The sequence below is a fragment of the Peromyscus eremicus genome, chromosome 7 (genome assembly GCF_949786415.1).
Source record: "Peromyscus eremicus chromosome 7, PerEre_H2_v1, whole genome shotgun sequence".
In the NCBI taxonomy this organism is placed as follows: domain Eukaryota; kingdom Metazoa; phylum Chordata; class Mammalia; order Rodentia; family Cricetidae; genus Peromyscus; species Peromyscus eremicus.
In genome coordinates this window covers 81,309,186-81,381,274 of record NC_081422.1, presented here as the reverse complement: position 1 = coordinate 81,381,274, position 72,089 = coordinate 81,309,186, and the positions used below count along the sequence as shown (strand labels likewise).

General features: G+C 41.2%; 1 long non-coding RNA gene across 1 annotated transcript; it reads left to right on the top strand.

Moving 5' to 3' along the window:
* The first annotated feature begins 29,152 nt into the window (after positions 1–29,152).
* On the top strand, positions 29,153–31,686 carry LOC131914429 (uncharacterized). The gene is made up of 3 exons (XR_009380133.1): positions 29,153–29,793; positions 30,445–30,504; positions 31,163–31,686. It is a non-coding gene; the product is annotated as an uncharacterized LOC131914429 (long non-coding RNA).
* Positions 31,687–72,089: the final 40,403 nt, after the last annotated feature.

The window sequence follows — 72,089 nt, the reverse complement described above, 5'->3', positions numbered from 1 at the left end:
TCTGTTGAGAATCCAAATGTACCAGGCACTATACCACATTCTGAAGATAAAGACAAGAAAGAAATATGTTTCGTCCTCAAGAAGCCTAGAGCTTGGTGAGAGAAACTGACACTAAAAGGCATAGTTACAATAAATCATGATAAGGGAATAGGGGTTGGGAGTGAGAGGCAGTGAAGAGGAAATCTAACATACAGGAGGGAGGAAGGACCCCTCCCAGATGCCCTATGTGACTTGTTCTTCTCGAAAAGGCAACAAGGCTGACTAGACTGAGGACTGATAATTCATCCCCCTACTAGTATTGCCAAGGCCACTGGACCAGCCTATGCGTTGCTCTAACATGTGAACAATGAGGCATGAATGCAGAGAGCACACTACAAACTCCGACTCTCTGAGGAAACCACAGAACTTGCAGGAGCTCAGCTGCAAAGGAGCTGGTTGCTAGGGGAGAGGAGACCCTGGCAAGCAAACATGTAGTGGCATGGCTCCCTGGTTTCATGAACAGTGAAAAAGAAATAGCTTTGGTCAAATCTCTCTTCTAGAAGTCAGAGTAGGAAAAATGATTTCAAAGAAGAGAGTTTCACTTTGGCTTCTGGTTGTGGAGGTCCAAGGTTAAGAGGCCACATCTGGTGATGACTTCCATGATGCAATGTTCCAAAGCAGTGCAGGGCATTTTGTGGCAAGAGACAAAAGGACATGTGTGTATATGTCTGTCTAGACTCACTCCCTTTTCTTACAAAGCTACCAAGATAAAACCATGGCTGTTCCTCCCTGATGACCACATCCTACCCTAATCTGAGGAAAGCCCCACCTCCAAACACTGTAAATGGATTAAATTTCCACTCTCTTCATTCCTCACAGTGGGGATCAAATTTCAACATGAGATACCTTGGAAACATTCAAATGATATATTTTTTTTAAAAAAACCCAGCATACAGTACAGTTATGGTAGTGAGATGCTCTGTCAATCCAATTTATAGGCAACTTCTTTAGCTACACCCACTTCTAGTTCAGAGGGTTCCCCAAAGTCCCTGTTTCATGTGTGATAGCTTCGTGTGTATACACCTGATTTCTGAATAAACCACTAATAATGCCCTCTTTGATTCTCAAGAGACCTCTTACATGGGCTTTGAATTATCACCTAATTAGAAGATTCTAATGCTCCAGTTGTGAGCAGGCTCTATGCATTGCTTCCTATTTAATCATATTATTGTCTCAAATCTTATTGCAGAGAACTTGAGGCTCAGGAAGTTTAAAGCCCCCCCACCACTACCACCACTTGCCACTACCAAATCATAGAGTCATAAAATGGAAAGAGTAGGAATTGAACTCCAGCCTGCCTGAGCCTGATGTCTGAGCTACAGACATCTGTATTTCCATACTGCTACATGCCTTCCCTTGGAAAGAACGTGAACTGTTGTGGCCAAGACGAAACTGAAGTAGCAGTCTGTGGGGACAGTCACTCAGAAACCACAATGTGCTCACTATATTCCAAGGAGTCGTGTCCTAGTTTATTTCAGTTGGGTTTCAAAGAGTAACTAGTTTTACAGAAAGAGAGAGGAGGGTAGAGGGAAAGAGGGAGGGGAGGGAGAGGGAGGAAGAGGAAGGAGGAGGAAGATGAGGAGGAGGAGGAAAAGGAGGAGGAGGAAGAAGGGGAAAGCACTGTTTGGTAAGGAAAAAGCATACATGAGAAAGAATGTAGTCTGATAAGCAGCTTCATACTCAGGAAATGAAAATAGAAGGTCTTAGTTTGGAGAAAAAGAAGAGATAGAGAAAAAGCAGAGAGTAACTCTGGACTGAAGATCTGGACCAGATTCATCTCTCCTAAAATAGGGGTCTGCTGAAGGCCAAGGAGAACGTAAGCATTTCTGGTTGTTCTTTCTGGGAGCTGGGTGGGGGCTGGAAATCACAGGGGATTAAGTGGAAGGCACTAAACAGTCCTCAACGGTCAGAACTGATGCTGCCTCCATGGGGCTGGAGAAAAGACACATGGTCTGAGAGTAGTTTAGCAGACATGGTAGATTTGGTAATGGAAGGGGTGGGGAGGTGGTCCCATCAGGGTCTCCTACACACCCAGCAGTAGACTCCTGGGCAGGCTTTCCAGGTTACAGGCCTGGCAACCAAAGTAACCAGTGCTGGGGGTGGACCTTACCGCCAGAGAGATCGGATGGGCTCCTACTAGCACTTTCATTTGGAAAGCAACAAGCTCAGTTTGGGCAAAGCACACTTGTTCCAGGGTAAATGGGCTTCCCTATTAGAAACTGAGGAGAGGGCTATGCTGGGAACTTTAAATTTAGGAAATTATACACAAATAAATGATGACGGAGGCCTGCTTAGGAACTAATTCATTCTCGGGTACTAGATTGAACCTTAAACCACAAAATTGATAAAGTAGATATTAAAAGATATTGGGGGGACACTACAGCAACTGTCCCATTGGAAGCGCACAGGAAGCCAGTTTAGCAAATTGACAAGCTCAGCTTCGTGATCTGACATTCTTACTTTGCCATCTCCTTGAACCTCTGTTATGGTCTTTATCCAGTCCTAATTTCCACCTCCCACACTGAAAATCTCCCCTTTAATTCTGACTTCACGATATCTACAAAGTGCCTACCATTGGCTTTCTACCTGGTGAGAGGCTAGTGAAACTGGGCATGCTACCCTGACATGGTCAGCAGGGAGCTGACATTTCTCTGTCCATTGAGTGCCAATCCAATGTTACTGGGAGTCCTCCCTCACAGTTATTTAAATGATAAATGGGCAGAAGATAACTGGACTGTCTCTTGTTGGCTAGAGGCCAAACATTCATGTGATAGCATCAGCTTTCTAGAGATAGGTTTTAAGAGTAGAAATGCTGGAGAGTTTAGTTCTGAGTAGGGGTGTCTAACCTTTTGATATTATGACACAACATAGTCATCTACAATTGTATTGGGCCGAACTTAAACCCACCCTGGGACAGATGCGGCCCATGAGCCATAGGTTAACTGCTATGGGATGTCTTTCTATAGGCTGTGAATATGTGTGGCTCCCATTAGATGATAAATAGAGCTGCTTGGGCCTATGGCAAGAAAGCTTCCAGCCAGGTGGGAAATCCAAGCAGAGATACAGAGAGAAGGGTGGAGTGGTGAGAGATGCCAGTCCACCACCCAAGGAGCAACAAGATGCCCTCAGACCAGTAATGCCAAGGCCACATGGCAACACATAGATTAATAGAAATGGATTGAGTTAAGATATAAGAGATAGCTAATAAAAGCAGGAGCCGTGGGCCATACAGTTTGTAGTTAATATAAGCCTCTGTGTAATTATTTTATAAGCAGTTGTTGCAGGACCTCGGGTGGGAGAGGTTTGTCCAGACTGCAGGGCGAGACAGGACCAGAGAAACTTGTGGCTATAGTTGAACACCCCTGGTAGAAGTTCCTAATTAAATATATGCACTCTCCATATGAGGAGAATGGGTTCAACCAGTATTTTACAAAGAAAGAAACAAATGAATGGCTAAAGTAGAGTCCACCATGCTTCTCCTATTGGGATCCGTGTAATCTGTGGGCCCTGCCTCTCCTAGGTATGAGCCCATCCTCTGGAGTGGAGGCTAAGGCAGGGAAAGCCCTTCACCCACAGCTGTGGTGCTTAGAGCTGTGAACTATGAAATGTGGCAGAGATGTCAGAGATCCTCCTAAACCTATGCCAGAGAATCCTGTTCGAGCAAGTGCTCATCAATGAGAGAGCATCAGCCTCCCTCCTCTTCTCCTCCTCCTCCCCGCTTCTCCATCTTCCTCTTCCATTTCTCTACTGTTTTCTCTCTTTCACGTCTTACTTTTGTTCACCACAGACGGGCCGGAGTGCTGCTTTTGTACCCATCATGAGCCCAGCAGTGACAGCACTGTGGGAGCGTCTTCGTTTGCTTTTGATTCCTGAGAATAATTTAATTCATCTTTTTCTTTTCTGTTTTCCTTCTATCTTTCTTTGCTTCTGTCCTCCTCTTTCCTCCCTCTCCCTTCCTCCTTTCTCTTCTGCCCTCTTCCTTCCTCTCTTCTTCCTTCTTGTCTCATTCCTCCTTCCACTCTGTGAGGACATTTTTGTTCAATTAACAAGGCTCCATTTTCCTCTCACTCCATTTCTCGGTTTTCTCACCTCTTTACTTGTTACTGCTCTGGAAGCCTGGGAGTTGTTTCTACAGAAGCTGTCTCCCTGCCTCACAGTGCTGAACACACAGCTGGTGTTCCACAAATGCTCCCAGAATCAGAACAGGCTTGTGCTTGTCTGCGTCAACACATGTGCCCACTGACCACTGACCCATGTGACCCTCTGACCCCGGTGGACAGTTACTGTAACTACAGCTAAAGACGAAAAATAAAGAAGAAGGTGCTGCACATGGTTCCAAGAGCCAAGCCTCAGTTAAGGACATCAACCCTTAAATCAATTCTCCGTAGTAGATGCTGTTACCAACCTCATTTTCAGGAAAAGTACACAAGCCCAAAAGACACAGAATAATTTGTCCCAAATCAACTGACTAAAAGGACATTTGAATCCAGGGCATTTGTCTTCAGTCTCAACCACTGCACTACACTAAGAATGATTTTAATTTAATGCAACTTATAAATGTGAAAATAAACACAAAAAATGCATGATTAAATTAAGGGTGTTTTATTTTAGAATAGATCTATTCACACAACTCTTTGCAAATAAGTAGCTGTTTTCTAAGCACACCCACCCCCACCCACCCCCGGGGGTTGGGGGGAGGGGACTCAGGCTTTTTTCCCAGCTTCCTTTGCAACAAGGAATAAAAACTACCACACCTAGCTCTAATCAACACTTAAGTAAACACTGATTCTGGAAAAACCCAAATTAACAAATATTTTAAATGTCTATGAATTTTTTTCTGCAAATTTCTTAGTTGTACAAATGAATTTAAAGTTTTCCCTCACCTATAATTAAACTTGATTTTCAGGGTAGTATAGAAAGAGAGAATTTGCTTTATTCTCCTAGTTGGGCAAACTTGAAATGAAATAGAACTGCAAATATTATCAACAATGGCAGAAACTATTAATATTGAGTATTGATGTTGTTACATCCATTAGGAAGAGAGTATCCAATCTGGAGTCTAGTGGGCTCTTTTCTCCCTCAGGACCAAGGATGTTTCCTCTACCCCATTCTCCTTCCACCTGGGAAAGGAGGGAGCTCTCGGCAAGTGACTGCAGAATCCCATCTTGTTCTTCTTGAAATCAGATGTGTCCTCTTTGTTCCTGAAGTCACTGCTCTGTGCCTGTAGTTCTTAACAACCCTTCCTTCTCAGGATGCTTAGTGCCATGCAGAGAAGTTGCCAAGAATTCAAAATCATCGCAGGTCATAATGGATTATACTGGAGTGAGAAGCTGCTAAAATTGTACCAAACCACCCAATTTAACATAGTTGAAATGTGAACAAGCTACGTAGGTGAAATGTAAGCTTTTAAGGGAATGTTAACTGCTATCATCAAGGAAAGATTAAAAAAAAAACTACTGTCAGTAAAAATATGGATATGTTCACTAGGATATGGGCTAAAAAGCCAGATGGAAAAACAATGAGACAGAAAACATGGTAGACAATTTGAAGTCTCTGTTTAATAAACACAGCTGGGATGCAGCTGAAGTCAGGAGGTGGGAAAGCTACCTTTTTAAACTCATGAAGAAAAATCTGCTAGTGGAAAAAGAGAAACTGAGTATTTGGTGAACGGACATTCTCAAGCCAAGAAACAGGCATGGCTCTTTATTCCCAATAGCTTGTAGGATTGAGCATTCAAGAGAAATTGTAAGAATTGATGGCTGCCTGGGAAAGACATGCACTGATGTTCTCTGGGGCACACTGGATGGAGAAAGAAGAAAGGCGTCAACTGTAGCTCCAGTGCCCTGGAAAGGGCGGTCATCAGAAATGTCGATGTCTGGGGCCTTCTTGTGCATGATGCTCTTTACCAAGGATGCCCTGTGGTTCGATTTCAAAGACAACACAGCTTTTTACTTAAGCTTTTATGCCTAGATGATCGCATTCGTGAGACAAATCAACCAGCCAAAGCCACTCTTTGCTGAAAACGTAGCTGCTACTATGTGACCTCAGAGATACAAAGACAGCAATGTGAGTAGGGTGGGTTTCAGCTCTTCATGTGGGTCAGCTTTCGCTATGGACACGTTGACTGAAATGCATGATAGAAGGATTTTTCCTAGGGCCTAGAGAGACAGCTCAGCCAGTCTTGCAAGTGTGAGGACCTGAGTTCAATCCCCAGAACCCAAGTAAGAGAAGCCAAGTGTGGTGTGCACTCATAATCCCAGAGTCAGGAGGCAGAGACAGCTGAATATCTAGGGCTTCCCAAAGAGCCCACTACAACCACCTGACAAGTTCCAGGCTAAGGAGAGACCCCGTCTCAAAAGAAATGGTAGATGGCACCTGAGGGCCAGCACCCAAAGTTGAAGGTTGTTTTCTGGCCTCTATGTGAGCACCAGGCTTCCCTCCCTTCAATATTGTAGTTTAAACCACTCAAGTGTTCTGTCCTAGAGATGACCATTGGATTTTTCACTGGACTCAATGCTGGAGCCTTAACTAGGAGGTCAGATCATCAAAAGATGTCTATAGTCCATAGACTATCTGAATAAAGGAATCACTATACTTTCTAGCCCTTTAAAAGACAATCTCACACTCAACTTCACACAGTAACTTTACACAATAACTTTATGAGCTAATCAAACCTGTCCTTACAAACCAAGAAAAAGAAATAGCAGTGCTATGAGTGTGTTCTTAGGTGGCAAACCCCTTTTATTTCATATAGCAAACATTTATGAAGTATCTACTGTCTGCAAAATCCTATTATAATCCCCAGAATGGAATTTAGAGAGAAAAGCAGTCCTCCTCTAGGACTGAGAACAAGCAATGATTAAACACTCAGGGCTGTGTGAGAAGCGTGAGAAAGTGACTGAGGCTAGGAGAGCTGATTTAATGAGTGCCGCTGTGCTAAGTTTAAATGGCCTAAAATGTTCTGCATGCCTCATGCCATGTTGCTAGAACCCGCTGAAACTGTGCACACTAGCTGACTGACAGAAAGGCCTTTTCTGAGAAGCTAAGCTGGGAGTCAGACCCAGCACTATGACTCCAAAACTCAGGGTCTTAACCACTAATCAACACAGCCTCTGTGGGGATGAAGAGGAAATGACTTAAATAGAAATGCTGAACAGGCTAAAGACACTGACAGTGTTCCAATTGTAGTGAACATTTCAGCCTGTGCTCCCCTGATGTTGGATGACAATGAAAAGTCATCCTTCAGGTAAACATTTCTTTCAAATACTAGTTGTTTTACAAAATGTACTCTCCCCAATCTTAGAAGTGCCTGAAGAAATCCCCTTTATTTGAAAAAAAAAAAAAAAAAAAAAAGCACTAGTAAGTCTCAACTGAATGACACTGAACCCGCAATGCAGGGATATTATGTCCCCATTGGAAGACGTAATGAAGTTCCCTGCTCACGGGACGGTGAAGGAATGCTGACCTCAGTGGTCACTGACTGCATTGTAAATGTACTAGTATTTTTTAGCACGCCCCTTTGTTCTTTGATGTGACATACTAAACATGTAGGGTTGCATCATAGTTACTCTATTTTAGTTTTAATAGTCTCGGAGTTCATAGAGAACTTGGAAAAACAATGGCCGTTCACCCAGCTATCCACCTGCCAATCACTCAAAAAAAAAAAAAAAAAAAAAAGGTTACATTTACTATATGCTAGGCCTTTTGCAAGTTGTGGGGTGAGAGAAGACTTGAAAAATATCTTGGTCCTCAAATAGCTGGAATGAAAGGTTGAGCTCAGAGACAAAGTCGAAAGACAGTTAACACATGTCAGGTCAAAACCAGAAGGAATCACAGAGAGACCCGTGACTTGAGAGGGGTGGTGACTTCTGACCTGGGTCTCAAAGGACATGTGCCACCTATTCACATGTGCCAGTCTTTATGGGAAAAGTGCTCTCCTAATTTGACTTTGGCCAAAGTGAGATGGCCACATCTTCCGTTCCTTCTGAGAGGTGAATCCTCGGCACATATGGTGGACCACATCTGTAATGCAGGAACTCCAGGGTTGAGCTGGAAGGATCTCTGCCAGTTTAATATCAGCTTGGGATGTAGTGTGGCACACTGTCTCAAAGAAAGAAAGGTGGAGGGAGGAAGTCAGGTTTTGGTAGAACACCAGCCTTCCTTGACCAAGGCCTTGAGTCTCACAACATAAACAGAAGAGCTTAGAAAGAAGTCCATTTATTTTCTAAGAGGTTCAGTGAATAGTTTAGTTTAGCAAATAGTTACTAGTACCTTTAGCGAGTCAGAGAGACTATGGTTCTCTGAGAAACTGAAGACAGAGTAAGTAGGCTGGCATCATGAGACGCCACTTAAAACCCAATTTGTCAATTAGACTCCCGGAGCTCCACCTGGGGCTCAGCTGTGGATCTCTGCATCCGCTTCCATCAGACATTGGATGAGAGTTCTATCATGACAGCCAGGGTGTTCAGCCATCCGATCACCAGAGCAGGTCAGCTCTGGCACTCTCTCGACCATTGCCAGTAGTCTACAGTGGAGGTATCTTTGTGGATTTCTGGGGACCTCTCTAGAACTCTGCTTCTTCCTATTCCCCTGGGGTCTTCATTCATCATGGTATCTCCCTCTCCCACACTGCTCCTGATCCAGCTGGGACCTCCCTCCCCTAAGCTCTCTTTCCCCTGACCCTTGCCCTCCATTACCCCACCCCCACCCCCAGTTTACTCATGTAGATCTCATCTATTGTTGGGTGATCCCTGTGTCTTTGTTAGGGTCCTCTTTACTAGGTACCCTCCCTGGAGTTGTGAGTTGCAGTCTGGTTATCCTTTGCAAGAGAGAGGAGGGATTGTATGAGTGAGAGACATTGAGACCACGGTTGGAGGAAGCACAGGGACAAATAGCTAAACTAGTGGAAGCACATGAACTGTGAACCAATGGCTGAGGAACCTCCATGGAACTGGACCAGGCCCTCTAGATAAGTGAGACAGTTGATTAGCTTGAACTGTTTGGGAGGCCCCCAGGCAGTGGAGCCAGGACCTGTCCTTGGTGCATGGGCTGACTTTTTGGAGCCTGGGGTCTATGTTGAGACACTTTGCTCAGCCTTGGTGTAGGGAGGAGGGGACTGGACCTGCCTTGGCTGAGTCTACCAGGCTGGGCTGACTCCCCAGGGGAGACCTTGCCTTGGAGGAGGTGGGAGTGGGGGGTGGGTGTGGGGAAAGGCTGGGGGGTGGGAGGAGGGAGGATGGGGGAATCCGTGGCTGATACATGAAATTAAGTTAATTATAAAATAAAAATACTATTAAAAAACCCACAATTTGTAAGAGTGTATAATATGGTTTCGGGTGATATGATAAGAAAAGAAACTTTAAAAAGTGCTACTTTGGGATCTGGGGGATGACTGTTAGTAAAGTGCCTGAGTTCAGATCACCAGCATCCCCATGAAAAGCTTGGAAAGGAGCACTTGTAATCCTAGCCCTCAGAGACAGACAGATCTCAGAAGCTCATTGGTTAGCCAACCTGGACAAATTAATGAGTTTCAGGTTCACTGTCTCAAAATATAAAGGTGGAGAGCAGTTAAGGAAAGACATTCATGTTGAACTTTGGCTTCTACATGTCATCCATCTACACAGGATCCCTATGCATACACACCCACACTAACAAGTACATATACCACATGGAACACATAAAAAAGAAGAGGAGGAGAAGGGTGGGAGAGAAGGAGGAGAAAAAGGAGAAAAAATGTAAAGGGAAGAGGAAAGAAAAAAAGTGATGTTTGAGTTGGAGACCTACACTCTATTCAGAATGACCTTTGGCAAAATGGTCCTTACTTTAAAAAGGAAGGGAGGAAAGGAGGAAGGGAAGGATGGAGGGAGGGATGAAGAGAGAGTGAATGCTGGCTTTTGTTTGTGTGTGTTTTGTCTCCCAAGTGTTTGATGTTGGCAGCTGGCTTCCCAGTGCACAATGTTACAAGATGATAGGACCTCCGAGCTATGAGGCCCTGGTGACCTAGTCCTTAGAGCATTGTGGGGCTCTTCAAAGTGACTAAGATAGTTCCTGCAGAACCCCAGTTAGTTATTATGAGAAAGTTGTTACTGAAAGAACAAGCCTGGCCACTCCCTTGTCTCCTTGGCTGCTCTGGCCATGTGATGGCTCCATCTTACAATGTTCCTGTCACTGAGATGCCATCTGCTGTGGTCATCAACAGAGCCGATGCCTTACTCTTTAACATCCAGAACTATAACCTAAACTGACCTCTTTTCTTCATAAAGATACCCAACCTCAAGTATTTCATCATTGTAACAAGAAATAGAATAACATAGAAACCACAGCCCATACTTTTTGTTGGTGCTCTTGTCATTAAAAGTATCTTTGACATGTGTAGCTCAGGCTGGCCTAAAACTTGTGATCCTCCTGCCTCCGCCTCCTTCGGCAAATCCTACTGGCATGCGCCACCACAACTTAAGTAAAACATAGATGAAGATAGGTTTCTTCTGTATCCTAGAATCTAATCAATATTTGGCTTAAAAGGGCTTATTGGGAAATGTTATCATTTTTACTATTTTCTACAGAGAAAATATTTTACAGTATAAACTAACTCTGGACTTTGGAATTAAAACCTGTTTTTATGTTAAAAAAAATTTAAGTGGAAAATGCTGAAGGACCACTGAACTTGATGTTATATTTACATATCTATATCTGTATAAAATAATGATTATAAATGCTTGTTTTAAAAGGTGAAGTGCAAATGTGAATTTAACAAGAAGTTGTAGATTTTCAACACTGCACACAAACTCCTTTGTTACAAATAAATATTTATGCTTCTAAAAAAATATGTCTTTGAAAGTCATTCCTAGAGATTGTGAGTTCAGAGTCCTGGAGATTTGGCAGAGGACTCAGGATAGAAGTGCTCCCTTTGGAGGGGGATTTGCATGGACAGAGGCACTGAGGGTAAGACAACAAGAGAGATGTCTTCAACTTTCTTTCCTCTGTCGTTTTCTGTGCTGTGCTCTGCTGTGGCAATCTAGGGGAATGGAGAGAGGGATGTCCAGTGTGAGTCAAAGCTGTGAATCCTTGAGAGCAAGAGCCAAGTCTACCATGAGCACCACCTCTGACATCTCAGTGCCTAGAACATTGCTGAGGACAAAAAAAAAAAAAAAAAGAAAAGAAGCAGGGAGGCTTATGGCAAAATATTATCTATGGAGTTTTCCTTAATACACTCACTGTGAAAAACAATCTGGGAATAACACAACAAAGTCACACCCTCACCTGCACCCTGCAGCAGCATGTTGGCTGGAAATAAAGTCACTAGCATGAAAAAATTTGTGTAAATAAATTTCAGTTGAAACATTGTTGTATATTGACCCAAAAGTCAGAAGAATCTGAATATCTGTCAATCACAGAGTGATTAAATGAGGTGACACCGTAGTATCAAGTACTCTGTAGTTCTCTGAGATGTTGTATCAACATAGAAAACATGGGATATGCCTTAAGTGATGGGAGGCAGGGTTCAGAGAAATAGGCAAAGTGGAAGACTCTGCTTTTAATAGTGGGAAGGGACGGGGAGGAGGGGAAAGAGGAGAAAAAGCCAAAGAATAAGATACAATAGGGCTCTAGAGCTTAGTTCTTTGTGGATTCGAGTCCAGGTCATGCCACTTACTGTGTGACTAGGGGAAATCAATTTTTTAGCTATCATTGACTTAATTTACTAATCTCTGTGTTCTTCATAATGACACCTACCTCCTTCTTAAATTTGTTGTTAGAAAAAAGTTATTCAAGAGGCTGGAGAGAAGGCCCAGCAGTTAAAAGCACTTGTTGCTCTTGCAAAGGACCTGGGTTCAGTCCCCAGTCCCCACTTGGTAGCTCACAGTCACCTGTAATTCAGTATCTTGGAAACTAATGCCTCGTTCTGGCCTGCTTTGTCAACAGGCAAGAACATGCACACATGTACATGCATGTGGGTGCCTGAGGAGACCAGAAGAAGGTCTTCAGTCTCCAGAAACTCATATTACAAGAGGTGATGAGCTGCTTGACATGGGTTCTAGAAACCAAATTCTGGTTCTCTGGAAGAGAAGGCAGGCTCTTAACTGTTGAGCTATCTCTCAATCCCTACAAACATTTCTTTACAAAAATTTATTATTACTATCTGGTCATAACATAGACAAAAGTGCAAAGATTGTTTCATCAAATAAGCTTGATATTTTCAAAGGACTAGAATGGAAAGGGAAAATCTCTTAGAGTTGCTATTATTGTGATAAAACATCATGACCAACAGCAACTTGGGGGATGGGGGAGCTTATTTCAGCTCACAGTCCCACATCACAGTCCACCACTGAGGGAAGTCAGGGTAGGAACCTGGAGGGAAGAAGTGATGCAGAGGCCATGAAGGAGTGCTGCTCACTGTCTTGCTCCCCATGGCTTGCTCAGCTTGTTTTCTTTTCCCCCTTTTTTGGCTTTTTGAGAAAGATTTTCTCTGTGTATGTCCGGCTGTCTTGGAACTTGATCTGTAAACCAGGCTGGCCTCAAACTCAGCCTTGGTCTCCAGAGCTGAATAGCCTGTTTTCTGATAAACCTCAGTGTCATATGCCCAGGAACAGCACCACCCACAGTGGCTGGTCTCTCTCACATTAATCACTAATCAAGAAAATGCACCAAAGACTTGTCTATAGACCAATATTGTGGGGACATTTTCTCAGTTGAGAGTCCTTCCCAAATGACTCTAGTTGACTTAAAATTAGCCAGCACAGGGAGTGAATATGTATACACCATGCTTTGTTTAACATTCATATAGTATGTACTAATATAGCCTTTTAAAAATCAAATTTAGAGTCTAAAGAAATGCCTCAGCAGTTAAGATCCTGTGTGGCTCTTGCAGAAAATGTGGGTTCAATTCCCAGCACCCACATGACAGCTCACAACATGTAACTCCAGTTCCATGAGATCTAATGCCCTCTTCAGGCCTTCACGAACACCAAGCACACATGTGGCATACATACATACATGCAGGCAAAACACTGATACACGTAAACTACCAATAAATAAATCTGGCTTTAAAAATCAAGTCCAATAAAATACTTTAAGAGTGAACTCTAAAAGCAAAACCACCAGAGAGATGGACAAACACATGAGGTGTTAAGGTGCACTGAACAGGGTGGGGATAGTCACCACACAGACAGAAAGGGAAAGGTATAAAACAGATGCCACTAGATACAGGGGTGCATTACAGGCCAAGGTTGTCATCTCTCATCATTACAGATGAGTGACATTATCCTAAAAATGACACAGAACAACTGGTTGGCTCATTAGATAAAAAATGCTGAATTTCTCTTTCAATACCTTATAGCAAAATAAACGTCAAATGAATCCAAAAGTTAAAGCTGGGTGTGGAGGACACTTCTAACCCAGCACTTGCGAGGTTGAAAGAAGAGGGTTTCTGCTAGTTTGAGTCCAGCTCACTGAGATGCAGTGAGTTCAGACTAATCTGTATTACAGAGTGAGAACCTGTCTCAAAAATGCATAGTAATAATAATAAGTAAAAAATGAAGAAATATTTTTATATTCATCTTAACACGGGGCTTTTAAAAGGTGCCACTACGCACAGAGATGTATACATCATAGGCATAAAACAGGAAGGGCTCCAGAAGTGTTGGAAATTTCTGTACATCTTTCTTACATAGATCTGCACAGATTAAGAGACAAATGAAGAATCTGTATAATATTCACCATGATGTGGATAAACATATAATTTATTTCTAAATAATTCCTCAATAGGAAAAAAGATAAACACCCAATTTAAAAAAAAACAAATGAGAAAAACAAAACAAAACAAAAGCCAGACAATTTTCAAAAGCAGCCAGAGAACATATAAAGAACCTCCAAGGTTTCTTAGAAACCAAAGAATTGTCAGGCTGTGGTGGCAATTTAATCTCAGCACTTGGGAGGCAGGGGCAGGTGGATCTCTGTGAGTTCAAGTCTAGCCTAGTCTACAAGTGAGTTCTGGGACAGCTGGGACAGTTACACAGAGAAACCCTGTCTCAGGAAGAAAGAAGAAGGAAAGAAAGAAAGAAAGAAAGAAAGAAAGAAAGAAAGAAAGAAAGGAAGGAAGGAAGAAAGAAAGAAAGAAAGAAAGAAAGAAAGAAAGAAAGAAAGAAAGAAAGAAAGAAAGAAAGAAAGAAGAAAAGGAAGAAAAAGAAAGAAAGAAAGAAAGAAAGAAAGAAAGAAGAAAGAAAGAAAAAGGAAGGAAGGAAGAGAGAGGGAGGGAGGGAGAGAGGGGGAGGAATCGAAGAATTATAAATTAGAATGATTAATACTGTTCTACTTATCAAATGTATCAAATGGCTCACAGTTTTTAAAGACTATATTCTTTTTTTTTTAATTCTTAAGGGCAACTGGCAGCCATCGCCACCTATTGGTGGTGATTGGGAGTGACCTGTCTTTGTTTTGAACCCTGGTTTGCTGCTTGTCCCTGAGAATTGGTAAATCAAGTGTGGAAGTACGAGAACAGCTCTGTGTGTGTGTGTGTGTGTGTGTGTGTGTGTGTGTGTGTGTGTGTGTGTGTGTGTGTCTGTCTGTCTGTCTGTCTGTCTGTGTGTCTGTATGTCTCTGTATGGGCACATTCACACTCTTGATACATCTGTGTTTGTTGCAAGAAACTTTAATAAAGAAGTAGTATCAAGTGGGAAGAACATTCGTTCTATTAACAAAAAATTTGTTCAGCACGTAAATTCAATTTGAAGCATTCATTAAATTAGTGATGGACTAAAAATATTGAGGAAAATAAATCTTCACTAGACACTTCAGTCTAAAAAGTGACAGGAGAGGACGGCCAAGGCCTGTCTGAATCATGAGTCATTTTCAGAGTCTGAGATTATAGATAGCAAAGGCCAAGGGCACTCATCTTAGAACACAGAATTAGGTGTGTTTGCGTTTTTCCTTTTCCTTTGTGCACAGTATATTTTATGTTTTCCATATTTTTTCTGCAATAAATACATACTGCTTTTTTCATTCAAGAAGAAAGTGTTTTTCAACATGACAGGAACTGCACAGGTGAAGAAGAAAGAAATCTGCAAAATCCCTGAGTTCTTTTAGCTGTGTAACTGGTCAGAGCGATGCGATCAAGGTCTGCGGTGCCGGCAGCACACGCACCCGGGAGCTGGGCAGCTGCTTCCCAGAGTCAGGGGTTTGCTTTCACTTTGGAAGCCTGTGTTGCCTGAGTTATCTGCCTCTGTGGAACGAGCCCTCCCTTCTCCTGTGTGCCTTTAATTCCCATTCAAAACCCATTTCCTCTAAATAGGCTTTCCCAAATTTGTCTAATACACGGCACTTTTCCACTAGCAAAATCTGTGATCTGTGAAAATCAATTCACCTCCGTGGAAGCCGGTTTTCCCAGGAACTGGGAACAGCGAGCCTATGGGCTGCCGGGGTGTTAAAGATGCCCAGTAGCTAGTTAAGGCACAGTAAGCAAGCACTGGCTTTTTCTTTGAGTCTGTCCCGTAACACCCTGCTTCTAGGAGACAGTGACAGTTATGTAATTAATCCTTTTTACTTCCGGGTAAGTGAGAGAAGGACCAGTCTAAACGAAGTAGAGTTTTAAATGAAAAAAAGAAAGAAAGAAATGATGGCATCTGTTTTAATCTGAGTGGCCTCTTTTCCATGCTCCTGGTTTAAAAAGGCCCTGGTCTCCTGTTCACAAAGCCTTCAGGGCCAGCACACTTCCGAATTTCACTTCAGAGAGTGCTGCCTTCAATGGATTGCTTGGTTTATCATAGTTTGGTGAGTGCAGGTCTTAGAAGACCACAGTTCTTTGTTGTTGTTTTGGTTGAAATCTTACATCAATTCATTAGCTCTTTTCAAAGCACCTTGGAATAGAAACTATATGACTGTAAGGTTAGCTCCATGCAAACCTCTGAAAAATCTTGCCTGGCTCAATGTTTAGTGAAAGGCAAAATATGAGATGAATGCAAGACAAGGACTCACAGGGTTTTAAGTAATGAATTAACGCTTGTTTTAGAAAGCTGAGTAAAGCCCAGGTTCTGGACAGCATGGCCATCCGTGTAAGGTGAATGTGTGAATTATTACTTACTGTAGGGGAAAAACATGCCAGGCCCCTCCACTACTACTACCGAAATATTTAAGTTTCACTGAAGAAATGCTTGGGAACCATGATAAATATCCAGTACATTTTCATTGTGAGCACCCCAAAGCCCATGTAAGTGCAGACCCAACAGGGGACCCAGAATTAGTTCTGGGCAAACTGCAACCCATAAATGGCATTTTCTCTGGATTCTCCGTTGTTTAACTGAGACACAAGCAGGTGGCCAGAGCTCCCCCAGCCTTCAGTCTGCAATTTACATTTGATGCAGGTACGTCTTTTGGTCCTCTGACCCTTGGACACCCAAACAGTTGTGCTTAGAGGCAAGACAGGAGGAGTTCCGTCTAAAATACAGGATGCTCCTGGCTGCCTATGCCTTGGATACAGATTAGCTGATCTAAACAATTAGTTAGGGAACAATCCAATCCCTGGTGACAATTAGGATGTTTGAGACATCCTGCTGACAGCTGTGGTGACAGCAGAGAGGAAAACTACCCCACACTGAAACAAGGAACTTGGTCCTTCTGATTTACAGGCAGGCCCCTACCGCCAAATTCAGGTTTTGAAAGGACTGAAAAATGACCAAAAGGAGCCACGGCTGCTGCGTGGGACATGAAGGCACGGCTCCCTACCGTCTGGGCAGAGGCGGCATTGGAGTCTGATGCTTCAGAGGACTGAACTGACAGAGCGAACTGGTACATCCTTCGCCTACAACAAGTTAAATTTGAACAGTCAGTCAAGGTACTTTCAGAGACACTGCGTGTCACCGAGCTGAAAACGCTGATCCTTTGTGTCTCAGAACAACGGTTTCGAGAAAACACTTCATCCGGGGAATCCAGAAGGCCCCAGATGCCAACAAAGCACCTACTGTCATATGCTCCCTCTCTGAGACGGGAAACATTTCAGTGATAAATGTGGTGAAGAAAGAGTTGTCTGACTTGGAAGTTTTTGTATATTTACATAGGGTTATTTTCCAATTCCTCTATCAATTCAAGAAGCCTGTGAATGTGTTCTTAGCCGGCTCCTTCCTTAAGATAGAGAAAAAGCACACATTTCTTCAACCGGCATTCTGAGCAATGTTCTCAGACCTTAAATCCCTTCTTCCCCATGAGAAAAAAGAAAAGTGGGACCCGGAACGTGGATTCCGGTTTCCGTCTTCCTTTTAGATCTTTGGGTTACAGGATATTAAAAATAAACCTAGAAGACAATGCAGTGAATTTTTGGAGCAGCTGGAAAAGACACCATAAAACAAGGGATTGCAATCAGCCAAGGGAGGTGGCAGCTGAACACATTAGGACCATCGGAACAAAGCCAACCCTGCCCCGCCCCTCTCGGGCCTGTTAGGTACAGAAGGGATGTCACACAATACAATCCAAACACATTCTCTGTCCGTATTGGGTTAAGAAAATACAGTGCCTGTCATTGTCCCCAGATGACAGGCATCCACAGATGGAAGGTGGGAGAATCTGACTTCCACCACCCCAGTTCAGGGCATAAAACCTTCCCAACTGCCATGCCAGCTCCGGCCTGGGTACCCAGCAAAACAAACTATCTCTTTGTGTGTCTTTACTGTTAGTGCAAGGAGAGCCCCCGGGATGTGGCTGTCTTCTTGTCTTCATTCTTCAAGTACACAGAGTTGTCCCTTAAACAGGTATTGCTCTCTTTACTGTGGGGTACTTTAATATGGCTTTACTGAAGTCATACTTTTTTTAAATGTGTAAACCTACTATTCTATTCTGGCTTTACAAATTGTTTTCTCAATTCTTTAAAAGCTATGGAAGCAGCATGAAATTTGGCTCCATGAAAATAGCTGTAGAAGTCTGCAATACATGCTTTGAATTCTACTTTTTGATTTTAGCAGCCTACCCATGAAAATTCAGCTTTGTGCAATGAAAGCTTACTTTGACTTCCTCACTGATTAGATATATGTATATTAATATATAATATATTAATATATATGCATCAAGGAAGGGCTTTTCTTCACTAGGAAAATATAACCACGGTGTATAAACAGAAAATCAAAGAGGAGACAGGTTTGATTTTCTAGGAAAAAGTCCATACCCACTTATAAAAAGAGAATTTGAAAGTAGACACCCTTGCTTAATTCTATGTTTAAATGAAACCCATCAGATCTTCTAGTTTTCATCCATTATTTTAAAATTATAGACAAATACTTTCAGCATTTACCAGACTTTGCATGAGGAACTCATTTCCAATATATGATATTAAGTGTGTGTAATCTTCTCAACAATAAGGGCCCTTTCTTAGCATCAGGGATGTAAGAAGTTTTACGACAATAGAACTTGGTTTTCTTTTAATATGTAAATACCTCCATAGAAAATAGCAACATATCAATATTTAAACATTTTTGGCATTTTATATCTGCTGACATTAAAATATTATTAAAGAATTAGATCATATATTTTTAGAAATTCAAAATTAATCCAAGTACAGCTGATAAGTTTATTCTTTTTAGTGAGTTTAAAATCTGACCATGAAAAAAAAGTGCTGACATGTATCAACTTCATAGCATATGTATGATATCCATATATTTATGCATAAAAATGTTTTTTAGAAAACATTTTAGAGTTAAGATCAAAATGTTTTTATATTAAATTGAAACTTTCTTTAGGAGTTTAAATAGTTGTTTGACAAAACAAACATGGGTAGATCACCATGATAATTTTATTTATAACAGTTATGCCGTCAGAGCTCACAGAAAGTAGCATGTACAATGATTAAGGAGCAAATTCTTCAAGAAATTATGTCACAGAAATCAACACTCGGATTTTCTATGGACATTTAGTAATTTGGAGAAGCACTCTGATCCGTCGATACATATAAAGTAAAGAAAAAAGATGAGCGTCGGCAGAGAAAGTCCAAACCTACTTGTGCGCATGAGGGTGTAGCATAATACACTGAAAAGATAAAATGGACCCCTGAAAGGTCAAATATGTACAGACTTTTTTAATTTACTAAAAGAAAAATTTTTAGGAAAAATTTTAATTCTAACCGAAATTGCGAGAGCCCTATACTCCTTTAATCCCAAACCTTTATTTCTGTCACCTGTATAAACATACTTGAGATAGCTAAGAATACAAGTATCCAACCGACTTTTAATTACTTCGTTATTTCCATCAGTGCTGGCCGTCAGTGGGTTTTTAATGTAAATATTTTACATGTACAGTGAGAAAGAGCCTGAGAAGATTCACTCTCTGTAGCTGGAGCGGGGCGGGCGGGCGAATTCGGGCCTTGGAGCGCCACCCCATGGCAGACCTCGTGAAGTGCACCATGGTTCTCGTCCCCGCGTACCAGCTTTGTTCTCTGGGCCCATTAAAAACATTACCGACTCTCCGTGGGTTGAGCACTTGCTGACTTCAGAAACCCGTTTGAGTTCTTCCCACTCTGACATAAAGAACTGCCCTCCTTCTTCCCCCAGATAGAGCAAAAGATATGTGGAGATTGGAGTAAATGAATCCTACCACAACAAAGAAAGCCTTGTGCCTGAGCCATGCCAGGGCTCTAAAATACTAGAGAAATTATCGGTTTCAATAACCACCACCAAGCTTCATAATGTTTTCTACATCATTACTTGGCAAGGAACCAAAAGTTTTGAATAACTGCCAAAAGGAATAAACAAAAATAAATACAATTAACGTTTCTTAGATGTCCGAGCAGAATTTGCATGTGTGGGCCATTACATTTAGAAAAAATGAAAAACACTATAGGGTAGGATTAGAAATCGGAACAAACACAAATAAAACGCACTGTGAAATGGCAGTTAAACTCCTTCCTGGATTAAAGACAGACTTTTGCTTTTTGTTTTTGATTTTTTGTTTTTGTTTTCACAGCAGCACATTTCTCCCCTCCCCACCCAACTGATCCCTATTACACAGAATAAAAGGGCCATTTTCACCTTTCCAGTGTTCCTTCCAAAGTTATTTTTACGTAATGTGGAATAATGTCATTGAAATTCTGCTTGTCACTTCTGTATCCACCATTGCAAAATGGAAATGTGTTCATAACATTAACTCTAAGGCTGTCTGCATTAACAACAAAAAATACAGTTACCATTTCAATATTAGTAAATTCACACACACACACACACACACACACACACACGCGCACGCACGCACGCACGCACACACGCACACACACACACACACCCCACAGGGAAAGCTGGGTGCAAATGTAACCAGGCCAGGCCAGGCTCTTCCAGAAAGGAGCAGGAACAAGAGGATTCAGTCTGGGCCAACGTTTCTGGACCCACACTTCTCCTCCCTTGCTGGCAAGAATCTTCCAGCCGACTCAACAGATGGCTTTTTGGGGGTGTAATTGGGGTGAAAACCAGCGGCACTGATTGGGGAAAGGAGATAAAATTCTGTGAAGAAAGCTCAAATAGTGCCAAACTTCCCAGGGAAAGCACTTGGAAATGTGCACAGAGCGGTGGTTCAATGGCTCTTTTCCTCCACCCAACCCTCCTCCAGTGACCACTGTCCACAGCACGGCCACCGTCCTCTCTGTCCGGCTTCTCCTTTTCAGTATAACATGACATGTGAGGCCTGTCCGTGAGCTGAGCTGCTGTCTGCTCTCTTCCAGCAGTGTAGGAGTGTCCCCAAGTTTTAAAGATAGATGACGAAAAATTTTCACATACACATGTTATGTGTTTATGGGGTGACTCAGCAATGGACACATACATACACAAACGTAAACACTCATACACAAATGAACGCGCTGTCAAAATAAAAGACAGTAGGAAACAAATGGACATCTTTTTAATACTTCATATTCCAGCTTAACATCACTATATGTTCACAAATTTTAAAATATAGCAAATATAATATAAAGTGTGAAATGAAACATCTTAGTACTTCATATTCCAGCTTAACCCTGCTGTATTTTCACAAAGTACAGAATGTAGAAAATATGAAGCTTTTATAAAACATTTATTGTATAAAGAATAATAAACACACGAGTAAGAATTTCAACCCAGCTATAATTCAGAAGTCCCCACTGCCCCTTCATTATACCTTCCCTTCCCACCTTGACCTCTGTGATATTTATTTCCTTTTTAAAATATAATTTCACCATCTATGTGAATATAAACGGAATGATTTCACATGTTTTTATCTGCTGATCTTTAGAAAAAGAAGTCCATCTTCCTGAGGGTGGAAATTTTGGACTGGCCATGGTCATACACTTCTCTCCTAACCAAGAGTTAAGTTTCCCAGGATACACAACCCCTTCTCCCAAGCAAGCTTTAAAGTCTTCCTAATTCTGGTTTATCCTATGAAATTGTTAAGCTGTGGATGTGTGTATGGAAGCTAAGAACCAGAGTCTTCTGTGGATCTAGGATCAGTCCTGAGTGTAGGCTGCTGTAAGGGGGCTGCTATGATGAATGATTTCAAGACACGAGACCCACCATTCTGTTACCCCAAAACACGGCTCAAAACTGAGCTAATTTCTATGGATTTAAAGTCACTCCATTGATCTAAGGCTTCATTTGAGAGTGAGTAATCCTATGATGGGCGCCCTGCTCTGCTGTACCAGTCATGTAGGCTCAGCTATAATAAAGCCTCGGCTTGGTTTCTAGGATCGTGGTCTACAGGAGAAAGTGAAGCTATGGCAACAGAGGGATCACTAACGGGAACTCTTGAAGACTTGCGATTGACAACTCTTAACAGGCACATCGGGTAAAAATAATAAGTGCTTTGAATGTTAGCCAGCATGCTAGCAGGGACTAGTCTTTCCATGCAGGATGGTGGTGACAGAGGCTGGCTTCCCCAGGCAGGTGGCACAACACCAAGTTTCCTCCCCAGATTTCTTTCTGGTGTTTCATTGTTAAAGAAACCCAAAAATTTATGGAGAAGGTCAGTGTGGAAATCAGTGTAGGGAGAAAATAACTGAAAGAAGAGGTTGCCAATGCTTTGGATGGATCAGCCCAGAAAACATGGATTCCTCTAGGCAATATACTGAGCCGTCTTGTGAAAGACACTATTATGGTGCTTTGACTAGTAAAAATATGTCTTAGTTAGGATTACTATTGCTGCAACAAAACGCCACGACTCAAATGCAAGTTAGGGAGGAAAAGGTTTATTTGGATGATACTTCCAAATCATAGTCCTTTACTAGAGGAAGTCAGGACAGGAACTCAAGCAGGGCAGGATCCTGGAGGCAGGAGCTGATGCAGAGGCCGTGGAGAAGTGCTGCTTACCAGCTAGCTTCCTCCTGGCTGCTCAGCCAGCTTTCTTATAGAACCCAGGGATGGAACCACCCACAAAGTCTTCCTATTGATTTTTAGTGCATTTCTTGGGGGGGGTGGGGTGTCTGTGTGTGTGTTCGTGCGTGGTGTGCCTGTGTGTATGGACGCAGGTGGTAAACCCTGAGTGCTGTTCCTCAGGCACTGCCCACCTTGCTTTCTTCAGTAGATCTTTCACTTGGCCTGAACTTGATGCGGTAGGCTGGCTGCTGGATGAGCTCCAGAGATCTGCTTTCTCAACCTTCTTACCACTGGCATTATTAGTGCACACGACCATGCCCAGCTTTTTGACGGGTTCTAGAGATTGAACCTTGTGCTCACCTAGCAAGCTCTTTACCAATTGAGCCATCTCCCCGGCCCTCCAGTGTCTTTTCTAACTTGAGAACTGTTGAAACAACCAAGCACATACAGTTACTAGGTCTTTATAAGCTCTGTCTCTAGAGAGACTCTTGCAACTGCCTTACAAAATCTAACAGTGTGAATAGACTTGTTTGTAAAGAAACTGTCAAGATTCTGGTGGCTTGTAAGGAATTTATGAGTTATTCTAATACTCTGAATCATTCTCCTCTGTGGTGAATTCAAAACCAACAGATCTGAAGAACTTTAAAATAAATCTAACAACTTTCCCCATCACATACAGTGAACAATGTTTCACATTGACACACATACACACAAATGCATTTTAAGATAAGATGTAAATTATAGGATAAAGAATAATTTCTATGCAACTAAAGCACTGATCATAACTGTAAATAGCAACACAAACAGACAAAGTGGTTTGTAGAGAGCTAATTATTTCCTTGCAATTTTCCAGATTCTCCTAGACTTTGGTTGACAATAATAATACGTAGAAGTTCTCGTCTAAGATGGGATTGTTCTAATATGCTATCGCCTTACATTAAAACTTCAAATTGTACATATAATATCTGAATAATGGAGAGCCAATTTCCCATTAGAATGACAGGAAGTGCTACCAAAGGTATGAGTAGAAAGGGAGAAAAGAAAGTCCACATAAATACAGAGGTACTCATTTCTTTATGACTTTGTATGCGTTCGTACAGACTGCAAATAAGGAACGAGCTATGATATTTTGATTATTATTTAAAGTCTAAAAGAAGTCATTGCTGAACATTTTCATTTCGTTATGTTTTTAAATGTTTCTGCAGCATGTATTCATTGTACATGATAGGTTTCATTATGACATTTTCACACATATACATAATGTATTTCGGTTGCATTCACCCCATTACTGGCTCTTACCCTCCTCACAGTCCTGTTAATCCCTTCCCCTTCCCTACTAGCCTCACTTCTGCTTTCATGTCTTCTTTTAAATGATGTTCCTATTTGCATATAATTCATTTATTTTCAACTTCAGCCTTTATTATGCAATTTTACTAAATTTTGCCGTAATACAAAAAAAAAAAAGTATTTCTGGCCCTGTGGGAACAAATGTTTCCATCCTTTTTTAGACTAACTTGATACAGCAATACAGAGTCTTTGAACTTTTTCTGGGAGTGTATTTTTCTTCGAGCAATCATTTTAACTTTCGAAACATCAAACCTCAATTCCCCTCTCTCAAATAACCACGCTTTGAGAAGTGTCCAAATATTTTGTAGTCTCAAACCCCTGAGCAGAAATATTTTTAAGCCCTTATTACTTATAAAAACTTCGCCAGAAAGCAACACGGCAAGAAATAAATAAAAAAGAATACATTCTGAAATAATCACCACTTACAAAAAATCATTTGCAATAATGCTCTGAACTTTTGAAAATCTAACTTTTAGCCAGTGAAAGCGTGGGAGAACATGACCATGGACATGGAGCAGAACCATGCTGTTCTGAGATAACCTGGTCATCGCTAAACAGGAGTCTATCAAGTGCTAGAAATGATGTAAGTTTTATCATTCATTTATTCCTGTCCAGGGAGTTGCAAATCTACTTCCTGTTGTTTTTATAAAATACACTATTTGGAGGCCTGAAAGGGTGACGTTATTGAAAATCCGTGCTTAAGTTAGCTTGTGAACATGCCGGTTGGCATTCAGGGTCTGGCTCTGGGGTGGATGAAATGAGTTGCGAGCTTGGGTGCTAAATAACTTCATTGCACAGGCACTAATTTTCGGAGCCACATTTTACTTAAAATCAGAAAGCAAATCTAACTAATAGGAAAGTAAATTCGCCTGTAGATAACTCTCCTTCCCACGGTCTGCATCCCTTTGCTCTTCAGCACCTCTCATTTGGGCTGGTTGGAATATCAAAGTCCTGCAACCCTCCCAGGACCCACAGGTTCTCCCAGGGTCCTGCACATCTCTGCCGTCCTCCTGAGGAACGCCTGCACCCGTGCCCCAGGGCGTCTTTCAACAAAAGTATCAGATTTGCCTGTAATTCTGAAGTAAATGTTTTCATGGTCTGTCACCTTGATTTTATTAAAGGTGTTGGACTCTAAACGTTAACAAAAGTTGAAAAAAATTCTGATAGAGGTTCTAAAATGTTGGAAATTTATAATCACCAACCATTTTTAGCCTTTTATCAATTGTTTGTACATGGCACAGATCTCAAATTAATCAGTTAAATAAAATGCCACACATGTGTTCAGATACTTAGTTGTTTTTTTTTTTTTTTTTTTTCTTTTTAAACTATAACACTTGGATACTTAGATTGCAGGCAAGCCAACTAGATTCAGGACTCTATTTTACATTTTTAAGGAGCACTTTGCCTTGCTTGCTCTGGTTAGTATCAAGGCTTTTCAGAGAATATAATTTGAATATTTAAGAAAAAAAATTCAGTTGATGTCAGCCTCAGTGGTTGAACAATCTTTTTTTTTTTTTTTTAAAGATTCTATTTCCAGAAACCAGCAGGCTAGAGAGACTAATTTTATTAAATCTGTATTGACTTTCCAGGCTTTTGCAATAGAGAGGCTATCTGAGCTTTGCTTCACGGTTTTGTTATCTTAAATAATATTTGCACAATTTTGAAAAAAAAGCTGGCCTAAAATTAAAAATTAAAACACTTTGAGGGCTGTATGTGCAACGTATGCACTCATGATATATACACTGGTTCGTGATTTCAGAACTCGGGCACACTTGTACTACTGCCACCACCAACCCCATTTTTTTTTTTTCTTAAAGGAAATGTCCCTTGGAGACAGAACTCCTTGGCAGAGACATACACCCTAGCTGCGCAGAGTCTGAGTTGCTGAGCTAAGTGCAAACTTTAATTAAATGGCAGGAGCAGTCCACTGCTCAAGTGAAGCACTCCCGGCCTGCTGATAGGTGGGGAAAAACAAAACAACTGTCTTTCGAGGGGGCTCCCGTGCAGTGTGGCTGAGTTGCGTGTGGTCTCTTCCATTTTTTTTTTTTTTCTGTCATCCTGTTTGGGAACCAGTTCAGGATGTGTTTCTGTTGGCACTTTCCTCCTGTTGTGAATATATTCGTACATTTCTCAAATGCTCTGTTGGTCTGAAATGCTGGTAATTTGAGCCTGAGGCTGTGATAGACAGTTCTCTAGCATCAGTTTCAGCATGGGTTGATGGGGTTTTTCAAAAATGAGGAGACAGATACGTTCTCAAAAGCAAAAGAAATGGTACCATCCCAGGTCCAGCCATGGTTTGCTATCAGTCATCCGCTTTTTTATTCTCTTCCTTTTTTCCTTTCTTGTCTTTTTTTTTTTTTTTTCATAAATATCCCAGAGGGCTTTATCTCTTGTTGGGGACAGTGATGAGAAACCCATGCCCTGTGCTCAAGATTTTTAGCCGGGTTCTGAGCCACTACTTGAAAAATAAAAGGAGACACACAGTTTTCCATGAGTTACTAGATTCATTGAAATTGGGTAGAGGTAAATGCCCTATCCACATCTTCTCTTAGAGATTGTTTCTTACTGTCCATTCTTTGGTAGAGATGTTGGTTGCAGGGTCTCATTTCCTCCCTCTTCACACTGAGACTACACATATGCAGTTGTGTGGACAGCAGTTCTGCTATTAAATAAACTCACATCTGTACATAGCTGTTTCTTCAGCAATCAATAAAAAAAATGAAACTGCTTATGACATCTGGCTATTTACATATTTCTAATACATTTACCATACATCTTACTTTAGGTAACCTAAAGATACCTTTTATATCCCATAGTTCATTGTATGACAAATCAGGCTCTCAGGGCCAGGTCAGTCCCACCTGCTTGTTGTGACTATGTTTTTGTGAAGGTGTTATTTTGCTCATGGACTTATTTTGTACATAGTAATGTGCACTCACAGTAGCATTGTTCTTCACGATTTTAGGGACTAACAAGAGTGAAGACACATGGGTAATTCTGATTTTTTTTCCCCAAAAATGCCTAGGTAGCAGATCACTGGTCCTGGTGGCTGTGTGTTCATGTGTATGAAATTTAGCACTTGTTGAAATTAATCATCCAACCTAACACTCTAAGAGCCAAAACCACACAATTACAGCCTAAGCCATTCTCGCGGGCCGCATCTGCAAGTATTTTTTTCTTCCAAATTTCAGCCCCATTAAATGAAGACGTGACTGTTACCCCAAGACCTCTCAGCTCACCTCAAATCCTAGGAGACCTGTTTCTTTTCTTCCCTAATCCTCCTTACTGCGCCGCATATGCTCCCATCAATGCTCAGCATCTCTTATCTTAGTCCTCACCATTTCAGGGAAGCAGGCTCCCTCCTTCAGATCCAGGACTGAAAATGAAGCGTAAATCTTACGGGCTAATAAGCACGGCAGTTACTTCAATAAAATGTTACTTAAAAGTCAATAGGCTGCACATGTTAAAGACATTAGAGCTGTTAACAGACCGTTGTAAAGCAAGCAGAATCTTTAATAACCTGTGAGCGATACTGAACCGTTCCGTTCTCAGCTTGGGGCAGGGTTAGCTGGCAATGAGAGTCTGGCCGTAGGGCACCAACCACTGCTGCCTGAGTCAACAGTAAGCCAGGATCCAGGGCTGAAACCTGTTTGGGTTTTGTTTTTTTCCTCCTAGCTTCAGCTCACAGAGTTGCCGCAGGATGCTCCAACGCTCTGCGTCAGACTCACGCTCTCTAAAACCTGAATCCTGCACCTGAGCCGGAGACAAGCAACTGGAGGACGCTATGGGAAGGTAGAAAATGGCCACAGCCCGCGGTGATCTTCTGGAGACTCTGGGCCAAACCCCAGGCTCACCTGCATTGCATGCTTCCAGAGACCAAACTAGACCTCAGAAAAGGCTGACAGGAGAGAAACAACACAACCGGAAAAGACAACCAGGGGAATTAGTCTTGTAGCGTCTTGTTCCGTTTTCCCCGGAAGCAAAGAAGGGCATCAGTTCTGTCTAAGGAAGTTTTCTCATAATTTTCTGGAAGTGAGATACTTACTTAAACAGTTGTTTTTAAAGATGACCGATGTAACAGAGACAGTAAAGATAAAGCATTTAAAAAAAAAAAAAAAGACTTCTACAGAATCTCGCTACTCAGAGTGGCCCCTGCCTGCTTTCCAGGCATTCAGTGGAGACTGCGGTCTCCGTGTTGGAGAAAGAAAGACATGAGGAGACACAAATTTTCTTTGTAATTTAAGCCACTTTTAAATTTGGCAAATGCATTTAAAGCCTGAATTATTAAAATAATGAAAACTGATTAGAAAGACTATCTTAGATTAAAATAAGCTTTCCTTAATAGCACTCATCTTATATCTTGATCATTTTTTTTTTTTTGCTCAGAGATAGAATTTATAGATATCAGCCTCAAGCCTGAGAAAGTTGTGCTGTTGCAGACACAAATACCTCAGGAAGGAGAAACAAGTGAGAGGCTGGATCAAAGTTGAAAATTATTATAAAATGGGTGTGATAACTTTACAGAAATGTTTTCTATTAGAAGTTCCAGTAATCTCACCACTGGCATCACCTACACTTTCATTTCATGTATTCCACATCTTCATAGGCATGTGAGTAACAGATCATAACAACTACAGCAGTCTGCATTCTGTCCCATCACAGTTTAATAACACCAGTTTTCATATTTTCCTTTGTTCTACGGGTATGCACGTGCACCACTGCATGCAGTGCCTAAAGAGACCAGAAGGGGGCACCAGATCTCCTAGAACTGGTGTCAAACAACCGCCCTGTGGGTGCCAGGAACTGAACCCAGGTCCTCTGCAAGAGCAGCCAGTACTCTTTCCTGCTGAGCCATCTCTCCAGCCCCAACATCTCCATGTTTCTCTATCTCCATTACAGTAATTTAAACAGTTCCACTGCACAGTCTTACAAAATATAGGCATTGTTTCAGCATACACTTAGCTGGTGTGTGTGTGTGTGTGTGTGTGTGTGTGTGTGTGTGTATGTGTGTGTGTGTGTGTGTGTGTGTGTGTTTTGAGGGGGGGTATTTTATTTGAAGTGCCCATCTAGTTTTTAAAATGTTAAAGATAACCAGGTGAGAGAAATTGATCTAAAATAAGGCATCTGCCAAAGAGAGCTACAGATGTGGGAGTTGGTCCTCCCAATCCACGCATGAGTTCTGAGACATGGAGGAAGTAGATTTGGGGTTGCAATCACTCAGAAGAAGGATAATTACAGTTGATGACACAATATGCCAAAAAGAGAGCATGGAGGGTAGGACAGAAAAGGGTCCCCAAAGCTCCCAACAACAAGGTTAATCTAACAGCAAAACTAGGAATAGCAAAGAGCCTTGGCATCCAATGGAGAACAAGGCCAGAGACAGCAGAAGATGAGGATTGCCCTGGAAAGGTCACCGGCAGACCTATCTATGCACTGACTATGTGAGACTCCTGGGACACTTTCCAAGGGCTTGGAAGGAAAAGCTATAGCATCAGCTCCCTGTGAGCATTTAACTGGTTACTTCATGCTTTTAGAATTTGCTCCCCAAGTCTGCTCCTACCTGCCTCACAAAGTATAGCAAGGGTAACATTTTTCATATTTAGCTCCCCTCAACAATCACATGAGGGTAAGGGCTTGGAGCTGTCCCCTGGCTTATTGTGTGGGCTAATGAGGGGTTGTAAAGCATGATATATATGTAATGTGTGGTGTGAAATATTTAACACCTCTCCTGAGAAAGAAAATCCTAATTGTCCACCTGGAACTGTCTCGCTCGCCAATTAATTCCAGTTTGGGAGATTGACATAGAAGGTCCCACCTAATCTAACACAGCCTACAAAGGGCTTAGACAGGTGAGGAAGTAAAACTCCCTCCCTAAAAAAAATCACAAGACCCTTTGGAGGAATTACTGCCAGCCATAGACCAGCCAACCTACCCCTGTGCATTGCAGGTAATATTTTCATAGAAGAAGTTTCCTTTTGCTCAGGCTGCCTGGCAAGGCCATTTACAAAGTAACGAGTAGCTACTGAAGCTAACCAGGGACGTTTTTCTATCCAGGGAATTTTCATTATGTTCAACATTTGGAAATTTCAACTAAAGATAATTGCAGGTAAGCATCCACCCACAGATGGATTCATTTTCCATTGTATTGCCTTAAATGGGCACTTGTACACAAAAGACCTCCTTCCTCTACATTTTGGTCCTCCAGGGAACAATTACATGGAATTATTCAGCAGCCAAGTTTGCTTTGTATCACTTGACTGGGTAAGGACAGAGAGAAAGTTGCTCCCTGTGGCACTGGAGGCAGCAAATCATTTTTTACCTGAATGTTTAATAGCTACATTCATCACACTCCAATAACAAGGCTGCCCACACACAACATAGCTCATTTGCTTTCACCCCGCTCTTAAAAGTTTACCAGAAAGACCAACCCGGCCTCAGCATCAATTTGATATCCCAATTGACAGTGCATGGGGCTCTGGTGGTCCTGCTGTCCAACAGTGGAATGGTCTAATGTAGACTGACTTCTCTTACCATCGACCACTTCCAGGTACTATCCACAGTTTAGATACGTTGCAGTATTTATGCTTTTTCACAGGAAAGCCTTAAATGAGCCACCACTAATTTAATAACCACAACAGCAATCTTGAAAAGGAACTTTTAAAAATTAGAAGTCACTTTTAATGGGGTTTTCATTTGTTCCTTGAAATAATGCATTAGGAAGGTTTAATGATGAAATAACTGATTTTTTTTTTTACAGGAAATTCTCTATTTATTTCCATTCTCTTTGATAATTGTTCAACATGGCTGGACCAAAAAGGTATGCCTTTAACCTTTAACTCCCTGCTGGTAGATCTTGTTTACCTTTTTGTGGTTTTGTTTTCTAATTTTTGAGTTTGGCATTTATTAGTGTGATGTGAAATGCTTGTAGCAAAGCCCTTTGCAAGTATTATGAGCTTTAAACACAAGACAAGTCAAAAACTATGAGTCATAGAGGTCTCTCTGTCATTTTCTTCCAAACACAGCAAGTATGTTTATGCCTGGATGATGCATAGAGGTTACAGTAAAGCCCCATCCCCACAAAGTTATCGGCAGTAAGAAAGGGAGGAAGAGTTAATTATAAAACCAAGCATGTTGAAAGAGCTAAAGAAGTTCACTAAAGAAAAAGGACCTTAAGAAAGATTGACTCTTTCCTAGACCACAGTGAGAATGAGCCTGAGAGTCAGTTACAGGGATTTATATGCAAAAGCAGGCAACCAGAGATCGGCAAAGACTGCTCACTTTGGAGACTATAGAAGGGAAGGGTTACAGTGGAACACATTCAGGGAAGACAGTGGTGCACATTCAGGGAAGAGGCTGCTGCTGCTTCCAGGGTATGACTCAGCCTCAAGAACGAATGTATTCCCGGTAAATCACAGGGGGCCCCTAGCTCCCAACCATTTCAGTTAAAGCAAAATCCTTACTTTCTGATTTCTCAGATCCCAAGAGCTAATGATGATAGGCCTCCCTCCCTGGTGCTGCCAGGAGACAGCACTCCTTCGCCAACACCGCTGCCAGGCTTGGAGGCCTCTGTGTAAACCCTTAGGGCATGCCTTATGCAGGTAACCATCTCTGTTTAGAGAGACCTGTTCATTTAATATGTTCCTGGAAAGAGACAGAAGTGACACTCCAGGACTGCCGACAAGGAAGACCAGTCTGGACTGACAGGATGACTTCCTGAGACTCCAGTTCTGTACTCTCCCAGCATGCCTTTGCTTTTGAATCTTACAGAGCTTTATTAATTGTTCTTTTTGAGAAGTTCTTTTTGTTTTAGTTCACGAGGGGTCCATCTGCTTCCATGTGACACTACAGTTCATACCGTACTCTGACAAAAATGACACTTTCAGTGTCTTTCAGGGAAACAAAACAAACAAACAACGAAAACTCTTGTAGCAGTAAGAATAAAACCTGATTTAAACAGAAGAAGGAAAAGAAACCGGAGAGAATAAATGACTTACTTGGAGTCTTTGTTTCTTAGTGTGGTGGTTTGAAAAATAATGGCCCCCATAGGCTCATAGAGTGTGGCACTACTTGAGAAAGATTAGGAGGTGTGGCCTTGTTGGAGGAAGTGCGTCCCTGGGGGTGGGCTTTGGGGTTTCAAATGCTCAAGCCAGGCCCAGTGTCGCTCTCTTCCTACTCCTTGTGGATCCAGATGTAGAACTCTCAGCTACTCTCTAGCCCCATGTCTTCCTGCATGCCACCATGCTTCCCATCATGACAATAATGGACTAAACCTCTGAACTGTAAGCGAGCCCCATTTAAATACCTTCCTTTATAAGAGTTGCCGTGGTCGTGGATTCTCTTCACTGACCAAGTAGAGCACTGACCAAGACACTTTAGTTATCAGGATCCAAAATGCACACTTCAAATCTCCCTAATAAGCCAGGCTCTCATGGTTTCCAAAGAGCTACTTACTCTTCACAAATTTGAGGAGACTGGTGGATGGCCTTGAACTCTGAGTTTCCCTTGCAAGTCCCTGGCATTTCAGACATTCATCTCCTCCTGTGCTTTTCCTGAAATCCTGTATCGCCCAAATAGAGATACAGACTGTAGCTACCCACAGCCTTTAACACGGTAGAGGGTTATGGGATCTCTAAGGAGGAAACAGGAGAGCTTTTCCTGCTTTTACTCCCGGGCTCACTTGACAAATCTCCACACAGAAATATTTCACTGGACCAATAGCATTTTGGAAATGCTGCATCCCTAACGTTATGTTGCGTGTGGGTTTGTTTTTTCCTTTTTCTTTTTTTTTTCTTTTTTCCTTTTCTTTCTATTGACATTGAATGCCCTTAGCGTCAGGAAGCACATGAAGCAGAGGCCATGGAGAGAGTTGAAAGATGACATGACGAGGGTGGTGAGTGGAGAAAGTTAGCAGTCATTTCTGCCTGCCTGTAAAACCGACCAACTAAAGTGCTCCAGCGTTTCTCCACACGGGTCCAGAGAGAATTCATTAATTAGTGCTTGCAAACAGATCTTTGGTGACGGTACCCTGCAAACGCAGTAATCATCAACTCACTGCCACGTCCATAGCATGTGGCGACGGCATGTTGACCCTGATGGTGAACAGTTGCTGCTGTTGATAAGGCTGTGAACTTTAAATCATTAAATGGGCTTTGCTTTGTGGTTTTGAAGCCCCCTCCCCCCTCCCCGCCCCATGGCAGATGTCATAGAGTAAAGCTATATCTTGTATATGGTCCTGAAGCCCAAAGCTAAAAATGAAAATCATCAAAGGGCACAGGGATCATAACAAACACGTTCTGACAAAGCCCCTCCTGTGGGAGCCGCCTTTGAGAAGTGACATGATAGGTTAATTCCCCTGTCCCATCTCTTTCCTGGTAAGGAAAAATTTTGCCAGCTCAGTTTGCAATACACTGGAGTTCACAGTGAACTGTCAGCCTTAATCAATTTCCCATCTACTTTTATTCATTCTAAACACAAAGCATCATGGAAAAAAATGTTTTGATGATCAAATACACTCTCAGGAGACTCTTTACTCTTTCAAATGGAGAGAGCAATTTGAGAATAATTTATGAAAATGGATAATCTTCTGAAAGGTCCCCATGTGATGTTGTCTGCCCACTCCCACTTGCCAACACTGGCTCACAGAAAAAGTTTTGTCCCCCCACCACCAGAGGAAAATCGGAGGGGGGGGGGAAGAACCAGAGCCCAGAAATGTACATGACAGGCAGGGAAATAAGAAATTTGGCTGCTCAGAAAACAAAGACGAGCCCAAAAGCTTTGACCTGTAACTTCTGCTTGTCTTTCAACTCTTACCCAATTTTAATCTGCTCAATGATTTCTACAGAGAGAATCTGAACTGTGCCTGCATCGGGGTCCCCTCTGTTTCTCGACCCCCAAGCCATGCATGTTCAACTTGTGAGCCACCCTCCTGCCTTCTGATACCAGGTTCTTTGTAATAAATACCCTGCTGCCCAGTGTTCATGTGGGTCAGGTGTGTTCTAGCAGCACATGCCCCTGTGGACTAGTTGTGCTGTGGCCTTGTTATTTCTGATATTCACTCTGTCTTAGTGCCTGAGGTTTAGATTTCACAAAAAAAAAAAACAAAAAAAAACAAAAAAAAAAAAACAGTTTTGTACCTTCAGCCACATTCCTTGGAAACGATTTCCTACCGGACATGCCAACAACCAGGTAGAAGGTAATATTCTTATATATTTGTGGGAGAGGGGAAGATTCCTATAACATTATGTCAGTAAAAGTCCATCAAAATAATTATGTTGGAAGTTCCTGTGAATCTTCCAATTTTTTGGACTCTTACATGATAATAGAGGATTCTTTCTAGTTATAAGATTCACAGGCATGTATATCTTCAAAAGTATCACATTTGGTGGCCTTAGAAGAATGGTAGGGTTACTGTCTATAAATTCTGGGGCCATCATCTAGTAGACAATGCCAACAAATCCAAGAAAAGCTGGCTTATTCTGGCTGCACTGCTCCTGTCTTAGCCCCCACACCTTTCATCTTCTAAAATCGATATATCAAGAACTGCAATATTCAGGGTTATCCCATACAGGTCTGTCAATTAGAAAGCTTTTCCTTCATGGTCTGATAGAGGCCAGAGTAGGTGAGTTTAAGGTTATAAATGGAAAAAGAAACTTCTTGATGATAGATTTCACATACGTTACAATGTTTACAAAGATACCCACTAAATCACAGGTGTTTGCAATGTGCCTTTGGATCATTGCTCCCCAAAGCCTTGCATATTTAAATTTTGGGGGGGAGCTATTTTAAGCCTTGGTGAAGCATTTCTTCCTTTGCTGCTCAATGCAGTGACCTGTTGAAGCAAAGAATTTGACTACATCTAACCTTACTTTTTTAATGTAGGCTTAGTCATTTGAGTATCAGTTGATGTGCTCTTTAGATAAAGACAATGCTACCTTCAAAGCTCTTGTATAGCTCTGCTTCAGGAGGGCCTGTTTTTGCTTTCTGTTGCTTTTCTTTAACTTTCACTGTGGGTAGCCTTTTCTATGTTATGAGGTTAGAGTGTAATCCTTAGTTGCTGTATCTAATCTGTTGATAGCAAGGTGAAGCCAAAAGACTCCCTCATCATGAGCCTCAGTAAGTGGAACTGGATTCTCTCAAAGCTGCCTGTCAACAGCAATTGGGTGGGGACTGATGTTTCTAATTTTTAAATGAGTTCTGAAAAGTAGGTTGATCATCCAGCCAAATTCCACACAGCGAGTTGACCAGCCAGCTGAACTCTGAACAGCAGTGTTTGTCTACTACACTTCCACACTGGTCCATAAAGCTTTGTGTTGCTCTTTCTCCCTTTCCCAACTCTAGTATCAAAAATACTGAGTGAAGGAGAATGTGTGTGTGTGTGTGTGTGTGTGTGTGTGTGTGTGTGTGTGTGTTTTAACTTGGCTCTCTGTCTCAGTTTCCATTATTTTCTTTCTTGTTTTTCTGTGCCATTTCCCACTGCATTACTATTGTTGAAATGGCAGGAGGCTTGACGGGGGAGTATATAACAAATGCAGAAGCTTGACTGATTTAATAGGAATTCTGATCCTGTAAGTTTTCTCTTTACCTAAGTCGACGCATCTTCAGCGTCATTGTTCACCCCTTAATCTGTTTAATATTTCTTATATAGAACTTACTACCCAATACATTGAATATATATTCATCTATTCATCTATTTGGTTTCTAATGTAGACTTCACACCAAGAAAGACACCTAGTGTATATTATATGCTGATAGTGAGTTTGCGAGATCCCTTCTACCACTAATTGTCTTTACCTCCTTAAAATTCAGACCACACACTTGGCACTCATTTTTTTTTTTTGGTTTTTTGTTTGTTTGTTTGTTTGTTTATTTTTAGAGTCACTAAAAGGTTTCTACATATGGAAGATAGTATTAAGTTGTGTTCATTATCTATCTATTTCCCCCCAAAAGTATTTGATCTTCACAAGAGCTTCCTTCGTAGGATCTTTTCTTATCTCCAATTGGAAGCAAAGGAAATGATCCATAAACAAATAACCCAGAGAGGTTAGGAATCTGGACCATGACCATATAGCTCTGATATGACAGAGGGAGGAATTGAATGTGCACAATCTGTTTTTAGCATCTGTGTATTTAATTCTAAGTACCACTGGCAAAAAGTTCATGTTGGACTCCTCAATCAATAATTTACTACCTGTTTGATGTCTTCCATGGAGTATTCGTTACATCCCTGATGATCTCTCTTGCTTTGGTGGAAGCATTAGAATTATCACTATTCAGTATGAACACACAAGCACAGACAAAAGCTTTGCCAATGTATCCCATGTTCCTAATTTACTGAGCGATGTAAACAAATGACTTCCTATTTGAGTTTCCTGGTTAAAGTCATGAAGCCAAAGGAAAAATGTGACTTTATAATATTAGACACGTTTTCATCAGTAAAATAAGAACACATCATTGTTTTATAAGCTGAGATACTCTATTAATATTTTCCCACTAACCTTAGAACTAATACCAAACAAAATTTCATCACGTTTGTGAGCAAGTTCTATAAAGGGTCCAGCAGACACATTATGCATACCCACATAACATATGTAGGTAGAAATTTACAAGCTACAATACCCAGACATCGTGAGGCTTGGCTCATAATTTTCTCAACCTTGCCAGACTATAGCAACATTTATGATCTGGAGATTTATTGATTTTAGTTTTTATCCCTCTTATTATATGAAACTACCCTTTAGACCATTGACCTCTTCTTGTTATAATGAGAGTGGGATAAAGAAACATATTTATAATACCACTCTTGGAAACAGGCAGGCTTTTTAAGGTGTTATAAAGACGTGCTGGTGATATAATGGCAGGGATTGTAACAAAGGTCATATAGAACAGTCACTTGACACTTGGAAATAGGCCTAGTATGCTGATTAGATTTTTCCATGTCTTATTACTTAGGTGACTTGATCATGTCCCATATTCATAATTAAGTATTTAAATCTCAATAGATGAGACATCCACATTATCCCTATCTCCTATCCAGACATGAAAGATACCTCAGATTTTTTTGTAGTTGTTGTTGGCAGTGGTTGGTTGGTTGGTTTTAATTAATTACATTACTGTCCAATCAATTTTTATCTCTACAGCTCATCTCATAATTCATTTTACGAATATTGGGAATAGAGTGTATATGCAGATTAAATTTTTCCCTGTCTTATTAATTAGTTTCTAACATTAACAGTCACAAAATGAACTGTCTGGTTCACATTTCCAAGTGCCTTTTCTACAGTCACTCTCTCATTTGTGCTTTCCTACTGGCCACTAGTATGTAGACTTGGTCATCCTTGATTTAGCTTATTTTGCTGCTCCTACATCTTGTTAAGATCATAACACAACTGCTCTGTTGCTTTATGAATTCCACAGCAGCAGAGATTTTTTTCTGGCCTTGCAAATTGAAACTTTAATGGCAAGGTTTTCCTGTTCCTGCCCTGCCAATGTGTTTTTTGACAAGGCACAGGGATTTTTTTTCTCAAATCCTCTCTGCAAGACCACTGCCAATAATTAGGCCATTCTAACATTTCCAGTACTCAGGCTGTAACATTAGTGATGGTGTTAAGAATGCTCTCAAAAGTTATGTATATTTATATAATATATAGTGCACATTTGGTTGTGTGTATCATTACTTCTCACCAAGTAAGGCTAATCTAAAATGAGTTGAACACCATAGTTTACCAGAAAAATGTAACTGAAATACAAATATGAATGCATAACTAGCCAAGAGTGTAGTACTTAGAAAAGCTGGTCTGGAGTCAGCCCTGCAGAGGCTGATGTCCTGATTCTGCCCATTCCCGGCTATGTGACATTGGACAAGGTGCTTAATCTCTCTAAAACACATGTTCCCTCCTATATGAAGTGGGAATTACATTTGCATTACCAAAAAACAGAAGTAGTAATTCTCTGAATCTGCTAATTCTGAAATACATCTATTGGTTCAGGAGCAACCACCTTCTCTCTAAACTTAGAGACATTGCTGGAATTAGCTAAGTGTTTTGCATATTCTAAAGTGTGGAGTATATTTTTACTGAGAAATACCAACAACTTTTTTAAGTTCACCTAGCAGATGGGAATAGAAGGGAGCAGGTGGGGGAAGGATGGAGGGAGAGAACACTGAGAGAGACAAATGGAAGCTTGGGGCATCTCTGGGATGAACTATAAACCTAGTATAATGGTCAGTAATCTATGAGGGTGACCCTAGCTAAGACTTGTAGCAATGAGGAATATGGAGTGTGAACTGGCCATCTCCTGTAACCAGACAAGTCTTCCAGTGGAGGGGCTGAGACACCAATCCAGGCACAAAACCTTTGACCTACAATTTGTCCTGCCTACAAGATGTGCTGGAATAAAGATGGCACAGAAATTGTGGGAGTGACCAACCAATGACTGGCCCAGCTTGAGACCCATACCCTGAAAAGGACCTCACACCTGAGGGCCAGGACCCAGAGGCAGGATAGAAGCAAACATAACTGGCAAAGAAGAAGGAAGAGGAGGAAGAGGAGAAGGAGGAGGAGGAGGAGGAGGAGGAGGAGGAGGAGGAGGAGGAGAAGAAGAAGAAGGTCAATGAAATAATTATTATTGATATTCTTTTATACTCATAGAGTGGTGCCTAGCCCAACTGTCATCAGAGAGGCTTCACCCAGCAGATGCAGAGACCCACCAACAATAGAGGGAGCTCAGGGAATCCTGCGCAAGAGGTGGAAGAAGGCTTGTAGGAGCCAGTGGGGTCAAGGACACCACAAGAAAACCTACAGACTCAACTAACCTGGGCTCAGAGGAGGGGCTCACAGACAATGAACTGACAACCAGGGAGCCTGCATGGCACTGACCTAGGCCCTCTGCATAAGTGTTACAGTTGTGTAACTTGGTCTTCTTGTGGGATTCCTAACAGTGAGGCAGGGGCTGACTTTGTTGCATGCTTTTGGGACCATTTCCTCCTACCAGATTGTCTCATCCAGCCTTAATAGGAGAGGAGGTGCCTAGTCTCACTGCAACTTAATATACCATGGCTGGCTGATATTCATGAGAGGCCCACCCTTTCCTGGAGAGAAACAGGGGAGGAGGAGTAGATGGAGTGAGGTGGGGGGACTGAGGAGAGGGGAGGGGAGGGAAACTGTGGTTGGGATGTGAAAAAAAAATAAACAAGAAAAACAAAAATCATAAAAAAAAATTAAGTTCCTCAGAAACAGAAAAAGAAGCTGAGTCTCTAGATGGCAAAGTCACATCTCAGTGGTGCCTGACTTTCCTAGGAATGCACTGTCATTGCTTGGACAAAATCCTCAGGCTCCAAATGGAAGAGCTTTCTCTAGATACAACAATGGAGTCCACAGTCAAAAGTTGAAGAAACTCTCAGTTAAATATTGTGGAATATTTGATCACACTGTGAACCCCGAGACTGTATTGCTTATGGGAGGAACCTGCTTTTAGCTGTGGTGTGGCTCATCCCTAACACAGACTTTTAATCCTACAGCTTTCTGCTTGAATATTGTAAACAGGATTAAATAAAATCAACCATAGGTTGAGAGGTGGAGCAAGCAACCAGTTGACAGGAAAAAGCCATAGAGAGTAAGAGGAAGTCAAGAGGATGGAGAGAGGGACACACAGGAAATAGAGGGAAGGGATATCCAGTTGGATGAGTTTTTTGTTTGAGATGGTGTAAGAGAAAGCTTCCTTCTGGGATGACAGCAGAGGACAAAGGAGCCTGCTGCTTTCTCTGCCTCTCTGAGATAATAGGTTTTCACCCCAGCATCTGGCTCCTGAGTCTTTAATGATAAAATAGAATGATAGAGAATTAGATAAAAACAACGGTTAAGTACCAGTCCTGTAGCTGAAGAATGTAGATTTTAGGCTTATAAGAACAAATCAATAAACCAACCAACCACACACACACGTACACCTACACCAACAGGTCTTCTAGAATATTGCTCAAATGACATCAAGATTTTAACTAGATAATTGAACCAGGTGTCATAAACCTTCAGGATGTCAATGTCAGACCCATCTCTTGACAAAGAACAGAAGCCAGGTAGAACATCCATCCATGCATTCTATTATCTGAGACTGCTTCCCAGCATTCTCTCAGGTCAGTGGATCCTACACAGAATTGACTCAAACTCCAAACAGCCAGGCAGTATTGAATGGGAGCCCTGAGACACCAATAAAATATTCTGAGGTCTCTACCAAATTCCCACTAACCAAAAATTCAACAGAACCACACGACAAAGCACCTTGATTATTCATTTTGACAAACCCAGGTGGTTTGCCAGGATTACATCATGATAGTTCGGTGAGTGGTGCTAATCTGTAAGTGTGGTAAAGGCTCCTGTTTTATATCATTTATACATTAAAATAAAAAGGAAACATTTGCACATTCTATATACTCTCGAAGGTGTAAACCTTCAGCCACTACAAAGCCTAAAATAATTCCCAGCTAACTAGAACAGCTCTCATCTACTGAAGGTTCACTTTGGTCCAAGGACTTGTCAGACATTGTGTATGTATCACTTTACTTGCCCCCTCAAACAATGTAACGAATTAGGTATTCATTTTATCTCCATTTATAAAAAGAGGAACACCAAGGCAGTAAGTAATGGAGTTGTAATTCAAAGGCAATTAATGCGAAAGCCTGTATGAATAGCTATCCAACTCTCCAATAATGCCCCACTTGTAAAGAGTATATGCAGATCATGAGTCTTACTAAGAGCTAATATTAACATATGTAAAGAGATTTGGTGAGAAGCACCTGGAATATTATGTCTGGAGTTTGCACATTTAGAAGCTGTGAAAGCACAACATTTAACATGGGGAGGGAGTAGCAATCAATTACAACGTGAAAAGTGAATGAAACACGATGAACAGAATAGGCCTAGGCATGGCAGCTTATCATGAGATACCTGATATCTCAGAAACTGGGAGTCTGAGGCAGGAGGATTACTTCAAGATCAAGATTAACCTGGGATGCACAGTGAATTCTAGGTCAGGCACTGGGCTAGAGTAAGACCCTACTTCAAACAACAAAACAAAAACAAAACCAACAAAAACAGGACCTAGAGTGATGGCTCAGTGTGTGTTGTGGTTTGAATGTGAAATCTCATGGACTCATAGTTTTGAACACCTGATCCCAAGATAGGGGCACTGTTTGGGAAGGTTGTGGAACATTTAGAAGTCAAAGCCTCACCAGAGGTGGTGGGCCGCTGGTGGCAGGCCTTGAGTCTCTGTAGCCCAGCCAGCCCTACTTTCTGTTCACTTTTTGTTCCATATTTATGGATGCCGTGTGACTGGCCAGCCTTCTGCTCCACCACCATGTCTTCCCTGTCATGATGGACTATATCCCCTGCAACAATAAGCCAAAAAATATTCAAGAGAGACAGATACTGATTTATTGATTGATTAAGGAAAGGTGAAGACAGGCGATCATGGAAGAGGAAAAGGATAACATTCCAGGAAAGGGCTGCAGTTGAAATGCAAAATACTGATATGGATTGTTTAAGAATGTAAGCACTGCATGGCTGGCCTGATTTCTCCAGTGCCTGGGGTGCAGAGCCTTGTCATTGCCTATTATGGTACAATGTGTCTTGTATTCTTTTCTTGACCAATCTTGTTCTTTGCTTAGAAGACAGTATTTTCATCTATGTCTTTGGTAATAATTTTCCTCTTCTTATTTTAACATCATTTTGAAAACATACTCCCTGATTTTTTTACGCGTGTTTGTGTGGTGTGTGTGCATGTTTATGTGTTTACATGTGTGTAGAGGTCCAAGATTGATGCCAAAAGTCTTCTTCAGTTGCTTATTCATTTGGAAAGAGTCTCTCACTTGAACCCAGATCTTGCAGACACAGACAGTCTAGACAGCCAGCTTGTTCTACCCTCTTAATAATGGAATTACTGGTGGGGCCCATGCCCACTCAGCACTTATGTGGCTTCTGGGACTCTGAACTCCAGTCTGCATGCTCACACAGCAACCACTCTCTCCACTGAGCCATCTCCCCAGCCTCTCCCTGACACTTTTATACTTTATTTTTCACTGATTCGGTGCTTTTTAAAATTTAAGTTTATATTACTGGTTTGATCCTTTTATCTTTTATTTCATATTATATTTATATCTTTATTGTTTACTGTTAGGCTTTATTAAGAATATTTATTATTTTTAAAATTTTCTACTTTATGCACATTTCTTTTAGCTTGATCTTACTCTCATTTTTATTCAACCTAAAACTTAATCTTACTTTTGTTATCTGAGCACATATTCACCTTTCCACCTTTACTATACTGTGCCTTGTTTTTCTTTATTTTTATAATGGTCATCAAGTACGTAGCTCGGAAAGAAGTACCAGAAGACGGCACACTGACAGAAGTGTCTGAAGACCATCTCCTTCTTCCTCCCTCCTGCCTGTGTTGGTGTACCATCTATTACTTTGACAAAATACCTGAAATAAACCTCTTATAAAGGGGGGGAGTGCTCACTTGGAACACAATTTCAGAGGTTTCAGTCCATGGTCACTTTACTCTGTTGCTTTGGGACTTTGGTGATGCAATGTATCAAGGCAAAAGTGTGTGATGGAAGAGCCTTATTCATAGAGTGGCCAAGAAGCAAACAGAGTCAGGAAAGGTCCCAGGTCCCAACATCCCCTTCAGAGGCCTGTCTCAAATGACTTCATTTTTCTCTCCTAGGCACCACCACTGCCACTATAATTAATACTAACCTATCCTAAACTACTCCTAAATCCTGCTTTCTCAAACGCCACCAGCCTGCCCACCCAGTGTGTTTGGTCTTAAAATCTTCATCATAGGAGTCCCCCCCTCCCACAAAATCCAGGATTGTCTTTCTCTCTTTCAAAGACTCTAATAATCCCTGTGAGGTCTTCATCTTAATTTTCAAAACTGGAATTGCTTCTTCATCTCACAAAGTAGTTGGGCCTTTTAAAGGAGCTGTGTGTCCTTAAACCCTAGGATTAGTTAAAATTTGGGGAAGCATCGACTATTGTGACAAAAACCAAAAGGAAAGGAAATCAAACCTTAGGGAGCAAACAGGTGTGTACTCTGGTGGGAAAGACGTTTTAGGGGTGAAAATTACACAGCTGTCCTTGCAAGTCAAAGCTCTTCACTTATACTTTGTTCTATGATTCCGACTAGTAAGACTCTACCTTCAAATAATACACTATCCAGCAGTGTAAAAACCCTTGGGGTTTACATCCTGAACTCTCCAAAGCTATGCTGCTGTCACTGCTCACTCTTGGCATTCATCTGCTAAGTAGTGGGGAGCTTGCTTTCTCACTAGTCTGATAAAATTTCAGTGTTAGAATGATATAGTGGCACACACCCGTAAGCCTAGCACACAGAAGGCAGAGGCAGTTGGATTTCTGTGAATTCAAGGCCAGCCTGGTCTACATAGGAAGCTCTAGGACAGACAGAGCTATAGAGTGAGACTCTGTCTCATAAAACTAAAAAGGAATGAGAATAATAAAATCTCACTTTTAGCCAGATGCTTGGCCCACATGATAGAAGCATAGATTTTTTTTTTTTTCACTGTGTCTATGTCGTAGCTTAAGAGGGGTTTGTGAGCCGGGCGGTGGTGGCGCACGCCTTTAATCCCAGCACTCGGGAGGCAGAGCCAGGTGGATCTCTGTGAGTTCGAGGCCAGCCTGGGCTACCAAGTGAGTTCCAGGAAAGGAGCAAAGCTACACAGAGAAACCCTGTCTCGAAAAAACCACACACAAAAAAAAGAGGGGTTTGTGGTGAGTATTTTTCATTTATTTTATTTGTCTTTCAGCTTGTGTGTTTCTAACTGTAATGGGTTTTTTAGTAGATCCCTAAGGATGAGAATGGCATCTGTGTTTTCCCCAACACACATGTTAAGGCTTTGTCTCTCACAGAGAAGGATATAGGTGATGATTTTGCTCTCCTGGGGGCGATGCTACCCCTGCTCCAGGCTAGTGCCATGCATGATGGACACATCAGGAGGACTCTTGGCCGTCTTTCCTGAGGGTGCCTTGTGAGCCCTGTCGTGAGGAGCCTGCAAGAAGAAAACTCCCCTCTCAACTCTCTCCCAAAGGATTCGGCAAAGTCTACCCTACATTTTGCCTTTGCTCTCTTAAGCCCTCAGCTGCTTATTTTCTTACTGCATTCACCTGTGTCTGTCCCAGGGCGACAGTATACATTTCCTACTCTCTCCAAAAGCCACCATGAGCTCAGTTCCCTGAGGGGACAAGAAAAGTCCTAAGTTTGCGGTTTGTCTGGTTTACCTGCTTGTCAAGGTTTGGGGAGTGGGGGACGACACTCTTATTCCTTCCAGTTTTCCATATTCTAAGGATACATTTAAGAAGTACTGAGTTCCAGGAAAGGCGCAAAGCTACACAGAGAAACCCTGTCTCGAAAAACAAAAAAAAAAAAAAAAAAGAAGTACTGAGAATATACTCTTGTAAAACTAATACAAGATCATTGGAGACTCCTGGCAAATAAATGATGATATGAACAAAACAAAAGTCCTGCACGGTATCCTTATGCAGAGGTGAACGTTTGTTATAGTTTTAGAAAGCTTCAGACAGATTTTGATTCTCAGGGCCTCTGCTTTCTTTATGGATAAATCTCTGCTCAGCTCTCATTTCTACCCAGTGAGCGACGTATTTTAAAAGATGAATTTTAAATACTATGTAAAGGTCTGGATATCAGAGCCAAAGGCTGGTGGAGTCAACCAATATTATAGACACATGCACTCAAAAGTCTCCTTGAATTATTTCTTCTAAAGATGTGTATCTGAAAGTAATACAGTATTAGTTACAGTTTCATGGGACTGGGGATGATTTCAATCTAATCCAAATAGATGAAAAGAAAACAATTATTTTCCCTTATGGATCTGAACCTATATTTGCTTGATTTGAAAACTTGCCATGTGATGTCCTTAATGACCTTTTAAAAGGTTCCTGATCAAGTGTCCTTAAATAATATCATTCCAAACAACAAAAGGAAGTGTGTCTTGTTAGACATGCCAGCATGGACTTATTAGAAAGTGCTCTCTTCAATGGGTCCCATCTTTAAGGCCCAGGCTTTGGGGATATTTTTAAATGTTGTTTAAAACACTTTAATCATCAGGAAACAATATTTAGCAATAATTAATCATTATTTTAGGTTTCTATGCCTTGGGGGAAAAATATTTTGCTCAAAACATTTTCAATGTATTGAATATTCCCATTTATGAATTAATAACTCCAAATTTACCGAAACGGTTACAGATTTCTGTTCAGTAAACACTCTATGTGCTAATATAGCCCAGTTGAGAGCTACTTTTAAGTATGCAGTTAGTTGATGTTTCCATTTTTCCCAAGCTTTATTTAATTCTTTCAATAATGGCATTTTTGAGTTTGTTGTTTGTTTGTTTTTGGCTTTTGGTTGTTATTTGTGATCATGCTACAAAAAAGTATTTTGAGAACCGTAAGACATAGCCTGTTGCAGTCATCCAGATTACTACTAATGGATTACACACACACACACAGAGAGAGAGAGAGAGAGAGAGAGAGAGAGAGAGAGAGAGAGAGAGAGAGAGAGAGAGAGACTGAGAGAGACACTTGGGAGGGGGCCCAAAGGAGGCTTGCTCAACTTTTTTTGTTTCACAGATTATGTCGAAAGAGAACCAGCCATTACCCTGTAAGAAATCCATGAGCTTCTGATGCTGGACACACTAGCTAAGAGGTTGCTGCACCCTCAACTCTTCGGGGAGAGTAAGTCGCTCTGACAGACCAGGAAGAACCAGCCCTGCTTCACTGTGAAGACACAGTGAAGGTGTGTAGATGGTGGAGAAGTTCAGGCCACCATGCTTGTCGTTGGCCATGTAGAAGCAAAACTGTTAACAGCAACAAGGATGACTGATGGGAACAGAAAGTGGAGAATGTTGGCAGGAAGGCAAAAGCACCATATACATCATGTGCTTATATGTTTTTATGTGACATAGACCCATGTACAATGACAATACACCCATTCTAAAAAATTAAGTCCCATGTAAGGAGCAAAGATGTATCTTCAATTCACTTTCTATCTGAAGAGGATGAGGCTCAGTCTGGTCCCATTCTGTCTCTCTCATGTATTCATTAATTCAGTTCATTTACAAGTAGTAACCATAATAGTTACTGTGATGCCTGCTGGATCCATGTATCCATTACTAAATTCTAAAGGTTCATGTGTAATATGTTATCCAGGGAACAATCATTATAAGACACTAGGTGATTCTGAGGCTGTTTGATGTTTGACTAGAGTGTACAGGAATTATAACTCTGACCGAAAGTCTACCCAAAAGCACAAGGAAGAAAAAAATCAGATTATGACTTTCTTAATTAATGTGCCCATGCATTGAGTCTCAAAGCTCTCAAAAAGTTGTATTGGAAGCAGAAGGATCCTGAATTCAAGGTCCACATGAGCCACCAAGTGAGACCCTGTGTCAAAAAAGAAAAAAGAAAAAGAAAAGGAAAAAGTTGGAGTATGTAACTCAAATTTGAATGCTTAAAGAAAACAACCTCTACCTTATTTATGCCATATCTTTAGGATTCTGCTCAAATGATAGAAAATCCAAAGCAGGTACCTAGTATCTATAGTAAGGGAGGAAGACACATAGCCTTCTCCAAGTAGAAATCCACTTAGCATTCATTCACAAGGAGAAAAAGGTTTTTTTTAATTAAGATATTCAAAAGAACTTGACCACTTACATGATCACATCACTTAGGGCAACCATAATAGAAGCATTTTTCTTCTATCCAAACAACTGGGTTCATTACTTTTGAACAGAAAAAAATTAAGAAAGAAGAGAGAGTATCCCCTAATTATAAGGAGACTCCAATTATACTGGAAACTCCCCTCTCCCTAAAATAACTGTGAACAATAATATCAAAACTGAGGTCTCCACAGTCATCACTCATAAGAAACTGGAACAACAAGAGTTCTGTGAACAGCAGCATAGCAAACCAAAGTCAAGAACATACATTTAGTTTTCTGCACAGCTCTTTTTTTTAACATCTTTTGGGGCAAGTTAATTGTATAGCCTAGAGAGGTTATTAAAGTTGGGGACTTCACAGTCTAATTTTTAACCAGAAGCACAAAAATGCCATTTTATAAAAGTTATACATTTTGTAAAAAATTTTGTGAGTGCTGCAATTTTACAAATATTACTGAGATAGTACATTAAAAATCTATAAAATAAGGACCCTGAAGTAATATACTCAAGTCTGTCGCTTCTTCTTAGGAAGTCGTTATTGACTTCACACTGGAAAGAATGGAAGACATCTTCGAAAAAACAAGAGACCAGACCAACCCTCTGCCTTACACTGGGGCCAAGTCCACGGTGCACTTTCTGTCCTGTGGCTTCCACCCTGGAACCACGCTGAAGCTGTTGCAGAATAAACAATGCTCCTGCTTCACTTTCTTCACTCACTACTCCTCCTCTTTTGACCGTACCCCATTAATGAAACGCTTGATAGAAATCTCCGTCTTAGTTTTGGTGACAGAAACCCAACCTAACCTCAATTACCAGGTTGATGGTAGAACACAAGCTTGGATTTAGCTCCTTTGTGAAAAGAGAGATGCCTCTTCCTCGGAGAGGAGGCTGGGCCACTGGAGTCATAGGAAAGGATGCCCGAGGACACTACCATGGAAACAATTTTCTTCTGTTCTCTTCTTATAATGAGAGGAAGAAGATGCATAATGTCATGTTCAGAATAAGGGCTCAAAGAAAAGGGCCAAAAAATCCACTTGTTGTGTCCTTAGATCGTACACACACACACACACACACACACACACACACACACACACACACCCCACAAGAGGACTCTTCTATAGGCCACTTTAGCTCATCCTAAAGGGAGGCCACCTGGAAATGTGGAATTCAAATCAGAATTAGGAGGCAGTATAAACTTGCCTTGGAGGATCTTTGAGTACCAGCCTTCTCTGTAATTACTGAGGAGTTGGGCAGCTGGTCAGAGTCTGTTGTTTAGATTTCTGGTGAAATATCCCTACGCCATTTACATAGTAACTAATAACCACTACTGCCCCCAAATCAGACAGACGCAAAAGAACATGACCTTACAAGCTGATTGGACCAATCCAATGGTTTCCTCTGATTCATTGCCCAGCTTATGACTGACCTAGAGATATAAAACTGAGAGAAAAAAGCACCATGACCAGGATCCATAGAGAAACCTGGACTGAGAAGAGAGAGTTAATCTGTATCCATCTGGTTTTTATTTTTCCCCACCACACTCCATCAGCCACTACAAAATAGCCCCATGTGTTCCTGGGTACTGCTGAGCCAGACATCTGGAAACAAGCACCCTTGTTTTTAAACCGTGATAACAATAGAAGAATTAGAGAAATTACGTTAAATGCTTCATTATTCTAATGGGAAAAAAAAACTCTAGCCATGAGAACGATATTCAGGTCAACATTAGAAGGCAGGATTGCCATACGTTCTTGTCCCAGTTCAGGACTCTAGCCCTGGAACTTTGGACTATGGTGGTAGAGGCAAAACTTGTTAGGTGATTTTTTTTTAATCAAAAAGACCCAAACCAGAGATCTGATTTAGAAATGAAGAGCCAAGTCAGGAGTTAAGGACCTCCAGGCTAACTCCAATAAATAGAAAACACCAATGGAATTTTTTTAATACCAAAAAGAAAACATTTGAACAAATAGGACTCTATCAGAACACATGTGCGTGTTCTTAATTGTGTTGCCTCTGAGCTAAAATTGCTCCCCAGTCTAAGCTTAATCACATTCAGAGAGTCACCAGATTTAAACCCAGGCAGGAATTTTGAGCTTGTCACTGGATAACTCACTGATTTTATTCTGAGTTTCAGTGGCTACGGATTCACAACTGTGATGAGAGCCCAGGGCATGAAAGAGGTAATTCCCAACATTATATGACAGTGCCCCAGAGCTCACAGTCATCGCCAATACTAGCTCCTTTAAAACACTTAAACATGTCTTCACATATAGGCATTAATGGCATCCATTCTTAATTAAAATATTCAGCACAGAGACATCGGCCCTGCTTATACATAATTCCTGTTTCTGGTTGAGAACTCAAGCAGAGCTATCATTTTTCTCCAGTGTAACAAAAATCAGGTTGTAACAAAAAATACCATTGAATTTTAAAATAATTTTTATTGAATTAAAAAGCATAGCATTTTTAACACCTTGGTATAAGTTATCTTCAGATCAAAATCAGGATGCCGTGTGAGTACCACATGTGTGGACAGGTATACTTCAAGGACTCACAAAGGTGCTAGCCTGAAGTCAGTCCAGCCTTCATTCTGCCCATTTCAACCCTAAATTTGATCCTCATATGCCATATGCTTGGACATTGAACTCTGCTGGGCTGCCTCACCAACCTCAGTGATGTAAGGATCCACAAGTCAGTAACCATTCTAAATCCAGGACTACAGCAGAGTCACTCCACTCTAGTTTTGTTCCAGAGAAATAGATGACACAAAGGTAAAATTAAAATTAAACACAATCACCAGGCTCTACTGAAGCATCATGGACTTTCATTCGGCACCAGTAGAGTGAAGACTTGACCTGCCCTCCTGACATCAAATAAAAATGGATTGACTTGCACTTGCTTGAGGTTGCCAAGTAATGATTTCCTCTTCTCCATTCATTAGAGGCCCTCCAGATATGTAAATTCACCTTACATCTATGTTCTTTCTACTGTACATTATGAGTCCCTTTGTGGATTTTAATAGGGATGAAGGGAGGAAAAAAACAAAATGAAAAATAGGCCTGCACCTGGGCAGAGCTAATGCTCAAAGTCTATGTTTTAGGATTTTCTAGACAGCTGGACATTCAAAAGAAGAAAAACACAGATTCCAATTCCTTTGCTTTGGACTCTTGTTTTTAACAATTCCCACAGAAAGGGTGTGGTTCGATTAGTGAGCATGTTATAATGAGTGACAATTATTCCTAGGATCAAACAAAGGCTAGGAATGGCCTCTGGGAAGTGGATGGGGACAGCCCCTCACCATCATCATGCTCACTCTGGCTCTTGCACGCCACCTTGAGAAGTGTTCCATTAAAGCCCAGCTGGGACTCTAACTCACCCAGCATAGGCTGTGGGTGCATATTAAGGTGGTTTTACCCTGCTGGTACTGGAATATGTCTTGTACTCATTCAATAAACACCAACAGCATGCTCATGGCAGGCCAGGCTGTTCAAGGAAGTAGGGACTACGAGAAGAATCAGAAGGACCATGCTTCCCTGAGCCTGCTCTGTTCTGAATACAGCAGTGTCCAGTTGCCCGTTTGTATGTTATTGTTTTACTTCAGTTTGTAGCCTTGAATAAGAACCAATCCATCTTTTTAAAAAGCATCTGCCTCTATTGAGAAATCTCTGCCCCCTTTCTGAGAATTTATGGCATCTGAATATCCCTGTCACCACGGCTAAAACCCTACTGACACAGTCATCTGGATTGTAAAGCAAAGCAAGACTTTATCTACTGAAAGGTCTGTGGGCTTCCGGCTCTGGTGAACAGTAGACAGGGCACGGAGCAGCTGCACTTCATGCAACATCCGTGCACAAGGGATATCAGCAGGCTACAGGAGTAGTTAGAGGTCAGTTCTTTACATTCCTACATAGCATGGGATTATTAAAAGTCAGCGTGTAAAGAGACTTTAGATTTCATCTAGCATAGCCTTCCACTTTTTAGAGACAGAAGAAACTGGAACTCTTCGGAATAACATAACACTTCAGAAAATCACAATAACCACTGAGCATGGTGGCGCATGCCTTTGATCCCAGTACTAGAGAGGCAGAGGCGGGCAGGTCTCCATGAGTTTGAGGCCAGAAATACAAAATGAGAACTTGTCTCAAAAGAAGATTAAAAAACAAAACAAACAAACAAACAAAAAACACAGCCAGTCTGACAATAAATTACAAATATTAGAGACACTGGGGAATGTCTGTGTCCTAACTGTTCTCAGGACTCCATCCTTAAGGAAGGATAACTAGAGGGCTCCAGGAACCTGGCAGCCTGGCAGCCTGGGAAAGAGATCTTTTAAAGGATTTGGGGGAGATCTTTTGGTCCAATATGCCAAGTATGCTCCTCAGAGTTATACTAAATACACTCTGTTTATTTCAGAGAGCATTGCCTTGCCTTGCTGGGAAAACTTCATGCTGCCTTGTGGTGGCACAAGTCTTTAATTCTAGCACTCAGGAGGCAGAGGTAAACAGAACTTTGTGAGTCTGAGGCTAGCCTGGTCTACAAAGCTAGGGTCTACAGCCAGGGAAACCCTGTCTTGGGAAAAAGAACAAAGAGAGAGAGAGAGAGAGAGAGAGAGAGAGAGACAGAGACAGAGACAGAGACAGAGACAGAGAGACAGAGAGAGAGAGAGACAGACAGACAGACAGACAGACAGACACAGAGAGACAGAGACATAGAGAGAGACAGAGAGAACTAGAGGGAGGGAGGAGGAAGGAAGGAAGGAAGGAAGGAAGGAAGGAAGGAAGGAAAAGAAAAAATCTGAAATAAATGGAGGTTGGTTTTGGTTTGCACTCTGCTTTTGATGTACCATTTCTTTGGGGGATTTCAAGAATTCCTGAAAAGAAGGTAATCTTTGATTCTGACAATATTTAAATAAATATTTTTACAATGTATCAAAAGTAGTAGAAGTCCATTGGCTTCTTTAGCTGAGACCTGTTCAGACTCCTTGTCTTCCCTGGCTTTAGCGTGTGAGTGTGACCACAAGAAGGAAGCACCACTGCGAAGGGGATGTGAGAAAATGAATGCTATAGGGTCTGAGAATTAAAAAAAAAAAAAAAAAAGGGTTAAAAGAAACCAGGCAGGCCGGGCGGTGGTGGCGCACGCCTTTAATCCCAGCACTCGGGAGGCAGAGCCAGGCGGATCTCTGTGAGTTCGAGGCCAGCCTGGACTACCAAGTGAGTTCCAGGAAAGGCGCAAAGCTACACAGAGAAACCCTGTCTCAAAAAAAAAAAAAAAAAAAAATAGAAAAAGAAAAAAAAAAGAAACCAGGCAACTAGAGGAACAGGAATACCAAACATTACTGTGCATTTTCCCCAAGTCTTGATGGAGTACTATACATATTCAAGTCAGCAGGAGAAATACAAGATACAATGAAAGGAGAGAAGGTGGGGGTGAGGAAGAGATGCTCAGTGCTCAGTGGTCCTACATTTCATAACAGTGTTCCATACATGCAAATAAGTGATGTGCCTCACATATGCCTACATGTCATTATCCCTAGTGACAGCACATCACTGCTTCCCTGGAATCGTACAGAAGTGCTCTCATGGGCTTTTTGTCACCTTCTCTTACCTCCTCCAGTCTTTTAAGAATTCCAACTCTGCTCTGACACAGTCCTGCTCGAGTTCAGCCTCAAGGCTTCCTGTTGCTTTCAAAGATGATGTCATGGAGCTGGAGACATGACTCAGCAGTTATGAGCACTTGCTGCTCTCACAAAGGACTGGAGTTTGGTTCCCAGCACCAACAATGGGCTATTTATAACAGCCTTTGACTTCAGCTTCAGGAACCCAACACCCTCTTCTGACTTCTGCAAGCACACCCACACTCTCACGCACATACACACATGCATAAAATTAAAAGGAATTTTAAAAAATTAAGACGTATAGATGGAATGCATGTCAATATATTAAAGACCATCTATGACAATCCCACATTTATCATTCCTTGACAATCAGGAGCAAAACAAGAGTTTCTACTATTTAGTATAACGTCTGGAATTTAAGTCAGAGCAATTAGCAAAGAAAACAAAATAAAAGTTATCCAAATTAGAAAGGAAGATATGAAACTGTCTTGTTTGCAGACACCATGACCTTATATACAGAAAACCTTAATGATTCCATTCAAAAGCTATTACAACTAGTAAATCGATTCAGTAAAATTGCAAAAACAGAAAATTGACATATAAATATTAGTTCCCTTTTATAAACTCTAACAACATATCCAAAAAATGAAGATTGATCCTACTAATACTAATACCAAAACAATAAAAATACTTAGGAATCAATTTAACTAAGGAGATAAAATATCTAAATACCAAAGCATGTGATATTTATGCGACAAATTGAAGACAGATAAGTGAAATAATATTTCATGCTATCCTGAGTCCATGGATTACAAGAATATTTTTTTAAATTTCCACAATACCCAATGTAATCTAGAGATTCATTTTAATTCCTATCAATATTTCAACACAGTTTTCACAAAACCAGCAACAAAAAAGTTCTAAAATTCCTATGGAAGCCCAAAGGGTCCTAAACAGCTAAAGCCATCCTCAAGGAGAAAGCAGAATATTTCACTGCTTGATTTTAAAGTATACCACAAATTATGACAACCCAAATAGAATGGTACTGGATAGGAACAGATACATTAGAACCATGGGACAGAATGGAATACCCCAAAATAACCCAAATGTATTTCCGCTAAATGATATTCAACAAGGTCATGAAGAAAACATAGTGGAGAGAGGACAATCTATTCAATAAATGGTGGGATTAAAAAAAAAACTGGTGTCTTCTTGAAAGAGAGAGAAACTGGACACAAATGCACTAAAAAGTTGAATGCAGTAAGTGAAATCATGAAACTTCTAAAAAAAAAAAAAAGCAGAAAATCTCTTTGACTTTAGCCTCTCCTCTTGACAATGATTTTGTAGCCATATCTCCAAAGCACACAGAGTAAGAGCAAGTGTGATTAGTGGAAATATATCCAGCTAAAATACTCTGTATGTTAAAGAAAATCAACAAAGTGAAAGGGGTGTAAAACAAAGACGGAATAACATACTTGAAAAGCTTCTATATGACAAGAGTGTCAGATGCCAGGAACTTAGAACAGCTCAACAAGAAAAGAAACAGCAGGCAGAAGAACTTCTGTAAAAATGAATAAATAATATTTTAAAGACAAAAATGGCAACAGTTCTATGAAGATGCAAGTTGAAACTATAATAAGATACCACCTCACAATTGTTAGGATGGTTATTATAAAACAAAACAAAACAAAACAAAACAAGGGTCCATGTTGGTAAACATTCCCTGATGGTGGGCATGTGAACTGGTTCAGCTCCATTATAGCAAGTAATACAACCATCCTCAACACATTAGACACAGAACCACCCTATGACCCAGTATCCGGGCATCTATAGTCCTACTCTCTCATCATCATCCTCCTATTGTTACCTGTGTTTGAGGCCCTGGAATGCACCCTCTCTCCCTTGCCTCTGGCCTCCATACACTGACTCCCTGAGATCTCTTTCCTGGCTTTTGTGCCTGCTTAGCTACACGTTATCCTTCAGATCTTACCCAGTCCTGTCTGTCAGAGGTCCCACTGCAACATCCATCATTTTGTCACTCACCAGAGTTCTAAAGGTTTTGAATTCTTGAGTCCCAAGGAGCTGAAGAGAAGATGTCTTGGGGTCCTTTGATTACAGGTTAGAGAGGATTTAACCAAAGCTGTGTAAGAACATTTATCATCTGATTTAGCTCCTAGACTAAGACAAAGAAACTCAGAAATGATGTGTTGTTGTTGTTGTTCTGTTTTGTTTTGTTTCATTTTGTTTGTTCCACAGGGGTAACCAACAGCTCCATTTACACCGATAAAATGCTGATTCTCATCTGCCCTGCTGCATTATGAACAATGAAGATATATACTTAGCATTTTCTGTGTCATACGTTTCTCCAAAACACTTTTATTAAATCTTCTATAGATGGCATAATCCTGGACATTCCTCAAAAAATGAATTGGAATTTGTCAGAAATGAGATATAATTCAGACAAGGAAATCCATCTGTCTATCCATCTAGGTAACTACTGTGTGACAAAGTTTTCCTGTGGAGACAACACAGTACACACACGCACACACACACACACACACACACACACACACACACACACACACACAGAGAGAGAGTTGACCCCAGAGAGGGAACCCAGGACAGAACAAAGTAACCATTGCACCTGAGTCCAACTCTGTGAAGCAGTGAGCTTTACTGGGGTTACTGACAGGAGTATACATAAGGGGTTGCTTATAAGAACAGGCAGGCTCAAAAGCAGCTGCATCGCCACAACTCCCGTCCCAACGGGGGTGACAGCTCACAAAAGCCACAAGCCTGCTGCTTTCTGCACAGCTTTCCGACAGCTCCATGGGCAAAGTCTCTCTCTACAGCTTTAGCTGGTCAGAGTCTCCTCCCTGAGCAGTTTCCCCAAATATGTGACATTTGTTTACTTCTTGACTTCTACAAGCTTTCTCACGCCTCGTGGAGTGATCGTTTCAATTCAAAGGAAAGTACTAGGGAACTATCTTCACCTAGATTTTTATACTTTCACTTTACTGTATGCACATATTTATTACATACAGATAAAGCAGTATCTGTTTAATAACAGTTCTATTCATGTTGCAACAGTTCTAGGAACAGTACTTCCTGCATATATATGGCAGGCAGTCTTCTGTCTTTTGTAGAGTTCATGCCACAAGCATTACCTCCCTGTGAAGCCTTAGTCTTTTCCTTTCCACCTCTTCACTCACAGGCATGCACCGGGTCTCAGAATCAAGCTAGTCCAGTTAACACGTTGTCTGTGCTACGGACATCAAGTTGAACCTGTATATAGGCCAAGCTAGACAAAAGCAACACACCTCTCTAATTTCAGTTCCTTGTGATTTTGGGGTAAGCACACTGGCTAAAGTAATACAGTTTTTGAAATGTTTTTTTTTTTAACCCAAAAGATTTTCTCCAACTCAAAATAGAAATATGAGATGAGAGAAGTGTAAAATTGCAATAAAGCATTGAAGCAAAAAGTCTTTGTTCTGTTCTAGACATTAAGAACTGCTTTGGGAGACCATAGCAACCTTCAGAGAGAAAGAGCAGGTGCCCTTCTGAGCCTCTCCCCTTGTCCTGAACTCATGCTGTGGGGGAAAGGGGGTGATGAGACGCTTCTCTTTAGATATTAGCAGAAAGGTGCTCACTGTCCAGCGAGTTCTAGTGTTTGTGACGTTAAAAGGCAGCAGCCGGTCCCTGGCCTTGCAGATTGCATCTCCAGGAACCCGGGTGAATTGCCTTCTGCTCAGGCAAGCCAAAGAGAAAGTTGAAAACGAAACTCCAAGATTAAGTTTCCATGTGTGTCTCCATTCACAACAGATGGCCTCCACACCAACAAGCCTGTGCGTTTGGTGATCTCCAGATGGGCAAATAAAATGCCATTTTGATCTGATTGTAACTTTGGAAGGGGGTGAGGGTGTTAGAATGTTTCAATAAAACAAAAGGAAAATGAATTTTCTTTCACACAGTCTATACTGGAAGAATAAACATTAAGGCTCCGCAGGGGTTCTAACATGGAAATGTAGTAGTTTTCACTGTGATATAAGGTTTATCTCTTACAAGCTGTTGGGAGAGAAATATATAAATAACTGTGAGACAGTTTTCATAGGTTATGTATGAAAGGATAGGCTATTGGATAGTTGAAGAAAAACTAGTTGGTGAGTCTTAGAGTCTATCAGGTAGATTGGGAAAATAACCCTATTTTTATAGCTACATTAAACACTAAAATTCACGATTGTCTTTCTATGTAAAATTATCTTTCTCTTCTTCTCTCTACCAGCAATCAATTTTCATTATTTTTTCATTATGGTTCCTTTCTGTTTCATTTTTTACAGTTAAAGCCACAGCCATGTTTTCTGGTGCCTCTTTGATTGACACAGCCCAGGGAACAATTGATGGCTTGCCTTTGATTTGGTGTTTCATTCTGCTTTCCACCTGGGTCAGCCTCCTCATATTCACCTCAGTTATGTGACACCCCCATCATCACCATTCACACGAACTCACAGGAACACATGCGCGCACACGTATATACACAACACACACACACACACACACACACACACACACACACACACACACACACGCTTTTTTATTTCAGTGAGTGTTCCAGGACTAAAGCCCAGGACCTTGACTACAGATTTAGCTATCCATCTAGAAAACTAATGTTTTGGGTAAATTTAAATTCTAAACAGTAACTGCTCTGCCTTGAAGTGAGAACAATGATAATATACATTTTTGATAATATACATTTTATGTACTTATGTTTAAATATCACAGGCTTTGCATTTAAACATCTAATTGGTGGCTTTGTCTTTAAATTAAACAACCTGGCCAAGTGTGAAACATTTAGTCAACTGTTTGTTCAAAATGATTGGAAGATATTTTTGTTATACATGAAACTCTAAATGTTTGGAATATGGTAGTATCTGCCAGCTACAGTAGAGCATGATGAGGTAGATCAATGGATCTTCCTGTATAACAGCTTAATGAGAAGCAGCCTCATTTATAGATGTCCATCAGCTCTGGAGTCTAATAGATTTTATTGTAAATCCAGGATTTAAGGACCTGAACAGTGGCTTTTACTCTGGGCAGATACGGCTTCTTATAGCCCAAATGTCCACATAAATCCAAAAGAGAAAATAATAGTATACACAATGTATCAAGTTGCATAAGAGTGAAATGAGACACTCACGTGGAGCTTTTTACACAGTTCAGCATGTGCTTCTACAACACATGTTATGAGCCTGTTTCTTGCCAGTTCATCTTTCTTTATAGACACCCAGAAGATTGGGGCTCTGGCTCTGTCACAACAGACAAGGTTGAAAGAAACTGATCGTGGGTACTTTGTCATGCCTTTGGTTTCCTATGATGATAAAGGCTCTCTTGCCACACTCTCCCATGAATCCTATATTTCAGCTTCATAAAACATTGTATTCTTACAATACATCATCTGTTCCTTATACTGTCTGATTCCATTCCACTCTCTCACGTATGGCGCTGTCCCCCTTTCCACAAGTCCAAGATCTTGCAAGTCACCTGGTGACTTTCTAGCAAGTAACCATGTGTGCAGAGGCCACCTGGCTCTGACACCCATCACCAGGACTGACATGGCTGCTTTTGGCTGTCTGCACCTGTGTCTCCTTTACTTTATCACCTGCTATTATTCCTTTCTAAAAACCATACTTCAGCCAGAACAGCAACTGTTGCTGGAAGACAAGAAGCGCCTTTCAATGTGGGGCATACAAAGGAGTGAGCCTAAATGACCCTTGACCGTAGGTTTTTAACACAGAAGCTGACTGTCCCGCTATAACACAAGCTATGGCCTTGGTGAACAGTCGGATCTGCAAACCTTGTCAAGCTGTTCCATCCCACTGAGAAACCACCATCCCAGCTGTAAATTGCTGCCTGCCTCATTCCCACTATACACGTTTCTTGTTCACTTGAAACTTTTACGTTTTATACAGGCTCTAGCTTGACTGGGACTTGATATGTAGACCAGACTAGCCTTGAACTTGGTCAGAGCCATTTCTGCTTCCTGAGTGCTAGAATTAAAGGTATATACCACCACAAGCAGCCTTACCTGAATCTTTTAATCTGATCTAACATCCTGATGTGTGCAGGGCTGTTCCCTACAGAAGTGTCTTCTTGGTTATCTGAGAGAGAGACAACTTTTGAAGTATCTCTATCAGGTGAACATTCAGCAATCCAGAGAGTCTTTGGTGCATCTGAGGAGTTCTGCAGGAACTCCTGGCTGAAGGCAGTGGAAGAAGTATCACCTGATGTCAGTTCAAGCTCTTAGAATCTATGCATTATTTTCACCCTTAGCCTACTAAGGGGAGAAGAACACAACTGAGGCAGAGCTGCGGTGTGTGGTGTGTATGAGGTGAATACTTGGTGTAAGGCATGAGGCATTACTAAAGATCAGTTCATTTTCCACACCCCACTCCTGCCCTACCCAGCATTTCTTCTCAAGTCTACAGCAAGTGAGGAGGCAGTTACTACTGCCCAGCATCTCCCTCAAATACACATTCTTGCCCCAGAGATCAAGTTGACTTATAGTATGCAGGGATGAGGAGGCTGTCAGCACTCAGTGTAAAGATAACAATGGATTTAGTCTCCTGAAAGCAAATTCCAGTGAGGCTAAAACAACATGTCATGAGTGTCCTGCCGAGAAAGGGCATTTTCTCTTTGCAGATAGATGAGTAAAATTTCAGCAATAGCTTAGAAAAGAGTTGAGAACAACATATGAAGAGTTGCCAAGAATTTCACACAAAACACTAGAGTGTCACAATAGGACCTGAATGACATGCTTCATGTCAAAGAGTGGCACCTAGGCTTCCCCTGGAAGAGGTTGGCGGCTCCCACTTTCCCTTCCACTTTGGTTCTTTTCCTTCTGTGATGGCCCCACTTCTTAGAAGTGTAGGGTAGGTTTGGAATCCAGTTGCATTCCACAAGCTGGTCTTTCACCTTGGGGTGTGTGTGTGTGTGTGTGTGTGTGTGTGTGTGTGTGTGTGTGTGTATGTTTGTGTGTGTGTGTGTGTGTGTGTATGTGTGTGCTTTACCCATCACCGAAATGGCTTTTTATTATCCTGATTTTCCCATGCTTTCCAAATTGCTTCATTTTGTAATTTGTAAATGTCTCACCTGGAATCTCTAAATGCTGGGTCCTACCAGAGTCCCAGCAACTTTGAACTCTGCACTTAGTTTAGCTTAACCGTCAGAGATAGTTTATTAATGGTAAAGAGGCTTTGGGCATACAAGTTTACAGTGACTCTTTCCATGGCTGTCTAAGCTTCTTCCAGTTATAGGCAACTACAGTGATGACAGAGCTGCAAATTCCTGCACTGAACAAGACTTGCTGCTGATTCTGTAAAAGTCTCAGATAGACAAACTGTCAAGTTGCCATATCTGAACATTTCCATACTTCCCTAGTATTTTGTGAATTTTAGAGTATTTATCTAGGGATTTTGTATGAAAGATGGTTCCATTAAAAACTCAGGATAGGGGCTGGAAAGATGGTTCAGTGGTTAAGAACCCTGGCTGTTTTTCCAGAGGACCCAGGTCCCAGGAATCCAATGCCCTCTTCTGGCCTCCTCAGGAACTGCACTCAGGTGGTGCACAGACACAGGTGAAGACAAAACATTTGTAAAATAAAGAAATTTAAAGCCCAGAATATTGTCCTCTAATTTTTTTTGTTGTAGAATATCATTTTAAGGTGTGTTACTTTTGTTTATGTTGCATTTTGTTTATGTTGCAGAGTTATGTTTAACTCTGTGAAGCTGTGCTACTGTGCCTGTCCAAAATACCTGATGGTCTAATAAAGGGTTGAATGACCAATAGTGAGGCAGGAGAGAGAAATAGGCAGGGCTGGCAGGCGGAGAGGATAAATAGAAGGAGAAATCTTGGAGGAGAGAAGAAGTAGCCAGAGAAGGAGGAGGACTCCACAGGCCAGCCACCCAGCTACTCAGTCAGCCATGGAATAAGAGTAAGATTTACAGAAGTAAGAGAACAGGAAAAGCCCAGAGGCAAAAGATAAATGGGATAATGTAAGTGAAGGAAATAAAGCAAGAAACAAGCCAGGCTAAGGCCAGACATTCATAAGTAACAATAAGCTTTCATGTGTGATTTATTTGGGAGGTGGGTGGCAGGCCCCCCAAAAGACCAAAGACCAAACAACAGCATTTATTCTCACAATTTCATGAAGAGCATGGCTATAGATGTAGGAGTTTCCCTGTAAGTGAAACTTACTTGGTTTAATATTCTGACCTGTAGCTCAGATATTTTACTTTTGGAAGAGGACAATTATAGTCACTGGCAATTGTTTTTTCCTAAAAAAGGATGGCAGTGAAAACATCTTTGAGTTCCCTGATCTTGCAGACAAACAAATGTAGAGTTTATTATTTCATAGAAATAATAATAGAACCACCTAGCTTTCCATAAATGCTCCATGGATTAAAATGCAAAACTGTTGATTGATTTTTATGATTAAGAAAAAAACAAATATGTTTCAGTACATTTTAAACAGCATATTAAAAGTGACAGATGATTCTGCAGAATCTATGGGCTGGCCCTGGCTAGTGCAATTACAGCAGGAGTTCCCTGCAGAAATCATTAAGGAAGTTCAAAAAGTGAGCTCTCCTCAGACATGATCAGTAGTGGCCTTAATATGAATTAAATGAGGAAATGACCAGAGACCCAATGTGTAGGTTTCCAGTTTCAGATGAGGGTTTTGCTTGCTCATGTCAGGAAATGAACACAACCTCCATAATTGTTCTTCTGCAGGAGTGGGGACATCAGCCATTTCATTTAGTCCCAGGAGACTGCATTTCTTTTACACTTTGCCACCTTAGAATATGTTTCCCATCGGAATCTGAGGATGCAATATTGGAAGAGAGAAATGGCCAAATGACATTCCATAACAAACCATAAAAGTTTATGGTGCACATAGTGGGATAATTGGCACAATAGGAATTGAATCCTTCCTTATGGGTAACAGTTGATAAGACACAGCCTGTAGGAAAAGCCTGGCATTTCAATCAGCCGGTGGTGGCTACTTTAGAATGCAATTGTTTTATTGTTTTCAGAGTATGTTTTATAACACCAGAACAGGTTCTACTCTACTGAGAAGATGATAAAAGGAACGCATTCCTTTTCCTCCTAAATCCATCTTCCACTGTAATCTTTCATCTTTCCTCTTCTACTGGCCTTTTCCACCACAAGCTATTGACAAATGATTTGTTGAAATTTCCACCAAAGCTGGTGGAAAGAAATGTTTTGTTTTTCTACCTAAGTCAGCATTCTTTTGGATAAAGTCCTTTAACAATATTAATTAAATCATTCAGAGACAGTATTCTTTCCCCCGGTCTCCAGATTTTTCTAACCCTCACACCTGTTTTTCTTCGGGTTCTGTGCCCCATCAGCTTGTAAATCTTGCTGTATTTCCCAGTATAGCTTCTTATGAAATCACACTTTTTTTTTCCTCCCACAAAACTTTCACCCGACTGTTTTCAATAGTGGCAGTCAGGCCTGAAGTGTCAATCAAAGAACAGCTTATCAGTCCGAGCCTTTCTCTTTAAGGCTTTACTCAGTGACTTTTGAAACCTGTCAACACCCAGTTGATTTTAGCTCCAACAATAAAGTCACACTCTATCTCCTACATAGAAGCTTGAAGATTAAATTCTGATGTCCTGTACGTCATATTTACATAGTTAAAACTCATAACAAGCAACCCACAGGCAATAGGATGTAATAACCGTGCAACAGAGCCATTTCCTGTCCCCCTTTCTTCTCTCACACTATGTTTTGTGCAGTTTATTGGATGTGAATGCTATGGAAATGAAAATAGTCTGGGAGAAAGCTGCTGGCCGGGTCTGGGGTTTGGAAGGTTCGGTTGGAGGGGTGTATAAGGTTATGTGTGCTTGGTCTCTCTTGTGGCATAAAGCAGGAACATTGTTGACAGTCCCTTCATCTCCAGGATGGGAGAAGATGCAGTGCCACAGATGGATGGGCTCACTCACTTTTAACAGTTCTAATTCTTCTAGTATTAAAAGAAAACATCTAGCCTGGAATCCAAAGCCTTGAGATACCAAGAGTTTTACAGTTTTTAGTTTTTAAACACCAAGCAACCCCTTCAGATGGATACAAGGTAAACATTAGTGGTAGGTACACCCTGAGAGTCAGAGTCACCAGAGAACTCACAGCGAACGGAGGGAGGGAAGCCCTTTTTTGGCAAGTCCTTAGGCCTGGAAACTCGGGTGTCATGTTAACTAAGAACGTGACAACCACTGTCAGTGATTCAAGTTGAAGCCTCTCTCACATCCAAAAATTGAACTCTGGGTAAAAAATATTGACAAGAAAATAAAGCTTTAATGGGAAGACATTATACATACGTCATGGTAGGGGCCCCTTTTTACACTTTCCTTACTTCAGGAGAAGCAGAATGAAATCATTCTTCCAGTAGTATGACTTTGGGTGCGGGGGCGGGGAAACCTGCACAAATAAAGTATCACTTTGAAAGAAGTACATGTCGCTTTGTGGGCCAGTCTCTGTTGTCACTCCCGCTAAAAGATAGCCACCTAATCTAACAACTGATTTTGCTGCTCTACTAGAAAACATTTGTGTTGTCTTTCGAAACTACCTGAAAGGTTTCGTCACAGTCAGGTTGTCACAATATTCATGTAAAATGACAAGTCTACGAAGTTGGTGTTCTTCTGAGGTCATAATTGTCTGCAAACAACATCAAGGAAGTGGGGAACAAAGAACACTGGCACCCTTTGTGGACTCACAAAATCCACAGCTTTCAACGAAAATAATTACACTATTTCAGAGGCCAGAAAAAGGTGTTGGATCCCCTGGAACTGGACTTACTGGCTGTTATGAGCCACCCAATGTTAGTGCTGAGACCCAAACCCAGGTCCTCTATAAGAGCAATAAGTGATCTTAACTGAAGAGCCACCTCTTCAGCTCCCAATACCCCTTTTCTTGTTCAGCTACACATGAGAGGGAATTCTTTACCTTTTTGGAGTTTTGTTTTGTTTTTTTTCTATCAAGTAAACTAGTGTTCCTAAGAACACACAAGCTTTCTTAAAGCCCCATCCACAGAAATGCTTTTCTCCGAAGGACACATCTGCACACACACCCTGTGCTCCCCAACCCCCCTCTCCCATGCACTTTTACTCAGGCACACTCACACACCACATATGCAAGGGGACGTCTCCATCCAGACCTACTTTCTTTTCATTGGGCCATCTCCTAGTCTGAGGACTTGCTAGCAACATTTGTTCTTCTTTTTTGGGCATTTTGTTTTTAATGAAAGAAACTATTTATATGATAAGAATGTGTGGAGCCCATTAACTAGCTAATCATTACCCTGAAGAGCCAGCATGCTCTGCTAGCATCAGTGATGAACACTATACTGAAAATAGCTTAAATTTAATTCAGGAAGCGTATTGTACATGTCTGTGGGGGGTAGGGAGCTTTCTGATCTAAGCAATGTGGGAATGCTAAGATGACTAAATCTCCGTAATCAGAAAAGAGGCAAGTACATCTTGTCAAAGACAAGGATAAAAAACGGAAGTTACAGTAATAGCAGCAGAAGAGGAGGAGGTGGGAGATAAAGAAGATGGGAATGAGAAACGAGAGACCGAGAAAAAGAAGACTATTTCTTCTTTTCCAGTTCTGAGAACATAACCAAGAACTAACACAGCAACAATCTGTTGTGTCAATTCCTCGAGTTTTCATTTCACAGAGAGAGCTTTGCAGGATACATAAACTGGCCGTGTCAAAGAATAATTAGTTGCCAAAAAAAGGAACATTTTAAGCCGACTATATATTTTTGTCATTAGACATTGTGTGGGGGTTGCAAATATGGGCATGAGATTTTATGAAATGTTACCTGTTAGTACTATTAACTCCAATCCAGGAAGAGTAATATAACCTCAAGAGGCTGAGGCAGGAGGACTGCTGGGAGTTTGAGCCCTTTCTGGCCTACATACTGATTATCAGGCCAGCCGGGGCTACATACTTAGGCCCTATCTCAAACAAAGAGAAAACCAAACTAAACAAACCCCCAGAAATATCATTAATACAACTAAGATGGAAAAATGAAAATAATACCTACCTCTAACATGAAAGACCACCATCTTCTTGCTGCCTGACTCTTTTGTGTAGCAAACTAAATGAAGTATAGAGGGATTTGAAGTTAATTCCATAACACTGTAAATCCTGTTGAGTGTAAGGTACCAGGAGAATGCTGGGTATGTCCTTTGGGTCTTATGTCAAGTAAAAGAGTAGACCAAATTGGTCAAAGATCATCTGTTCCTTCAGCGGTATCAAATGTAAGGACCAGGCTAGGCTCTTAGGGTTCTGCTGGCAATTACAGATGGAATGAACTCCATTTTGGAGCTCCTGTTTGATTCTGAAGCAGCACATGACATCTTGAAGAGTTCTCAATATACTTACGGGATCATAGAGAATGAGATAAATCAAAGCCAGTACTTCTTACAGGGCATGACTATAAAGTAACAGAACTGCCTTTTGATTCAGCATTGTGTAGCTCACATATACAAATCAAGTGTTACCCCCCTTAAAGTCAATCATGCTGAAGACACTACACTCATCCAATTGCTGTGTCAGAAACTTGACCAGATCTTTACTGAAAAAAAAAATGCAAACATCACTTTTTGAGATTATATTTGAAATTTGTAAAGGAATAGTTACCCAGTTTGAACAGTCTGCGTAACTGAACTTGGGTTTAAAAATAAACGGGACAAAATTCACTGTGGTCATAAATAAAGGATCCCTAAGAATACTAAGAAATGTCATGATGTAATACTTAATAATTGCTAACACTTGAATTCTAAGTGGCACACTGGTAAACATTTGGCACCCATGCTTATATCCCTGTGCCCCTACTATCACAATGCTTGTGCATCATTTTGTGAATGTTTAAGAAACTGGGGCATGGGGATTAAAATATACTGCAGTATCACACAACTAATGATGACATAGCCAAGGATTCCAGCCTGAAAATCAGGCCCCATGCCCTTGCTTTTAAGCATCACGCTCTGCTGTTAAACTGGTTCTAAGGAGTCCTAGCCAAGTTCTGACCCAGTGAAACGAGATGCTGCATTTAACTCTTAGTCATTACTGAGGCACAGCATCCATAATGCAGTAATGTGTGCTTATTTTACGACTTAATCCTTTGGTCTAGTTACAGAGCATATCATTTAACCAGTGGCTGAGCCTTACTAACTACCCACCAAATCAGTATCAGTACAGTTCATAAAGGAACACAGTGTGTCCAACTCTCTGTTTGAGGGTCTACAACTTCATCGCAGATACTTCTAAAGATCTGTTTGTTTGGCTTTATGTATATATGTTGTTCCTGTGTGGGTTTATATGTACCAAGTACATGTAGGAGCCTACAGAGGTCAGAAGAGGGACACTGGCTCCTCTAGAATGGAGTTAATGGGAAGTTATGAGGCAACAGGTGGGTGCTGGAAACCAAACCCTGGTCTTCTGGAAGAGCTGTAAGTGCTTAACTTCTGAGACCCCATAAATCATGGCAGGGTTTATTTGGATATTGTCATTTGTGGAGGATTTAAAATACTCAAAAGAAGGAGGGATCATGGTATGGATGAGCATGCTGGGTATGTCCCTTGGGCCTTATGTCAAGTAAAAGAATAGACTAGCTTCTGTGTAAGAGCACAGACTTGAAATCCATCTGTCCCAGATACGATCTAGTCTACTAACTAGATATGTGATTTGGGATAACTTGTCTTCATCTGTGAAGTGGCCTTCATTGTCCGCAGGGCAAATTAGGATTCAGGTAAGTATATTTAATCTAATTTTGCATGGTCCAGACTGCAGCTGTAAACCTTCCATAAATGAGCCCCCATCTCTTTTCAACAATATCCTTGGGTGCCCAACTGAAAACAAAGTTTCCTCCAATTCAGAGGCTCAGCTTCTGAGAGCATTTCCAAGCCCAGTTGAGTCATTCTAACATACAGGCAGAGAGAAGGTTATTTTTACTGGCCTTGTTCATAATCCACCCCTGCTATTTTATTTGCCTAGAGTTTAGTGGCTGCAGCAGGCATCAATTGGGCTCCAACTGATAGACAGTGCACGCGAGGGTTCCACAAAGGGCTTGCAGCTGTTGAGAGAGCAATTGGATTAGTCAGCCAAGACCAGAAGCATCTGGTAAAAACCGACATTCTTGTTTCACAAAATTGGCGTTTCTGTCAGAAATGATAATTCCCAGTTTTATTTTAACTTTTTTCCTCTACTCTCAGTAGAGGAATGAGAATATCGGGGTAGTTCTCTGAAAGTTCCTCTCTGCAGAGACAGACCCTTCCCACAAGCACAATAATAAGGAAGAAGTTATGAGCCGTGGTCTGCAGCACAGAGAAACTCGAGGATTCTCCTCCCAGGTGGGTCCAAGGATGACTGAAAAGCTCACTAGAAAAACTACAGAAATTTTGCTAGTGATAAAGGTGAATCAAAATACCAATCATTTAAGTTATCTTCAAATGTCATGCAACAGATGCCTCTAGATATCTCTGAATTTGAACTTTCCCACTTTGCCCAATTCCCTTTGCCTTAAATAAAGGCAGACCACATCATCACTTGTTTCACTCTTAAGAAGTGGATCCAGATGGAGAGGGGTGGAAAGGAGTGGTACCTAGAACCACCCTGAGTCATTCCATTTCTAAGCATCCCTTGGGAGATAGACGATCCAAGAGTACACTGTGGAAACTCTTTTTACCTCAAACAACATCTAAGTTTAAGATCTAAGAGAATCTGAAAACAAAACCAGACACAGGGCTGACGCAGGAGATCTTGAGCCTAATAAGGATGTTTCCCTGCCTACATTGGTTGACCTGCCATGACTCCAGATGGTTACTCAGGTAAGTCATTAGCAAAACCTACTGTCTGCAGACACTGCAGTTGCTATTAAAAAGTAGGAAGTAATCACAACACAGACAAAAACTTCTGCCCTCTTAGATCTTACATCATGGTGGATCAGAAACAGGGAATCAACACACTCAATAACTACGGGAGAGATGATGGTCCTGTGCATGGGGAGTGGGGATAGAAAGTGCAGAGAGAAACCAGCTTAAATCCAGGAGATGAGAGACGGCCCTCTGGGAATAGATTGCTTACGGGTCAGTGAGGAAGCTGAGGGAGCACACTCCAGGGAGTGACATGTTAGGGTGGGAGAGGGTGCTGAGACACAATAGAGAGGCCAATGTGACATGGGCAAAGGAGAGAGTCACAGACTAACTCTAGGATAGGGGAGCAGGGCCACATCTATAGAGAGCCTCTGACTTTTACCCTAGGTAAAAATGTAAAGAGGGCATTTATCACATTGCAGGCTTTGAACAGGGTGCTTTCTGACAAGTATTCTCTCTAATGGTCCTGTGCTGGTTAGTTGCTCACTATTTTGACCAAATTCCTAGAAAGAAAAAGTTTAATGGAGGGAGGTTTCATGTTGGCTTCTAGTCTGAGGAGGTACAGTCAATCAGGGCAGGGAAGGGATAGTGACATGAGCAGAAGGCACCTGGTCACAGGACATCAGAAACTTCCTTTTCCATGGGGCAGAAAGAGACACACAGGTGAGCAGCTCACGTCCTCCATTTTATTTAGCCTGGGACCCCAGCCCACGAGATAGTATCACCCATGTTCAAGGTTGGTCTTCCCATCTCACTTAAACCATTCTGGAAATGTCCTCCTAGATATACCTAGAGATGTGTTTCCATGGTGCTTCTAAATCCAAGTTAATAACGAAGACCAAGCATTCTTAGTAAGTACCAAGCCGATATACTTAGCTCCTAATTTAGTTAAGACCAGCACACCCAGAACTCAGAACTAAAAGCTTGCCCCAAGTGACATAGCAAAGACACAAAGAGCCAAGGATACAAAGGAGAGTTCTGTTTACCAAAGCTTTGCCTCCCTCCCCAAACACCATCTGCCTTAGAGAACCCCAAATGTGTGGTTCCTAAGACAAGTGTGTATGTATGTGAGTCACAGGAACCAGGTTTGAAATACTGACTTCCGCATCCCATTCCAGACAACTGAGTCCAGATGTTTTTGATGACGCGATTGTTTTCTACAGGGACAGCTCACGGAGATGAGTCCATGAAGAAGAAGAACCTGGGGGTGAAACCACAGCCATAAATCTGCGCACAACCTACAGACTGAAGGGACAACCAATGCAGCAGCAGAAACAAAGACTTGGTGTGGTTTGATTGGCTGCTCAATCAATTGATTTCCTTCCTTCTTTATTGATTTTCACATATTTTAGCTATTGAGTGTCCAATACACATACTCAGCAGAGGATTTTAAAAATAAGCTTTCATGTTGTCCATTTCTTTCTTTCAGTGAGTGCAACATTTGACCTGCCCAAAACAAAAACTCACAGCCAAACTACTCAGAAGTTTTTGTGGTCCTCTCCCATGCCTCTACCTCACTAATTTTGTAGCAGAGGAGTAAATCTGCTTTCCTAAGAAGTAATAAACCAATCCCTCAAGAAAGGCCATGAACGACAGTTGCTTTAAAAATCTAGACCAAAATATTTTATTTTACAATCATGGTTATAAACAATGTTTTATCTGTTGTAGTGATCATGGGATGGCTTTGAGACAGGCATTACAGTCTTCTTCGCAGTAAAGGCAAAGCCATGGTGAATCATAAGCTAGGCACAGGGCACAGAGTACCCCTTGGATGGATGAGTAGCTCTCCTGTTGGCCTGAGGGAGCCTGTATAGGGCATGGGGACTATTCAGTGACTTTTTTGTGATACACTTAAAATGATAATCCCAACAAGGGAATACCTCAGCCTCCATCTAACCCCCCACTGTAAGATCCATAAAAGCTGGCTGGGCAAGACAATGCAGAGATTTTCCTCCCTTGGGGCTCTTCCCTCTCTCATGAGCTTCCCCCCACTTTTCCTCAATAACTGTACATTTGCTCTGTGTACTTCTTGGATGCACTTCCTTGTTCTTTGAGAGGGTGAGACAGACTGGTTCTGGGTGGCTTGCGACCCTGACTATCTGCCATTTTAGCTCCCCAAGTTAAGCACACCAAGAGCAAAGGAAAGCTCTGAGACACTCAAAAATATCCACATCAATTGTTTTCTGGATTACTGAAGTACAATGTATTTGAAATTATTTGTTTACACTGTTGCTGCAGCCATAGGCCATTATTACTCAACAAGGGAGAGAATAGGCATCATGCTGCAAAAGAACCTAGGTAGGAGTTTAAGTACGTACTTTGTATCATAGATTAACGTATCATCGAGTTACATTAAGAATAAGTCATTTTCAACATCAAGTGACATGTACTGGCATTTCTTCCTTTATATTTCTTAGCTTCCTCATCAAATCTACTTTAGCTCTTGTTCAGAAAACTGGCTTAGGAAACGACTAATTCGGGGAAACAGATTTTTTTTTCCTCTACTTCTGTCACTTATAAAATGCAATTTTCAAGAAAAAAATTCTAGAAAATATCTATTACTGAGAGATTGATTAGAAAGAGATAAATATGTATTAATCTTCCTTTCTGCGGATGGGAGATTGTTTCTCTCATTTCCTTAGAGGATAGGTCCTATCCTCTAGAGAACCTCTTTAATGAAGAAGCACCATTTCAGAAGCTCATACTTTTACAGAAAATAAGAAACTAAAAGATGAGACAGGTAATTAAAAAAAAAGAAAATAAAGATCAGTCATTATGGAGGAGCTCTATATTGTGTTTTGAAAGTGTGTGACCTCAAACCATATTGGTGCATTCATGTTTAAAATACAGTGAGTGGACTGAATTATTCCTGAATGGAAAGCACAAACTGTACTTCCCTCTATGTGTAACAATGGTAAAAGAAAAGGCTGCTAATTGTGGTTTGAGGTCACATTTCTAATGGCCAATCCTGGTCTTTTTTTTTTTTTATGACTCCCAGATGAATTTCAGTCTGAAAAACATTTTCAAATCAAGATGATAAATAATACATCTAATTGCTACATTAGTGTTTTACACATTCTTAGATTGAGGGTTTCATATCATTTAAATTTTACTTTTGAGTAAATAGAGAATTGACCTCAAGATCATAATGTCGCCTGAAAAAAAGGCATGGCACCCACTTGACTGCCGGGCACCTTCTCTACCTCTCCTTGCTAACCTCTGTTCCATTCTCTGAAGAGAGAAACAATGAATGTACCTTATACAACAAAGCATTACTCTGTTTCTTTCCTTGAATGGTACATAAAGCTCCGCTTTCAAAATAATCTCTTTCCTCAAACAAAAGCAACCTTCCTTTCAAATTTATGGTCTTCTTTAAAGGGCTTGATTTTGACAATTCAAAAAGTTCATTAATACCTTGATTTCAAAAAACTTGATTAAAGCTGAAAAGTATAAGAGTTGAAAAATTAGAAAAAATAGCATTGGATTGTCAACCTTCCAGCAAGTGTCTGGAAGGTAGAATTTTTCTAAAGAGAACCCAATAGTAGTTATTCTTTTTACAGTATATGTTCAACTGCTTTAGAATTTGCCTGTCCCAACAGCAAAAATAAATACATTTTATTTTTAAAGAGCATGAATATGGCATACATACTATGCTAATATTAAAAATCTTTAAGAGATCATGTTTTATAAAAAGAAAATATTTAAATAAACCATCCTTTAAAATGTATTTAAATGTCTGTATCTTAGAAATAAATAATAGATGATCTTCCGACTTAAGATTCAGTTTTAACTGAGAATTAAATGAACAACCAGGACTTTTTTTTTTTCTATGCCTGCCCTTCCCCCTTGATTGAAGGAACCCACTTAAAGTTTAGAAAAATGTGTCATATTAAAAACAACCCTCCATCTCAGCTGCCACACAAAACACCCCCAGACCTCAGGAAACCACCAGGCTCATTCACCTTGACCTTTGGCCTCTCGCACATTCTAACATTCAGCTTTCTTCCCTCTGTCCATCTGCTTGAGCCATTAGCAAAGTTCATTTGCAAGGGCTCTCACACGTGAGCCAGCTGTCATCGGCACATTTAAACTCGGCCTCCAGTTTCCACAGAATCGTGTGTTTGCCCACAGGTCTCATTAAATGCAGGGAAGGGACGCAGAGCCATTTCAAAAGGCTCTGGGGGAGCAAACAGTCTTGCAGAAGGGTGGTCCAACGGCCCTCTGACTAGTTTACTTCCTTACCGTTTTCTTTGCAGGCTACTGGGACATTTTCTACGGATGCACAAGAAATGGAGGCTATATGCAAGACAAGTCTGCAAGGGATAGCATAACAATCTTTCCTTTCCAAATGGCTCCCTTTAACAGGGAGTTCTAGAAATACAAAACCACAAAAGACTGTTGTATGAGTCCCCATTGCTTGATTTGATTTAGGAAACAAATGAATCACCATGATCATGTCTTGATCTCACCAGCAATAGACTTAGCAGAGGGAAAAATCCAAAGAAATGGCTAGATGCAAAGTCAGAATTGTCAAATCTACAGCTCCAAGGTTAATTGAACTGTCTTTAAGAGAGCACAAAAAAAAGCAAATGAAAATCATGTCTACTTCCGTATAGTAGAAAGGGTTAAAATACTAGGCTTCCAAGTGAGCAGGATATGAAATTTAAAGGTCCATTCTAAGGGCTAAGGCCAGGAAGCAATTAACAGCAGACAAAGCAGGAAAATTGGAGAGGGGATCAGGGCATTTGGGCTTCCATTTTTCATAAATGCTGTATACATATTTTGGCTGCTCTCCTAAAATATCTTTCATTTTCCCCGCCATCAGCCCACTGAGACTGAGGTCAGACTATAAAATCAGTCACAGTGAATATTAACCAGGGCACACTCTGCTGAATCCCGCCCATCAAGGGAATGATCAGACATACAAATTAACTAGAAGTCTAGGTGGCTTCACTAGGCCATCACTGGAAGAGCCGTGCAGTTGCATCCGAAGCAATGCAGTTTGCTTCAAAGGCAAAATTAGCAGAGGCATTGCTCAAAGTGTCACTGCAAGATGCACTCCTCTTGTGTGGTCAGGATCCATTGTTACAACC